We start from the raw sequence: 72,089 nt of genomic DNA on the forward strand, positions 1-72,089 counted from the left end.
CGGCATGTATCATTCATCTATGTTCATCATTCTTTCCATATGTGATGGGTATTATATTTATCGCCAAAAGATATGCAAGTCATCAACTTGCTCCTTCTTAAAATAACGCAGTTGTACTCATTCTGATGCCATCCTTCAAAATGTGATACTGAGCAATATGGTGGTATTATTATTATCATTATTATTATTATTATTATTATTTATAAAGCGCCAACATTTTCCGTGGCACGGTACAATGGGGGTACAGAGATGTGATCATCACATAAACAGAGTTACATACAAATAAGCACAAACAGGTTCAAAAGGTAATGAGGGCCCATGCTCGGGAGAGATTATAATCTATAGAACCACACATTTTATAGGCTACACCAGGCTATTATCAGGCCTACATTGGTTGAGCAAACCATTGGGGTCATTAAGAATGGCGCTACTGTACACACGTGCTACAGCAAGTTGATTGGTTTCTTACCACGTGGTAACATTACCAATTGTTATGTGGTGACCCAAGGTCTTTTAAAAGGCCTGGGCTCTAATATTACACCGGACGTGAGCGGTAACATCCAGCGGCTGAAGATAAAGAAAGAAGATCTCAATGAGAAAAAAGAAAGAAAAGAAGAAAACAAGATTTAACGAAAATATTCACTAAATCTGAGGAATCATGGATTCTAGCAAGCTTGAGACTACATCACAGCTGTCTCTGATTGCCGTGGGTCTTACAAAGAGGCCATCGGACCTGTGTTTACATGTAGGCCACTGGGCCTGATATTACTAAGGGGCCTATGCTATAAGCGTCGATAAGCCACTTATCGAGCACTTGTCGGCCAAAATGTCTACTGCTATTCAGTAAGCCTCGATAAGTGGGCGATAAAGGTATGAATCGACAAAAATGTCAGCCGCCATAAAATAATCGCTGGGTGAACGGCGATAAGCCATTTATCGGCAGGTTCTGAAACTCGTGCACTTTTAGTAGCCGTGATTACAGCTGCTCCGACGAGTATTCTAAAACTTGCCTTAAACTTGCCTTGGAAAATCTGGATCTATCACCAAGTACATGCTGGGTACATGCTGGGTACATGCAGGGTACATGCAGGGTACATGCTTGGTACATGCAGGGTACATGCTGGGTACATGCTGGGTACATGCAGGGTACATGCAGGGTACATGCTGGGCACATGCTGGGTACATGCAGGGTACATGCTGGGTACATGCAGGGTACATGCTGGGTACATGCTGGGCACATGCTGCAACATTTCAGTGACATTTCTGCAGCGATTAATGGCCCAAATGATTAACACAGCAGGGGTACCTGGCAGTCCCATTCAGTGTGAATGGGACTGCCAGGGACCCCCGCTGTTATTCCGATGGGCCATTAGTCTGTCTGCAGAAATGTCACTGAAATGTTGCAGCATGTACCCAGCATGTACCCAGCATGTACCCAGCATGTACCCAGCATGTACCCAGCATGTAACCAGCATGTAACCAGCATGTACCCAGCATGTACCTGGGTCTTGCTGGTGATTGCCCCAGATTTGTTTTAGAATACTCGTCGGCGCTACAGTAGGTTTTCGAGGCCTATCAGGGCTCTAGAATGGCGAGTTTCTTCCAAAATCCTCATACCAGGAAAATTTGGCGTGAGGCTGGTGAGAACCTTCTGAGAGGCGACAAGATAGGACTTAGAAATAAAAATGCTTTTTTTTCCCGCATCGGATTCATGCCGGGGGTCTCCGGAGCTGATACCCATTAATATATTGCATTTCTCAGGGATTTTCATGTTTATTTTTTTTTCTATCTTTACATTTATTTTTCTCAGATGTTGTATTGTATTGTATTGTATGTCTTTATTTATATAGCGCCATTAATGCACATAGCGCTTCACAGCAGTAATTCATGTGGTAATCAAATAAATAACAGATAATATAAATAACAGATCATGGGAATAAGTGCTTTAGACATAAAAGTAACATTTCGGAAGAGGAGTCCCTTCCCCGAGGAGCTTACAGTCTAATTGGTAGGCAGAGAGAACGTACAGAGACAGTAGGAGGGAGTTCTGCTAAGTGCATCTGCAGGGGGCCAAGCTTTATGTATCATGTGTTCAGAATAGCCACAGTGCTATTCATATGTTTCTTTAAGCAAGTGTGTCTTAAGTTGGGTCTTAAAGGTGGATAGAGAGGGTGCTAGTCGGGTACTGAGGGGAAGGGCATTCCAGAGGTGTGGGGCAGTCAGTGAAAAAGGCTTAAGGCGGGAGAGGGCTTTAGATACAAAGGGGGTAGAAAGAAGACACCCTTGAGAAGAACGCAAGAGTCTGGATGGTTCATAACGAGAAATTAGGGCTGAGATGCAAGGAGGGGCAGAAGAGTGTAAAGCTTTAAAAGTGAGGAGAAGAATGGAGTGTGAGATGCAGGATTTGATCGGAAGCCAGGAGAGGGATTTCAGGAGGGGAGACGCTGAGACAGATCTAGGAGAGAGTAGAGTGATTCTGGCAGCAGCATTTAGGATATATTGTAGGGGAGACAGGTGAGAGGCAAAAAAGCCGGACAGCAGGAGGTTACAGTAATCAAGACGGGAGAGAATCAGGGCCTGAGTCAGAGTTTTAGCTGTCGAGCAACAGAGGAAAGGGCGTATCTTTGTTATATTGCGGAGGAAAAAGCGACAGGTTTTAGAAATGTTTTGAATGTGAGGGGCGAATGTGACCCCTAGGCAGCGTGCTTGGGCTACTGGGTGAATGATTGTAGTTCCAATAGTAATGTGGAAGGAGGTAGTAGGGCCAGATTTGGGAGGAAGTATGAGGAGCTCTGTTTTAGCCATGTTGAGTTTAAGGCATCGGAGGGCCATCCAGGATGATATAGCAGAGAGACATTCAGAAACTTTGGTTTGTACAGCAGGTGTAAGGTCGGGTGTTGAAAAGTATATTTGTGTGTCGTCAGAATAGAGGTGATAATTAAACCCAAAATATGTTATTAGGTCACCTAGAGAGAGTGTGTACAGAGAAAAGAGAAGAGGTCCCAGGACAGAGCCCTGGGGTACCCCCACAGAGAGATCAATAGAGGAGGAGGAGGTGTTAGCAGAAGAGACACTGAAAGTACGATGGGAGAGGTAAGAAGAGATCCAGAAGAATGTTCCCAGCTGGGTCCTATTTTAAGTCTCTTATGATTATGATCAGCTGATTCTCAGACCCTTCATCCTGTGGCCGCAGGAAGTGGGGGGTGGTGACATATTCCACACTGGTATAAATATTAATATATTGTAGCTTATGTAAATATCACATTATTACACATTATTTTATTATTAAAGTCTGCATCATTCGCTGGAGAAAAAGTAACATCTTCAGTACTTTGTATAGTGGATCTGGATCAGTGTATAGTGGATCTGGATCAGTGTATAGTGCATATGGGGTTCATGTGTTGGTTCCCTGCTTCAGCATAGCCCAGGAAGAAAGGTAAATGGGCATAGGGATGCAAAGTGTCCCGGTAACTATGTGGGCTCCCTAGGTTAAAGGGGGAAGCTTAGTTAATGCCCCGGTCAACCAGAACCTGCATTGGGGTTCATGGGTTAGTTCCCTGCTTCAGCACAGCCCAGAAAGGTAAATGTGGCATAGGGATGCAAAGTGGCCGTGTAACTATAAGGGGTCCCTAGGTTAAGAGGGATACCCAGTTACTGCCCAGGTCACCCAGAACTGGTATAGAGGTTCATGGGTTGGCTTCCATGCTTCAGCACAGTCAGAAAAAGGAAGCACAGGGATGAAAAGTGTTCCTGTAGCTGTGGGGATTCCTAGATACATAGGAGTACCACAGTTAGTGCCAAGGTGTCCCAGAACCTTTATTGGGTTTGTGGTCTGTGGAAGTTCCATTTAAGTATAGAAAAACCTGACCTGTTTAGGGGCTTTTGGGGTTCCATGTGTCGTAGAAAATCCAGATTTTGGGAGTGTACCATTTAGGTGGGATATTTGGGTAATAATGTATTCCTTTTATTTGCAGGAATTCGGTAGGCCAAGCCAGGGGGTCCCCTGATTATCCCCGACGTGCAGGCACTATTTGTGGGTTCACAGGGTGAATGACATTGGCGCTGCACCGTGTCCCAAGACACCTGGGTTTTGAGCCCAGATATCCCCAACTAATTTCCCAAACGTATATAAGGTTCCCCAAGGGTTATACTTTATTAAAGTATGGTTTATAGGGTGTTATACTGTATGTATAAAAATCCATGCAGTCAGCCTAAGCATTTGCATAGGAGCCAGGATATCTGCCTAGCCATCTGGGCCCAAAGGAAACCCCGGTTGTCAGAGGTGTCAGGCCATTTTGGTTCTGTAAGACTTGGAGGAGCCTGTCGCCACGGGTGGCATTAAGGAACCAGGGACAGAGGTGCCAAGTTGAATATGTCCCATGGTTGATTCAGCTTTCCAGCTTACCCTGTTTTTTCTACCGGCTCATCTCTGATTGGCTGCTGCGAAAGTTCTCACGCTTCTGATGGGGCTGTAGTATTTTGTGAATGGGGTCAGAAATAATATAAAAATCCATGCACCCATCAGATTTGAGTTTCCAGTTTCAGGTCTCCAGTCTCCAGCAAGAAAGAGGACATTGCGGGCTAAGTCCCGGTCAGGGGAAGTCCTTATTTAGAATTCCCTGTATCTAGGAGAGTCTAGTTATTTTTACCCCAGTTCCCAAGTAAGGGTGTCTTTTTACCTGTAGTTTGTGTATCATTGTGTGTCTGCCTTTTCCTGTTAATAAATTTACCATTTATTTCATTTACCTGTTTGGCTCAATGTACAATCCTGGTATAAAGGTGTAAATGCCTTGTTTCCAGTGACAGAGATTGAGGCCTGATTTTTATTTCCCATTTGCTGTTCTGGTGGCTCCTTAGTACTGTGCAAGAGTGAAAGATATGAAGAAAAAGAAGACTGGCCTGGATATCGTTCTCACAGTGACCTGGAGTCAGTTAGGCCGGTCAAACAAAGTGCACAAGGATGAAACAGCTGAGTTTGGTCCAGCGATTCTGATTTGTCCCTGTCCCAGGGCTTTAGCTGGGCAATGCACAAGCAATAGGAAGCCACATAATAAAATGGAAAGGAAGCTAAAAGTGACACTTCCACGAGTACTCATTTACATGCCACTTCCCAGAATCCTGTTGTGCAACTTAACTACTGCATGACCTAATAATAGGGCTAATGAAGTCGATTTGGCTACTGGTGGAAGACATGTTGATACATTCATGGGTAGATACAGTAATATTATATTATTATATGTATTATTATATATATATATATATATATATATATATATATATATATATATATATATATACATATATATATATATATATATATATATATATATATATATATATATTATATATTTTTTTTATTATTGTATTTTTTTTGCAGCCTCCTAGATCCCTGATCTGTTTTATATCCTGTGTTGAAGCATAGCTTGTCGGTTACAAATAATGGCCAGGGTTGCTGGGCCTTTACATTGCTAAAGGGGAATTCGTTGTGGGTGCTGTGTAAACCAGTAGCACCATTTAGCTGTATCCCTCTACTTTATGTTTAAAATAAAACATGTTTTCCAAACGACTTTATTAATAAGTAATTACAATGATTTGGGGTTACAAGATCTATGAGACATGTACTAATTTCTGTCAGCCATGGAAAATTCTGTATCCTTTAAACTGACCAGATAATGAGGTGCTTTAACCATTTGTAAAGTTCTATTTTATAATCACTACTGACAGAAAAACATGAGTGCAAAGCAGACACCAATCACAAGCAATGGACCACAGGCTGGAAAGTACCATCGCCAGCATTGTTAGGGTTCCATGTCTGTTCCATATTGCAACCTCAGAGAACCACACAGGACCACTGACTACATTTACTGCTGGTGTTCTCTCCACCGCTAGGATTAGATTGTTCTGGGATTGTGACAGGTAGAAGCTTCCGCAGATTCAATGGATATGTTTCCTAATGAGCAGACGGCCATTCATTTCTTGTTGGGTGGCATTTGTTGAATTCTAGACCTGTAAATAAAGATTGTGTTATTTGTTTTATTAATGTTGTGATTATTGTCAGGCAATGGACTATTAACTATGGGGACAGGGGTGCACCCTTACAGGGGCGAGAGATCAAAGCGAACACAGCTTGTTGTGTCACACTAGGAATTGGTTATTAAGCTGTGATCGCCCCATTTAGCGCTCTATATCATGGAAACTCCCACGGGTCCTTCTTATGTTAGACTCTGCATTGTGTTACCTCCGGTTACTCAGGTATTCACATCTGCTCACCGTTGGGTCGACACACTGCATCTGGCAGCCTTGGTTGCAGCACTTCTGCTCGTCAGGACACTGGATGTCATTGTCACACTTTTGTGGGCGAAGTCCCAGTAAACAAGGAAAAAATAGCAGCACTGAGGGACAAGATCCAGGTTTCTCTATAACACAGACAAGTGAGAGTGACTGCAATGGGAATTTATGACCGTTAATGTCCAATTAAAAGTAATATTATATATATATATATATATATATATATATATATATATATATATATATATATATAGCAACTGTAAATATTACTGTATGTTCATTTGCATGTCTTAGACAGGTCTGCAACCCTATCTTTCCCCATTGTCACCCAGCATACAGCGCTTCCACTGCAGCAAGTGATTCTGGGAAATGACATGCAAATGAGCACTCAGTGCCACCTTTTGTCTCAAGCTCGTATTACAAAAGCCAATCCTCAAGCCAATGCATGCTGTTTTAAACACAGCTTTTAAACAGAGGCTGGGATGAGATGCAAAGCCATTAGACCTACTCACATACATGTTTCAACCTTGATGGGTATCATCAGTGTGAGGCTGGTCTTAATGGCAAAGCAGGTTTGAGACTAGACTAGGTAATCACCACTGTCATTAAGGTTATGGTGGGTAACAAAGTGACAAAAACCCTTCACAGTAAAGCATAAAGCAACTGTAAATATTACTGTATGTTCATTTGCATGTCTTAGACAGGTTTGCAACCCTGTCTTTCCCCATTGTCACCCAGCATACAGCGCTTCCACTGCAGCAAGGGATTCTGGGAAATGACATGCAAATGAGCACTCAGTGCCACCTTTTGTCTCAAGCTCGTATTACAAAAGCCAATCCTCAAGCCAATGCATGCTGTTTTAAACACAGCTTTTAAACAGAGGCTGGGATGAGATGCAAAGCCATTAGACCTACTCACATACATGTTTCAACCTTGATGGGTATCATCAGTGTGAGGCTGGTCTTAATGGCAAAGCAGGTTTGAGACTAGACTAGGTAATCACCACTGTCATTAAGGTTATGGTGGGTAAAAAAGTGACAAAAACCCTTCACAGTAAAGCATAAAGCAACTGTAAATATTACTGTATGTTCATTTGCATGTCTTAGACAGGTCTGCAACCCTGTCTTTCCCCATTGTCACCCAGCATACAGCGCTTCCACTGCAGCAAGGGATTCTGGGAAATGACAAGCAAATGAGCACTCAGTGCCACCTTTTGTCTCAAGCTCGTATTACACAAGCCAATCCTCAAGCCAATGCATACTGTTTTAAACACAGCTTTTAGACAGAGGCTGGCATGAGATGCATAGCCATTAGACCCATATATTGTACAGTTTTGACTTAATACATAAGGTATAACTCTATTCTGTCCATGTTGGAGAATATAGCATTTTCCCTATAAACCACAGCGTGGTGTTACTGTCGTAGTTTTAAAATGATGGTAACTCTTTAGAAATAGTCTGCTATTGTGACGGTGAGGGGGTACCCAGGCCAATAATAACGGTATTATGCCCGGATTGGTGCCCCTGAGCCATATTGGGGATTTGTGAAGTGTCAGCTCTGCAGCCCAGTTATGGTATGTAAACCGTATTGCCATAAAAATGTGTGGGTGTCTTTCTATTCCAGGCGTATCAACCAGCGAGGAGTTCCCTGCTTCAGCACAGACCAGAATAGTAAGACCGGGCAGGTGAATCAATCACATTCAAAGGTTCCCCCGGTAAATGCCCAGAACCCAGAGTGGGGTTCAGTGAATCTCCCACCAGCTATAAGGGGGTGAGAGAAATGCATTTACTACGTTTAGAGTATGTAATGTAGAGATGATTTCCCTGTGACAGTGGAAAGAAAATGTTTTTAAAGTCCAGCGCTTAGCAAGGTGTTAGCGGCTTTCGGCTAACCTCTGTTAGGAAGGTCCCCTAAGGGGGAAGGTCCCCTGTTAGAAAGCTCCTAGAGCGCTGAAACTTGCTGTGTGCGTCGGTCGGGGAGAAACATGAAAAACCCTGTAACTCAATTTTTATAAGTTTATATAACAATTGGTGAATGAAAATCCCCCTATTTTATTTGTTCCAACATGTCAGGCACATTTGGTCTTTCATTCAAAACACCAGAGACCGGGAAAAACTCATTTTATGATCGTGCTCTGACTGGATATAGTTTCCTATATCTGGTTCATTAAAAGATATCACATACTGCAATGCAATGAATTTGCACCTCCGCAGAATCCCCACAGCTCCGAGAACGTGGACGGATCACTACTGATATATTGGGACATGACACATGGCTGTCACTGTGCTTGGGCCATTCACTTACCTAGGACAGGGTCTGTGCAGCTCTGACCACACGTGGGGGTGCAGCACTTCTTTACACCAGGACACTCTGTGTCACTTTGACACGTTGGCGCAGGAGGGGGGCTTAAACATTTGGCGACAGACACTGGGCAAGCTCCGAGTATCTCTGCAACACAGAAGGACATTACACTGTGACCAGCGGTGGATTTGCCACTTGACATTACAGGATCGTTTGATGCTGCAGAAGGAGGCGGTCTGGGGGAAGTGCCTATGGGTGGCAACATTTTAAATCCACCACTGACGATGATGTCTATCTGGACGCTTTATGTTGTGAGTGCCATTGCTGCATTCTCTACTTTCAGCCAGCAGATGCCACTAACAGGCATTTGTAATATACCACTTAGAACTGGTGGCTGATCAGTTGTTACTGGGGCTGTGTATCTATTCATCACTATGTACTCTCTGGGAGGGAAACAGAGCTGCGCAAATAGTTAACAATGGAGACACATGGGGCTAAAACAATATACCTAGACTCTCCCTGCAGCTGGCCCCAAGACTCTCACCCAGAGAGAAAGTCACAATATAGAAACACCGAGACGCGAGTGTATGCAGCACGTGACGCGGAAGTGATCCGAGAGCACGGAACCAACGGCGGAGAAGGACACAGGACGCGGGGCGTCTCTGAACTGCCTGGAATTTGTGTATACCGGAGGAACCCAGCGTGAGGCTAGTGAGGAGGAACGCGATACGCCGGACATTCTATGGCGTGATCTAAGGGCCCTGGAAGAACTGCCTCCGACGTGTGCAGTGCTAGCCTGCGGAATATATCTTTTGTATGTGCTTTTATAATACATTCTTTGCACTTTGGTACTTCTCTCTCCCTTTTCCTTATTTCACAGGTTCTCTGCGAGTAAAGCTGGGATAAGCTTCTGAATCCTGTGAGCCCAGCAGTCGGATTTTGAAGGGAGCCCAGCTGATTTGGATAAAATGGATGTTCCTGAATACCACAGACACAGCTAAGGCCGCATTTCTCTGCTTATCTTGGAAAGGAGATTCTTTAGCTGGATTTTGACTGTGCTACATACAGAGAGCAGTATGGTCCGTTTCTCTTTTTGTCTCTCCTGTGCGCTATAGGGCCATTCCTTCTTCGGTGTTTCTATACGATGTACTCTCTATCTATGTATTTGTAGTAAAAAGGCAGTTCCTGCTTTGTAGTGCTTATTCTCTTCGTCAAATAATAATGTCAGTATATTAAAGGAGAAAAAGCTAATGACCGCATTGTAACACGTTAAAAATTATGGGGCCCATGCTATAAGCTTTCATAAAAAATTATGTCCGGGCCATTTAATTGGCCTGTTTTGTGAGCGTTTCTATCACGGTATCAGAAAGCCTCGATTACCTGCGAAAGCAAAATTCCCAAAACGGGCGCTTGCCGGCGGTGTGGAGATCGCGCCTCTGAAAGACCAAATCCGGCGACTCCTTTCTGCTGCAAAGAAAGCCGCCTCCCCCTGCGCATATCTCAGCAGCAATTACATTTCTTTAATATAAAATGTATTTCTAGTGTAGATGAGCAGGGGTGGTCTCCGGAGCAGAACCGCGTTGATTTCAGGTCCGGGGACCCCCTGCTTCCCGAGATACCAGCCCCGTTATAGGGTGCCGGGGTATCTCTAAATGAGTATTAAACAAGAGACGTATAAGTCTTTAGGGACTCTGGTATTTAGGAGAGATACAGACAAGAAGTGGAACACACACCTCCTTAGACAGACATCCTCGCATCCTGGCGTCACAACCTTGCTAAGTGTTACCTTTCAAAACCTTCACACACTGCATCTGGTTCTTATACACACAGCACTTCTGGTTGGGAGGACAATCCGAATCTCTGCTGCACAGCGGCTTTTCCATGGGGGTGGTACAGGGTAACTGATCAATATAAGAGCGGCAATACCCAGGACGCACTGCAGAGAGAGAAATCAAATACCGTAAATGTGACGGTGAGGGGGCAACCAGGCCCAATAATGAAGGTTAAGCCCACTTGGTTACCCCTGACCCGTGTTTTGGGGTCCGAGAGTGTAAGCTCTTGGGCCCGGGCATTGTATATGCATTACTGTGATTGTGTGCAAAATATGTGACAATTGCCATTTTTGGTGTTTTACCTTTTCCGGAGGTGCTGGGAGCAGGAGATTTTCAGCAGGTAAGTTTCAGGGTGGGTTTGCCGGAGAAAGTCTTTACAGATTGTGGCTATGTATCGGGGTTCTCAAGTTATGAGTTACCCCAGAAATGTATCTGGGAATCAAGTGAGACTCTCGGATACATAGAAGCCCAGTGCTCTGGGCAGACCCCATCCTGAAAACGTTCTTGCGACTCACCACTAGGACGTCCTGCTTCAGCATAACAGGTATGTTTAAATGTACTATGCTTGGTGCCCAGCTAATGCCCAAGTCACCCTGAGCCTGGTATAGCGGTTCAGGGGGCAACTCCAGCTAGGTGATAAAAGCTGAGAGATTTATATTAAAGTGTGGGGCAGGTTTTGCAGAGGGGGGGTATGTTGAATTACCAAAGTGTATTGCAAAATATGCTGGGGCATTGTACCAAGCTGGTGCCACTCTGCCTCACTCGGACTTGAAAGGCTAGGGGTGTGAGAGCCACGTGTTCAGGATGGCTAAGTAGTTGCCACATCCTCAGATCAAGAGACCCGATTTACATTTCAAGCAGGTCTAGCCAGGCCGGCTGGAGACCTGTCACCGCGGGTGGGAGGCCGGGAACAGAGGGCAGAGGGGCCATATGTCACATGCCCATGTGGACAGCCATAGGATTAAGAAACCCTGGTTTTATGAGACTGAGTTGTCTCTGATTGGCTGCTAGGAAAATCTCTTATGCTCCTGATAGGAAGATAGAATTCCGGGCTGGGATTTGGGAGGTTTTAAAAACTCCTTACCCAGCAGAGATTTGTGTGATTCAAGGTGTGTTTAGCGATTTCCAAGTTCTATGTGATTTTAAGTTTCCGGTTCCCAGCAAGAAAGGGGCAGGACTCTGCTTCAGCACAGCCTGCCTAGAAGCTTTGCAGTTACAAGCCTATTGGGGGTAAACTTCTGGATGTGAAGTCGCTACACCCAGGAAAGATTAGTTTTGTATCTCAGTGTCCAAAGTAAGGCTGAGCCCCAGTCTTCACTGTGGCATGCACGCCCGGTGGGGGGGGGGAGGGGGGAGGGAGGGCGGCACGTGCACAGGTCTACACCGCGATCTGCGGTCTGGGGGGAGAGAGAAGGTTTGCGACGGGAAGGGGGCGTGGCTGTGGGTTTGCGGGGGCGTGGCCATGACGTCCCGTGGCTGGTTCGCCCTTATTGGCTGAACCGCCAGCGGGGGCGTGGCCACGCCTCCGTCACAGATGTTGAGTTCAAATTCCCCTGCCTCCCTGAAAATCTGTCGCGCACCGCTGGGGAAAGGTGCGCGACAACGTAGGGACTGGGACCGGCCGGACTGTGGGGGCGGGGCTTGACAGCACCGCGCGCGCCGAGCCTTACGCTGTGGCGGTGACTGGGACCGCAGCCTCGGTGTATCTTTCTTCTGTATTTTGTGTAACATAGTGTGTATGCCATTTCGTGGTAATAAATGACAGTTTATTGTATCTCTCTGCTTTGCTCAATCAATGATCTCTGTAATTAAGGTGTTAAAAGCCTTGGTCTCCCGTGGCAGTAAACAAATATTCCAAACTGTATTCCCAGGACCTACTGTACAAGAAGCTGATATTGTGACACTAAACTGACAAATATGTATAGGCCCCTTTGGGCTCCCCCTCGGCCCCCCTGGGTTCCCCGTGTACCTCTGATCCAGCGGGGGAACCACCGGTGAGAGCGGGGAAAGGACGGGTGCCACCGGAGTGGCAGGCAGACTCGGCAGGATGTAGCGAGTACGGTGAGGCAGGGGGGAAGTTGTGGCAGCAGGGTGACTGAGTGCCCAGGGGCACCTCAGTACTTTGGGGTAAATCCCACCAGGGGGGGGGGACACACACAGTGTTGGGGGAACGGTGCGGGGGTACAGCCCTGTGAGGCCTGAGTGCTTCTGTCTTATCCCTATTATTCACGTGTTTAGTAAATCTGTTGTATCAAACAAGTGTGTATTTATTATATTTTCCTGCACGGGTTTATCCCACACTGTTAGGATCCCATGCAGGTGGAGGCGCTGTATCCCTACGGATCAGGTACACCCCAGGCTCCCAGCAGCGGAGGTTCAGGCCTCCTGTGACCCGGAGGTAACGCACCACACATACCGTGACGCTATATCTCCCAGGGTGTAGGGGAAAGTGTGCTACATATGGATTGAATGTAGAATCTTTGGGGTACTAGAAGGTAATGGATATTATGGCTTCAGGGCTTTGTGATTGCTATTGCAGGGACCACATGACCAACCCCCAACATTAGAAGCAGAAGAGGAGACTCCTACTCCTCTGTGATTGTGGCTTTGGCTATCTGAGCTTCTGATCAGCCCTGAGCACAAGAAATAATGTCATTACCTGACATTCATTGTACATCAAAAGGGCATTATAAGGTGAAGAGCGGAGATATGTTTAATAGATTACATCTTAATGACTGTTGCCTTAAGAACAAAATAAGATATAGATACTGTACTGTAAATACGAAAGAGGGGTTGTTAGTGTTAATCGTGACTAAATGTTGTGGAAATGTGCATTAGTCAGCTTCTTCATCCTTTATATTGTATGTTAATTTGAACAAAAAATTGCATTTTTCATGACTACTATTGGGATATTTCCACACTATCTCAGGGTGCCCCTTTTTTGTGCACGTGTCTCTCCACATGTCGTTTGAACGCCTGTTTGAGGAAATGTATATATCACTTGGAACACATGCAAATAAAAAAATAGCATTTGTAAAAACAGAGAATTTTTTTGGCGATTTGTGACTGACAAAAATGCCACAAAATGCCAGAAATCACCACTTGCCAAGGGATCTAAATTCCCATTACATGTACATGTTCTTCCTGATATTTTCTATGTTTCCTTATTTTTACTAGACTCTTGGTGAACTCTGTAAATGTGTAAATCTTCTAACAGGCTGAAAAGTGGTAATGCAAAAACATTCAGGAAGCTTATTTTTCCTGGAACCAGGGTCACGAATGATGTATGAATAGTTCCAGTAAGCTTAAGCCTTCCCTCTTCCAAAGCACAACAAGTCCTTTTCTCTTTCTTAATTTTATTGAGGAAAAATCACAGGAAGAAAAGTACTTGCAGATGTAGTGTGCGTAGAGAGTGCTTCTCTGTCTGAAGTGCAGTGTATCAAGGATAAGGCAGTGTAAAACAGAAAGGCCTTACTGAGGTAAATAGCAGGCAGGTACTCACTCAGAGTCCAGGGTGAAAAGGAAGTGAGGAGCAAGGGTCACACTAGAAGGGAAGTGAGACTATACTAACTGTCAGCAAGGACAGAGGGGTAGGAATAGCCCACTCTCAGCTAGGAGAATAGGAGCTTGCAGGCAACCAACACAGGCTGTGTAAACAACACGTAACAATAATGTTGTCTTTTCACATGCAGCTAGCTGCTGGGACAGGGAAAATAGCAGGCAGCTAAACTAGGGAGAAATGAATCCCATAAGCTGCAAAGGGAGACAGAGAATATGGAATCTGGTTCCAGGACATTATTTGTCATGCAAATTCCAAAAATATAATCCACACAGATATCTGCTGTCGTGTGTATTTCTAATCAAGATTGCATATATTTAATTATGAGTACATATAGTGTCTTTGCTAAGGGGAACTAGTGTTGATCCCAATGTATACACCCTCTAGAAATGCCCTGTTACCTTTCTCTGGGGTCACACAATTCTTCCCGCAGTAGTCACAGCACTTCTTGCCCACAGGGCAGTCGCTGTCCTTCTGACACTTTGGTGCAGGCAAAATCTTAGGACAAGCCACTTTTACAGCTGGACACTGCCCTGGTCTCACTGTAACAGAGACAAAGAATTCAGCATATAGAATACAGAGCTCCATGTGCACTAACAAATATACAAATTACTTGTATGACTGTGAGCACTAAAAGTAAGTCGGCATGGTGACATTTGATAAACCGTTAGTATGTAAAATATACAGATGTAGCTCACCTTACTGCCTCCGGTACCACTGCCACCCACAGTCACATGACAAGGTGGTTATAGCACTGGAAGATTAATGTTGTGAGGGTCTTATTCGGAAGCATGTACCCCTCAAAGCCTAAAAGTGTCAGACACTGTCTCGGGCGCCCCACACTTTTGCTTCTTCCACCGATGTGCCAGGGACAGTGGGGCCAATTCACTAAACTGTGATCAAATCAGTGCATTGCCGAACGACTTTGCATTGATTTATCGTGCACTAAAACATGAGGTAAACATGGTATTCACTAAGAAAAATCCAAGTTTTTTAAAGTTCGATAAAAAAATGCACCATCGAACACTTGTTTTTTTTTCTAAGTGCTATTGCACTATAAATCCTAACGATCGGCAACTGATTGAAACTGCAGCCTGGAAGAGTTCAATGGAGGCTGCATCTCCATGCACGGCTCTTACAGGCGACCGTGCAGTTCCAGTATTAATTTTAATACTAGTGTGCAGGTGCAGGGTGTGTCCTGATCTGGACCACATTGATATCAGCCTAGGGGACCCCCTACTGTGATGGTGAGGGGGTACCCCGGGCAATAATAAAGGTATTATGCCTGGCTGGGTGCCCTTGAGCCATATTGGGGAAATGTGAAGTGCCAGCTCTGCAACCCAATGATGGCAGAAACCCTGTAAATGTAATGAAAATGTATGTGTGGTTCAGAACATCTCCCACCAGGTGTAATGTGGTGAGAGTACTGTCATTTATCAGGTTAAAGTGCACTCAAAGTATTCTCTCTTTTTCTAGTCAGAGAATGTTCAGTCTGCTCTTTATGCGCTTGCTTTTTATGAATGTGGAAGTTAATTCCTCTCTGTCCTCTTGCAGCTCCTGTAGTTCGAGGCGTCTTCCCCCACCTCAAAGATGGATCCCGGCGGAGAACTCCGACGGCAGAGCCAGGCAACCAAGAAAAAAGGAACACAGGAGCGCACCAAGGAAAGAGTAATAAAGTGTATTACCTGATATAGAGAAAAGTAAACACTTACATAGAATAAAACTTTAATACATCTCAATCTAAGCGGTATCTTCTTCAGTTGGGCATCACTTAAGAGGGTATACAGGGGCAATAAAAATCCTTCCAGATAACAGTCCAGAAACTATAAAGCAGCTTTATAGTAAATTATATGTGAGCAGTTTGCTATCTGTTAATTACAAATCATTCTCATCTATTCTATTTTCAGTGACTTTCCTTTGACATGATTTCAATCCTATAATAGCATTGTGGATGAATTTAGAATATGAGAGGGGAGTGTTTAAGACTCATTCACCCCTCCCAGCTACTAACATGATTGGCTGATCAGCTTCTGGGAACAGCCAATGACGGACCAAGATAGACATATAAAGGACCCCTTATAGGTGCCCTAGTTAAAGCCTGATGAAGTATACTTGGTATACGAAACACATCGCGAGTTGTGTTGCTAGCTTTTACTTACCTTGTTAGCTGGCATACACACAAGTGTATCTTTCCCGGTCGCGAATATCAAAACGGACAGGCATCCAAAGACGGCTACGGAAGGCTTCATTCCTACCCATTTGCACTACGCTCCCAACCACGCTCACACTCGTGGAGGTCAGATTGCGGATAGCGCTACAGAGTCAGCCCCAGCGCGCGGGACTGTTATCTGGAAGGATTGATATTGCCCCTGTATACCCTCTTAAGTGATGCCCAACTGAAGAAGATACCACTTAGATTGAGATGTATTAAAGTTTTATTCTATGTAAGTGTTTACTTTTCTCTATATCTGGTAATACACTTTATTACTCTTTCCTTGGTGCGCTCCTGTGTTCCTTTTTTTCTTGATTCTCTCTTTTTCTAGTTTCATCCCGAACAAATAAAAATATAAAAAATACAAAATAAAACGGGCAAGATCATTATTATAATTATCACCCCTAAAGCAGACATTAACTAAATAAGATGTATTTCAAACTGTAGAACCGGGTTTCAATGTTAAACGTCTGATTATGTTGAGTACTAAGTTACATCTTTGCATTTTGATTATTTCAGGGTTCCAAAACATAAGTAGCTTGTTTAGGGGAATTTGCTTATATTTGTAGAGAGATTTGGTTTAATAAACAGTATTAAAAATATATATCTGTTAAAAACACACACATTTAACTAGTAACTGTGATTTATCAAAAAATAGGTGCAAGTGTTGAGCAGAATGGTAATGTAAGTGATAGTTAGTAGACTGGCCATATTTAGCCAAATCATTTATACTCTTAACAGTAGCACAATGACCCCCACAATCATTAACTTAGATTACTTCTATTCTATGTTTTACAGCTGCCGTCTTTAGCAGCCGTGCCGTGGCAGGGAAAGCAGCATACCACGGAAAGCGAGGGGGATTATATCTGTAGGTTCAGCCTGATTACATTTTTTGAGTGAAGCTTGGAGCTGAATTTTGAACGGGGTCTTATCTGATGTGACGAGTAAGAATCCCGTGAATTTATTATTCTCTGTTCCTGTATTCATTTTAAAGTGTAAGAGTGTTAAGAGTTTTTAGGGGCTAAGGTGAGAGTCCCGTTAAAGGTTTTGGTGTTTTGGTGATGAAGGTGAGTGTTTGTATGCTTAAAGGGATTGTTTTCAGACCGTCCGGGGTTGTGATAAATATTTTTGTTGTCTGAGCAGGAGGGGTCCCTGATTGTACATTTGCTCTGTCTTGTCATTAACATACCAAGTGAGTTCATGGATATCTGGTTAGAAAGTTTTATCTGTATCCATGGTATAAAAGTATAAGGTTTATCAGGACTGGGTTGGACCCGCTGAAGTGATTCAAGTTTTTCTTTGGTATAGTTATGGTGAGAAAATGTGATTGGGGAACAGTCTTATGACAGGTCCTTATTTGCATATTTACACTATTCAGAACAATAACATGCCAAAAGAGTTGCACGTAATCAGCTTGCGCTGATTATTGTAACACTAAATTGTACAGAATACAGAGAACAAAAAGAGACAATATAAATATATTTTGTTGGCCAGTGAATGGCACTGTTTGTACTATTATCAACTAATTGCGCAGATGTTTAAATGAAAGAGGGGTCTTTTTCTGTGGGATTGAGAAGCTCAGGGAGCGCCATCTCATGTGTTTTTGAATCCCACAGGGAAACATACCTTACGGTAATATGGGTCAAAAGAATTCTGTTGAGGGACAGAAGGGTCCCGCTGCATTAATGTGTACCATTGCCAGGACAGAAGTTAATATAATAACAAGTGAAATAGAAAGTGACTAGGAAAGAAATAGCAAGTGAATTTGCTGATAGATAATCAAGGCTTATGATGGTGTTGAGGAAGTAGAAATTGAGGGTTATTTTTATGAAAGGTTTATAAGCAGAAATTGGGATACAATTAGAGACTGTGTATATTGTTTGGAAGGGACAGAAAGTGATTGGAAGGGACAGAAAGTGTTATAAGTGTAAAAAGGTAGGACATGTTGCCAGTAATTGCAGAGCAGCCCTAAGAGAGAGAGTAGAAGAAAAAGAATGGAATTTAAAAGGTTTGTTCGTACTGGCCACACGAATAGGTCTTTTAAACCAGAAAATATTATTTTTCCTTCTGTTCTAATGGCAACAAGAAAGAGAATCAGAATAACAGCAGCACAGACCGCGCCAAAAAAAAACCCTTTCTCAAAAGGAATGTGCAAAAGATATGAAAAGTTAACTCAAAAGCTCCGGAGCATAAAAAAAATAGTTTTAAAAGCAGGTTAGTGTCTATGTTCTTTGTGTGTCTGCATTGTGGTTTCTGTGTGTGTAAACCAGTAAAAACACGTCAATTGCATTTCTATAGGATTAGGATATGTTGCAGAGAGATTTTAAGCTCACACGTATTGTTTAAATAATATATGGTGTGTTCATAAATTGATCTAACCTCAGTTTAGTTAATTGTCCCATTTTTATTTTTGAGAGGCCATATTTTTATTTTTGAGAGGCCATATTTTTATTTTTAGAGGCCATATTTTTATTTTTATTGCTTTGGAAAGAGCTCCATTTTTAACTTTGAGCTGAAGTTTCAATCCGATAATTAATATTTAGAAGACGGAGAAACTGTTTTGTTATCTGCTCAGCACTCTCAAGGTCTTTTTGGCGAAACGCCCGGGCTGGCAAATTCCCCAGATAAACAAGCTCTGAAATTTTTCTCTGAGTGTCTTTAAAAATATTAACGCTGTCAGTGTGTTCGGCACTGTGCAAAGAGATTATATTACAAGAAATTTAGTGTGTAGTCCTATACAAAAGCATTTGACTATTATCTGAATATGTGATGTATTTTATAACTTTTAACCATTTATTTTTTCCATAGGTGTTCTATTTTATTATAAGCAGTAGTTACTGTTAAAATCACTGTATAATATATAATTCTAATTCTGCTGATTAAGCAAACAACATCCTAGTTGCTAATTTATTTTATTTGTAGAATGTTTTGCCAGGAAGTGGTGCATTGGGAGTCACCTCTCGTTTTTGGGTGTGTTCTAGGTATAGAGTTAAAGGACAGGTGATATATAGTTGCAAATACAGTTACATAAGTGAGCAGGGTATATATTATATGCAAGGCATTTCACATTTTTAGCAGAATAGTTACAATGGAGTGTTTGGGGTGGAGGCCAGACTGGAATTGGCCAGGGGCATTTGTCTTAGTATAGTAATTGTTTAATTGGGAGTGAACACATTTTTGTCCATGACATTGGATAGTATCATAGTGTATGATTTTATTTATATATATATATATATGTAAGGATGTGTATACATATATATGATGGTTCCGCGCTGTCACTGACATAGGAAGCGCCATACTGTTCTTTTGCCAGTAAGGTCACTGAGTAAGAGTCAGGCTGCGCATGCGCGAGGAAAGCGCGCGAAAGGCAACCAATCTGGAGAGACTTTGGGGGTTGCACTCTGAACTCTGAACTGTTGGAGAGTCAGCTGAGGCTGAGGACCAATAGGGTGCGAGACTCTGGATAGAGAGGACAGGATGCGTGTGGGCGGTGGGACACACGAGTAAGAGGTGAAGGAGGAAGGTGGCGGAACCTCGTGTGCGTGAGCGGAGGGTCAGTGACCCATCCGCTTAGGTCAGAGACATTCCCCAGCCCCCAGGAGCATTACCCCTGTCATCGTAGGGTGCCGCTTTTGTAGGGACGGCCGTAGTAGTTAGGGACCTACCCTTTAGTGCGGGTTCAGCTGCGGAGTTGCGGACGCCATCTTGGTCTGGAGGACAGACCGCACAGCATAGCGGAGTGTCGGCGCAAGGCTGGAGCAACACTGGGGACCTGTGTGAAGTGGTGTGGTCACCGTAGTGACCGGAAGGTATCTTTAGTCAACAAGTGCACCTACACCGGTCATCAGGCGCTGATCCCGCCTCCCACTAACTAATTGGGGGCACCAGTGTGCCAGCATATTATGCTATACAGATACTAGTTACAGGACATACTCCTTGGGAGAGTGGCAGAGCCACCTGTGTACAGAACATTATACCTAACATGGTGTGGCTGAGCCACTGTGTGTGTGTTATATTATGTGATATATAGAGTATAAGGGTTTAAGACGTGTCATGTATACTCTCTAAGCTTTCGTTAACTAATCGCAATAGTAAAAGGTTGCCTGTTGCACAATACCGTTGTATGTTTCTTACTCAGGGTAGATTCTCTAATATGGGGATCCTGGGTAAGTGGAGGCGCTGCACCATGATAAGTAAGGGTATGACCCCAGGCTCCCCCACAGCGGAGGCTCAGAGCTCCTGAAGCCACAGGTATACACAACACCAGTAGTTCCCTTAGATCTGGGATTCACAAAAAGGGCTACATTTGGAGGCGCTGCTGAGATTCTTAGACCTGGGGTGCCCCCTCATTTTTTTATATTGTGCAACCAAACCACATCATGTCGGTGCCCTCGGCGCTCGAGGTACGCAAGTGGGCCCAGCGGCGCGGGATCCCCTTAAATCGTGCTTTTGCGCTGGGCCATGTTCCCGCCACAATCTCGTTAGGTACAGTGACCGAGCAGGTCCGCAAACTCCCGCTCCTGGACAATGCCCAAGTACAAGACCATTTCTATGACCGCGACCAGGCCTGGCGCCGGGTCTTGTATGCCACTGAACAAGATATATGCCCCGAGGCCTTGCCCCGTATACTGCTGTTGCCCGAGGCCCCGTGGGTGCGCTGCCCCATAGTCCAGGCGGACACCCCTGCGCCCCTGGCCACTTCCACCCCACAGAGAGAGTATACAGCTGCAGTAGGTGCCGCGACTGGGGCCACAGTCCATTCCCCTGACCGTGGTCTGCAACCGCGCTGGCCAGCAGCCCTGAATCTAGGCTCCTCGGCCACTCCGCCAGGCCTGCGGTCTGGCCTCAACCGACTTAGCCTATCAAGACTGGACACTTACCCCGCAGTCGGGGATAGCTTACCGGGAGACACCTCTATCCCCGCGATAGCAGCCGCTCTCCACAACACAACCCAGTCGCTCCAGTATAGGAAGTTTAAGGCCTTCTCCGGTGAGAAACCCACGCCCCAAGGGGAAGTAGGAATAGAGGACTGGTTGGATCACACAGAACAGGTGCTGCCTGAATGGACCTGCACGGACGCGGTCAGAAGACAACGCATCGTTGAGTGTTTACGGCCCCCCGCGTCCCACATGGTGCACTACTACCGGGATGACAATCCGGAGGCTGATGCAGCAGATCTCATCTACTGCCTGACAAAGGCGTATGGGGCTCCGGTGGATACTTATGCGTTGATGGCCAAATTCCACGCGTTATCCCAGAAGGAAGGGGAAATGGTATCCGACTTCCTCAGGCGACTACACCTGGACTTATGGAATCTGGTGAGGAAGGGCGTGTTGCCAAGGATAGAAGCCAATGGACTGCGCACCACTCAGCTGTTGAGGGGGCTCCTACCCCTACACCCCGTGTCGGTACGGGTTAGTAGCTGTCTAACTCCCGGGCAAGCCTTATCGTTTCACGACCTAATGGATCGGGTCCAAGCGCACGAGACGGTGTTGTTAGGACGTGACCTGGCTCCTGGGAAAAAGCCCCCGCCTGGAAGTAAGGAAGTCAAGAAAGTGGAACCCAAGGCCGACGGACCCGAACCTGGGGACCTCGATCCCGACCACGAGGACGCCAGCATACCAGTGGCGCCCTGGCCTCGTCTCCCGTCCGGGCGAAGTTCACCAACCGGGAGAAGCGAGAATTACCTCAGCCAGATTCAGTGCTACGCGTGTGGGAAGATGGGACATCTGCGTGCCCGTTGCCCCACCTTACGGAAAATGGCATCCCGGCCCGCGCAGTCAATGCCGTGCAAGATTCTGGAGGATGGAGAGACGTCGCCGCCATCCCCAAGCAGCCGAATCAGCCCCGCCGCCATTATTCGGGTAGTTATCGAAGGCATCTACGCCGCCGCATTGCTGGACACGGGATCTCAGGTGACCATCGTATACCGGCCCTTCTACGATCAACACCTCCATCGATTGCCGTTACTCTCTGCGGATGCCTTGCGACTGAGGGGATTGAGTCATGAGGATTACCCCATAGACAGTGTAGTAAAGGTGCAGTTAGACATTCCACAACTGAACACTGGTAAACATCATCCCATGGAAGTGGAGGCCCTAGTGTGCCCTGAACCGCAGGATCACCCCAGTGCCCCGATCATCTTGGGTACTAACGCTGACATTGTGCGCGCGGTATTCCGCATGTATTTGCAAGAGGCGGGAGAAGCCCCGCTGCTGGCCCTGGCCGCCTGCCCTGCTCTCCAAGAGGTCTGCGGGAAAATCGCGACTGAAGAAGAGCATGGGATGCTCTATAGTCAAGAGTGGGGACTGACTCAAATTCCCCCGGGGGAAGGAAGAATGATGGTCGCCGCATGTCACTACCCGGGCCGACGCCCGGAGGATCAGCTCTTCTCCTTAGAAAGTGTGGCCCAGGATGAGCACCGGCTGGGCTACGAAGTGTTGGCCTCCGTCAAGAAGTGGCCTGGAAAAATCCCTGAGCGCACCTGGGTATACGTGCAGAATATCTCCCCATATCCCATGAGCATTGATCGACGCCAGCCACTAGGCAGAATATACCCCGTGACTCCCGAAGAAAAGAGCGTAACGGGGCGACCCCATAACTATGGTCATACCTCCGGATCTCGGCTAGAATTCGACTTTGGGGATTCTCCGCTCCCTGAGGAGTGGAGGGAAAGGCTGCGGATCGAGTTACAAAAGCGCCAACAGGTGTTCTCCACCAGTGACATGGATGTGGGATGCAGCCGCAGTGCCCGCCACACCATCCGAATGAGTGATGCTACTCCCTTCCGGGAACGTTCTCGACGACTCGCCCCACGGGACGTAGACGAAGTGAGAAGGTTACTCGCCGAAATGGAGAGGGCTGGGATCGTGCAAGGGTCCCGGAGTCCTTACGCATCGCCCATCGTGGTAGTCCGCAAAAAGAACGGGACCGTACGCGTGTGCGTGGACTACAGAACCCTAAATACCCGCACCATTCCCGATCAATACACGCTGCCCCGAATCGAAGATTTACTGAACGCTCTGACGGGAAGTACTTGGTTCAGTGTACTCGACCTCAGGTCGGGGTATTACCAGGTACCCATGGGCAAGGAGGACCAAGAAAAGACGGCCTTCATCTGCCCATTGGGGTTTTATCAGTTCACCCGCATGCCGCAAGGGATCTGCGGGGCACCCGCCACGTTCCAGCGATTAATGGAAAAGACTCTCGGAGACCTGAACCCGCAAGAATGCTTGGTGTACCTGGACGACATTATAGTGTTTGGGCGGACTCTAGAAGAACACTCCGAGAGACTAATGAAGGTACTGGATAGGCTTCAGGGGGAGGGCCTCAAACTGTCTCTGGACAAATGTAAATTCTGTCGGTCCTCTGTGACGTATGTGGGCCACATCGTATCGGCCGAAGGGGTGTCCACCGATCCTGAGAAGATAGAAGCGGTGGTGAACTGGCCTAGGCCTCAGAATATTCAGGAGCTGCGGTCGTTTTTGGGATTTTGTGGCTATTACCGGCGGTTCGTGGAAGGCTACTCTAGCAAAGCAAAGCTGCTGAACGATCTTCTAAAGGTGTACCCAGGAGAAACCGAGAGGAAGGGGGTCACGGCACAGACGCCCTTTGGGGAGAAATGGACCCCAGAATGTGAACAGGCCTTCCTGAACTTAAAGACTAGCCTCACTCAGGCTCCGGTCTTGGCCTATGCGGATCCAGAACGGGAATATGTCCTACATGTCGATGCTAGCCTTAGCGGGCTGGGAGCGGTATTGCATCAGAAGTATGAGACAGGGCTACGTCCGGTGGCCTATGCGAGCCGAAGCTTGACACTTAGTGAGCAGAACTATCCGGTCCATAAACTGGAATTCTTGGCCCTAAAATGGGCCGTGGTGGACAAGCTGCACGACTACCTGTATGGGGTACAGTTCGAAGTACGCACGGACAACAACCCCATGACATATATAAATACATCAGCCAAATTGGACGCCACGGGACACCGTTGGTTAGCTGCCCTGGCCAACTATAGGTTCAACCTCAAATACAAACCCGGACCCACCAACATAGGTGCCGACGCTCTGTCTCGTCGACCTGGCCTTCAATCTACCCCTGATGAGGAAGTATGGGAAGAAATACCGGGTCCCGGGATTCGTGCTCTCTGCTCCGTGGCTGCGGTAGTCGACAATCAGGTAGCATTCTCGGAATTACGGGTTGCTGACTCTTTGGGATGCCACTCACGAGCCATTCCTCGGGCCTATCAAGGTCGAGAAGGGATGAATATCACGGAAGATAATATCATCTCATGGAGGGATCTAGTGCATTACCAAACTCAAGACCCCATAGTGGAGATGGCTCGTCAAGCGGTACAACGAGATAATCCTTCTATACTGAAGCAAGCCCCCAAAAACTTGGTGAAACTCCTGTTGAACGAGTTTGGGAAGTTCGAAATGGACAATTGTTTGTTATATCGGGTGATACCATATCATTACCATCCCGATCGGCGTCAGCTGTTTCAACCGGAACGCTTGAGGACCCTAGTCCTTCGGGCCCTTCACGATGACCATGGCCATCTGGGCATTGATAAGACATTTGGGCTGCTACAGGATAGGTTCTACTGGCCTAGGATGAGGGAGTCCGTGGAGCAGCATTGTCGAAGGTGTAACCGCTGCCTACAAAGGAAGACACTGCCCAACAGGGCGGCTCCCATGGCACACTTGAAAAGTTCGGGCCCCATGGATCTTGTGTGTATGGACTTTCTCTGTATTGAGCCCGACAGTCAGGGCGTTAGTAATGTTCTCGTGATCACTGACCACTACACCAGGTACGCCCAAGCGTTCCCTACGAAAGATCAGAAGGCCGTAACGGTGGCCCGAGTCCTGTGGGAGAAGTATTTCATTCATTATGGATTACCAAATCGTCTTCACTCTGATCAGGGCAGGGACTTTGAGAGTACACTGATAAAGGAATTGCTCACACTACTGAACATTGCCAAGTCCCGGACTACCCCGTACCACCCCGAAGGGGATGCGTTGCCCGAACGGTTCAATCGCACCTTGTTAGATATGTTGGGGACACTGACAAGCCCACAAAAGACGGAGTGGAGTAAGCACGTCGAAGCGTTGGTGCATGCGTATAATTGTACCCGGCATGAGTCCACTGGGTACACCCCGTACTTTTTGATGTTCGGAAGAGAAGCCCGGTTACCGGTGGATGTGCAACTGCGGATATCTACCGATGGGGTATCCAATAGGACGCATTTTCGATATGTACAGCGACTAAGGGACAGTTTGCAGCAGGCTTATAAATTGGCTGAACGAACGGCAGCGCAATTGAATGCGGGAAATAAAAGACACTACGATCACAAAGTACGTCACAAGGAGAATCACCCCGGGGACGCGGTCCTCTTACGCAACTTAGGTGTTCCTGGGAAACTTAAATTGGCGGACCGGTGGCGGGAAGGTGTGTACGAGGTGGAGTCACAAATGCCTGGCCTTCCTGTGTATCGGATCAAGGACTCCGAAGGCCGCGTAAAAGTGTGGCATAGGAATCATCTACTTCCCATACCTCAAGTAGGGAACAATGAGTTAGAATTATCCGCTACGCCAATAGATGGAGAAGCTGAAAACACAGAGGATGGCCTAGAGACTGTAAAAATTGCCACCTCTGAGGATCCGATGGAAGGAACCTCTCAAAGGGGACTTCCGGCCGCGGGGGCATCTCCCGAAGGAGCTACGGGTAAAGAGCCTCTTGGCCCGAACATTGATAATCTAACTCCAGTGAGTCAGTCCCTAGATCCACAAAGCCCATGTTTCACACCCCAAAGAGACTTTAATAATGCTGAAAACCCCTCAAGGGTAGAGATGGAAATACCAGATGAAACTGGATACTCTGCAGAGGAAGCAGAGGAGAATCAACCTCGGCGAAGTCAAAGAACCAGTCAGCCTCCCATGCGAATGGCATACGATCAATTTGGGGCACCCCATTATGAGGCTCAGCAGTGGGCTCGGCATAGAATGCAAGCTATGGTGGTACTATTCAACGAAATGTGTAACCTGATCTAGGAAAGAGAGGGCTGTGTAAATAAGTTCACATATATGTTGTTTAGGTAGTCCAGCGGGGACGTAGGATTCTGGAGAGGGGAGAATGTAAGGATGTGTATACATATATATGATGGTTCCGCGCTGTCACTGACATAGGAAGCGCCATACTGTTCTTTTGCCAGTAAGGTCACTGAGTAAGAGTCAGGCTGCGCATGCGCGAGGAAAGCGCGCGAAAGGCAACCAATCTGGAGAGACTTTGGGGGTTGCACTCTGAACTCTGAACTGTGGGAGAGTCAGCTGAGGCTGAGGACCAATAGGATGCGAGACTCTGGATAGAGGACAGGATGCGTGTGGGCGGTGGGACACACGAGTAAGAGGTGAAGGAGGAAGGTGGCGGAACCTCGTGTGCGTGAGCGGAGGGTCAGTGACCCATCCGCTTAGGTCAGAGACATTCCCCAGCCCCCAGGAGCATTACCCCTGTCATCGTAGGGTGCCGCTTTTGTAGGGACGGCCGTAGTAGTTAGGGACCTACCCTTTAGTGCGGGTTCAGCTGCGGAGTTGCGGACGCCATCTTGGTCTGGAGGACAGACCGCACAGCATAGCGGAGTGTCGGCGCAAGGCTGGAGCAACACTGGGGACCTGTGTGAAGTGGTGTGGTCACCGTAGTGACCGGAAGGTATCTTTAATCAGCAAGTGCACCTACACCGGTCATCAGGCGCTGATCCCGCCTCCCACTAACTAATTGGGGGCACCAGTGTGCCAGCATACTATGCTATACAGATACTAGTTACAGGACATACTCCTTGGGAGTGTGGCAGTGCCACCTGTGTACAGAACATTATACCTAACATGGTGTGGCTGAGCCACTGTGTGTGTGTTATATTATGTGATATATAGAGTATAAGGGTTTAAGACGTGTCATGTATACTCTCTAAGCTTTCGTTAACTAATCGCAGTAGTAAAAGGTTGGCTGTTGCACAATACCGTTGTATGTTTCTTACTCAGGGTAGATTCTCTAATATGGGGATCCTGGGTAAGTGGAGGCGCTGCACCGTGATAAGTAAGGGTATGACCCCAGGCTCCCCCACAGCGGAGGCTCAGAGCTCCTGAAGCCACAGGTATACACAACACCAGTAGTTCCCTTAGATCTGGGATTCACAAAAAGGGCTACATATATATATATATATATATATATATATATATATATATATATATATATATATAGCATCACAAATGTACTCAGCAGTTCACAAAGAATACAGTAGAGGGAATTATAATAGAATAGTAAGTGCAGCAAAATCAGACAATAGGAAAGTAAATCCCTGCCCTGAAGAGCTTACAATCTAAGGTTTGAGTGGAGTTTACAGAGATAGCAGGTGAGGGAATAAGTGCTGTAGATGGCAGTGCTTGGCCACAATGGGTGTGGTAAGAGTGACTGTGTGTGGAATAATAGCCATTAGTGCAAGCTATTAGGATGCTTGATTTGTGGGGCAAGTTTTAAGGTAGAAAAAACAGGATATTCAGCGCTCGTGCTGTATGATGGTGTAGATGATCCCTTTGCAGCATGTACATAAAGCGTCTCCCCAGAAACTCTCAAATCTAGGTGAACCCCCCTTAAAAAGGGGGGAGGGCACCCTGAAATACAAGATAATAAAAAATGCACAAATGCGCACCAGGGATTAGTGGAAGGTAATTTATTAAAAATACACACAAACTCTGAGGGGAACCAACCCCACCTCAGAACAGCTGTGCAGCTGGACGGCTAAGTACTACCCAGGAGAACACCTGATGGTGACTAAACCCTAAGCTTCACAGTATACAAATACAGTCAAATTTATATAAAAACACATGAAAGAAAAAAACAAACATGAAAACAACCTATCAACAGATTTGTATAGAAACCGCCATAAGGTTGGGCACTGGCAAGGGGAAACGGACACTCACACTGAGACAGTCAGCAGACTCGCGGTGGCTGCACAGGATCCGGATCTCAGCACCGCGGAGATGGAAAAAACCGCTGCTGTCTCCTTCAGGCTCTGTCTCAGTTTACCAGCATACACGCGCAGGATGACCTGTCATGACCTCTACGCGTTTCGTACCAAGTACTTACTTATGGCGGTTTCTATACAAATCTGTTGATAGGTTGTTTTCATGTTTGTTTTTTGTTTTTTTCTTTCATGTGTTTTTATATAAATTTTATATAAATTTTACTGTATTTGTATACTGTGCAGCTTAGGGTTTAGTCACCATCAGGTGTTCTCCTGGGTAGTACTTAGCCGTCCAGCTGCACAGCTGTTCTGAGGTGGGGTTGGATCCCCTCAGAGTTTGTGTGTATTTTTAATAAATTACCTTCCACTAATCCCTGGTGCGCATTTGTGCATTTTTTATTATCAAGTTTTAAGGTTAGTTAGTATTTAATGAAAAGGTTGATACCATTTGCATCGGAGGAGATTACAGTGAGGCATGAATGAGAGCAAGTGTGTATTGGGAGAAGAGATATTGGTCTGTAGTTTGAGACAGTGTTTTTGTCCCCACTTTTGAAGATTGGGACAGCTCTGGTAGTTTTCCAGGTTTTAGGAATATGGCCTGCAGAAAAGATAGAGTTGATTATGGAAGCAATTGGTTTGACAATGGCTGAGGCCCAAAGTCTTAAGAATTTAGATTGTAGTACAGTCAAGTCCCCATTAGCTGCTTAGTTTTAAATTTGAGGCGCATTAATAGGAGATACCTCTGTCTATATGCGGATGTTTATTTATTTATAAAATATTTTACCAGGAAGTAATACATTGAGAGTTATCTCTCGTTTTCAAGTATGTCCTGGGCACAGAGTAAAACAAATAATACATGGTTACAAATACAGTTACATAAATGAACAGGGTATACATTATATACAAGACATTGCGTGCACAGTTAAAGAAAATATATATTATGGGCCTATGAAACAGTTAAGACAGTAGTAAACACATTGATACAAGAATTTATTCCTAGGTATAAATTATCTCCCTATGAGACACTTATGGGAGGACATATGACTATCAGTAGTTCGAAGGAACAAATTAAGGACCATCTATTGGTAATAAAACAATTAATAAGTATTGTATGCAACTAATACATTTTTTGAGTCTCTCTAGGCAAAGTTGAAAGTGCACCTACTCGAGAAGGGGTTAATAGTTAAATATTTCCTACGCAAGCATGCTCTTCATCCCAGATGAAAAGGCCCATACTAACCACCAATACAGCACTTAAAGTGGCAGAGTTCTTTCCCTGGACCCAAAGTAAAGTAAAGCTCGTTCCAGCTCCACCAAAGACAAAAGTCAGCTAAAGCACAGCAGCATCAAGTTAACGTTTTGACGAGACATAAACTTTGACCGTTAACCAACGAGGAAAATAAGATACCAGGCAGAGGCCTGATCTTATCAGGAACATTTCATTTTTTTAAAGACTCAGAACATTTAATTTTTTCAAAGACTCAATATTTTTATTCTTTTATAGTGTGTATAAGTTAGAATTTTAAGATGTATGCACCATTGGGTCTGCGAAGGTATAACCCACAGAGAGATGACAGGATTGTCATGATGATGCTCTACAGAGCCTTGTCAGCAATACTCATCTGCCTGTGTTCCTTATACATCGCAGATATCTATCACCATGGTCAAGGTAACACTACACTAATTCACCATCTCACCCACAAACATCACAAAGTCTCAGTAATAGAATGTTGTGCTAATTCTCAAAATATATGATGGTAGAGATAGATGCCATTTTTCTTTAGCTAGCAGCAGAAAGGTCACTTGCCTAAAATAAGGTTTTTAGCATTTTTTGTATTGATTTTTACACACTAGCAACACCAATCTTTTATGGGTCAAGTGCCCCCAACAACCAGAAACAAGAGAAAAACACCAAATATTTCAGGGCTGAAAAGTAGTTTACGGAAAGAACAATTTTGGGTTAGTTTAGTTCTAAATGTAGGAGGTGGGTTACTATATGACAGGCTTAATACATTAACAGATGTATTAGATGATGTCCTCAGTCACGCCACTACAGCTATTGCATCACTAAACCAAGAACAGGTTCAGATCAGGCTTATGGCCTTACAAAACCGAATGGCTTTAGATTACATTTTAGCATCAAAAGGAGGTGTATGTGCCCTAATTAAAGAACAATGTTGTGTTTTCATCCAAGATCAGAGTGGCAAGGTACAACATGAGTTAGATAAGATAGAAGAAATTCAAGAAAGACTTAGGAAGGAAAGTGACACAGACTGGAACCATTTGGGACTGGGTGAATTGGTAGGATCATTAGGAGCGAAATTTTTGAATGTGTGTGTGTGTGTGATACTCGTTGTCATCTATGTTTGTGTTATGTTTGTCAAAGGCATGATCCACAAATGTGCAACCCCCTTTGCAGACATGATACCATTGTTTGCAGATCCAATACACAGTGTTTACAGCATCCCTTGAAGAAAAAAGATGCCAAGTACAGTGTTCTAACTCTGGAAAAGAATTTGGCCGCAACGCCATACGAGACTATGACTACATTTGGCAGGCACCCTCGTGCACTGTCCTATACCCTCAAGCAGCATTATGAGATGATGGAGCACCCCTGTTCCACCCAACGTGTTTCTGGACTAAAATCATGCCAATAATTCTCAAAAAAACAATGTTTTAAAGAATCAGAGGAGGGACTGACGAAGTTGAGACATTATGGGGTCTGACATAACAACATAACAGCATTTAGGATGAAGCCATTTTGTTTGAATATTTCAATCCGCCATCTTGTCTTGTCTCTGTGAGTCTTAATTTCTGTGTTTCGTTTCTGTATAAACAAACGTGTGAAGCAGAGAATGGAATGTTTTCGCTCTTAGCTGACTTTATTGATCTTTCCTCATCCAATCAGCTTCAAATTGAAAGTGTACACAGGCCAGATATTATGAGAAAGCCTTGTTAGTAGTCTAAGATAAACTGTTTCTCATACAATGTGCCAAGTGGCAGAACTGACATCCCATTTAACCCCATAATGGTTATTAGCTGACAGACAGTTATCCAGTATTAGTATGTATTACAAAATGACATCAGCTTTAGTATTGTTATGTATTACAAAATGAGGTAATATTAGTGACGTGCAAGCCCCCCCATAAAGGGGTGGAGCTTTAGGTTTTAGGGTATACATATATGGCATACCTTGTTATTGTTAGAGAGCTTTTGTTTTGAAGCTGTCTCCGTTGTGCACTTGACTTGAATAAATTCACATGTTATTCTGTTTCAAAATAACCTCAGACTGTTTTTATTTACGCTTTTCTCACAACAAACTTATTCGTTTCTTTCATGGTGAATTTTTGTGTGACCTGCTTAGTAATACAATAAGGAATATGCCATTCCTCATTGCTATGAGCCAGACAATAATGGTGACGTTGGAATGTGCTTGTACATGGCATGTTTTCGCCTTCCACCAGTGCATTATATGAAGTGAGCATTGATTGTTTCCGTCCCACCAGTGCATTAAATTAAGTGAACATTGGTTGTTTCCGTCCCGCCAGTGCATTATATGAAGTGAACATTGGTTGTTTCCGTCCCACCAGGGCATTATATGAAGTGAACATTGGTTATTTCCGTCCCGCCAGTGCATTATATGAAGTGAACATTGGTTGTTTTCGTCCCACCAGTGCATTATATGAAGTGAACATTGGTTGTTTCCGTCCCACCAGTGCATTATATGTAGTGAACATTGGTTGTTTCCGTCCCACCAGTGCATTATATGTAGTGAACATTGGTTGTTTCCGTCCCACCAGTGCATTACATGAAGTGAACATTGGTTGTTTCCGTCCCACCAGTGCATTACATGCAGTGAATATCATTATTGATTGGACCACTTACAAGGAAGATTCTAGAGGTCGTTTTTCTTGATCCTTGATTGGGGGCACACACTCAAAGAAATAAAATCTCCTGAAGTTGCTAAAATGTGTGGCCCTTAAACAGGAGACCCCTCTATGGGGAATTCCACCTCTAATAGTGAATTCAGTTAATGCTTTTTCTCCATGTATCCCTGAACTCGGAGGCAGTTCTGAAAGCCCTGGGGGCACTTAGGGAAGGGGCAACATGGTGCCTGTGGATGCCCTCTTGGTGACCCCTGCATGAGCAGACCATCAGTCATAGGTGTTTATAGTTGCTAGGGCTGGAGCAAGGCTCTGGGAAGGTTTTGGTTGACAGGTAGAATAGGAGGACTTGTGATTTGTTGAGGAATTGTGGCAGGGCAAAGGTCAGCTGAGTGGGGATTGGGCAGTTTGGGCAGGAACATGATGATATAAATAGAGTCCTGAGGGGGAGGAAAAGCCATTATTAACCAACAGTAAGGTGCAGCCAATACATCTATGTATGTATGTATTTATGTCATATACGCCATTAATGTACATAGCGCTTCACAGCAGTAATACACGTGAAAATCATATAAATAACAAATAATACAAATAACAGATCATGAGAATAAGAGCTTCAGACGTAAAAGTAACATTCAGGAAAAGAAGTCCCTGCTCCAAAGAGCTTACAATTGGATTGGTAGGTGGAAGAAACAGTAGGAGGGCATACTGTTAAGTGTGTCTGAAAGGGGCCAAGCTTTATGTATCGGGTATATAGTGTTAGCCACAGAGCTACTCATATGCTACGTTAAGCAGGTGTGTTTTAAGGTGGGTTTAAAGGTGGATAGAGAGGGTGCTAGTTGGGTATTGAAGGGAAGAGCATTCCAGAGGTGCGGGGCAGTCAGTGAGAAGGGTTAAAGGCGGGAGAGGGCTTTAGATACAAAGGAGGCATAGAGAATACATCATTGAGTACAATGATGGAGTCGGGATGGTGCAAGGTGAGAAATTAGGGCTGAGATGTAAGGAGGGGCAGAAGAGTGTAAAGCTTTAAAAGTGAGGAGGACAATTAAGTGTTAGATGCGTGATTTGATCGGAAGCCAGGAGAGGGATTCCTGGAGGGGAGAATTTAGGGAAGAGTAGAGTGATTCTGGCAGCAGCGTTTAGGATAGATTGTAGGGGAGACAGGTGAGAGGCAGGAAGGCCGGACAGCAGGAGGTTACAGTAATAGAGACGGGAGAGAATGAGGGTCTGTGTCAGAGTTTTAGCAGTCGTGCAACAGAGGAAAGGGCGTATCTTTGTAATATTGCGGAGGAAAAAGCGACAGGTTTTATATACGTTTTGAATGTGAGAGGAGAGTGTGACAACAACCTCCCACCGTTTTATTTCCTCAATGTTTTATTGATGAAAATAACATCATGTCTGTAACTAGGTAATAAAGTACTGTGTATAAAATAGAGTGGTTCATTTCATCGCAGCACAGGTGGAGTTTTGGTGTCATTGGTTATATTTATGCAGGTAGGAGTTGTGGAATAATATTATGTAAAATTTGCTATGAAGGCTCCTGTTTGGGACGGAGGAGCCGGGGTTAATTAATTCCAGGTGTTATTCATTCATTTTTGGGTTGGGAAGTGGTAAGGTAGAGGTTATATGCCAAGTACAAGATTGTGTCTTTTAATATTGTTTTATGAAATTGTGCTGCAGCCTGACCCCCACCAAAATATTGCTTAGTAGTTTTATCTATTATCGGTCTATGTTGGTAATTATTGAAGAAAGGATCTGTGCAGGGCATCCTATGGTTCCCATGTTCTTCACAGGAGCCCGATGCATATGGATCCCCCACTGGTCCATCATACCAGGTAAGAAATGATAATGGTCACTTACCTAGCTCAGTGGGGGTGCACTGGCGTCTGCAGTTGAAGCAGCAGCACCTGTCGGTTCCGGGACATTGGTTGTCATTGTGGCACTCATCAGGCGGGGGACGGACAAACTTACAGATCGAGGCATCAAAGTAGGGGCAGGAATCCTTCTTAGCTGGAGGGAAAGGATATTGGGACCTTAGAGAAGATTGCACAGTACATGTGGGATCTGAGATAATAATAATAATAATAATAATAATAATAATAATAATAATAATAATAATAATAATAATAATAAGTTTCCTAGTTTGTTTAAGTTTACTTGGTGTATATACTTTTCACCAGCAACAAAGGTAATGGTTTTTTACAGTATATTGGTGGCTATCCTGAGATTTTAATCCACTCAATGTTTTCTGAAACAAATCTTTTTTTCTTTTTGGGCTATACTGGCCCTACAATTCTGTGGAGTATAAAATCTCACAAAACCAGGAACAGAGCGCGGAACAGTTTCATGACATAAGTATCAACTCTGGAATCACTATACAGGGAGACATCAGGGAGGATGCAGGAGTGGTCTGATTGCCATTTACTGGATCCAGGCAGGCTTATATTTCCAATGCTAGATAGTAACACACAGCAGTTCCATAGTAGATGAGGTTGAAAAAAGTCATACTGTACGTCCATCTAGTTCAACCTATGCTACATTTAAACAGATACTTTATCCTATATCCGTACTTACAGTATATTAATCCAGAGGAAGGCAAACAAAACCCCAGAGTCATATCATCCAATGATATCTCATAAGGGGAAAATAAATTCCTTCCTGACTCCAAGAATTGGCAATCAGATTAATGCCTGGATCAGCATCCTTCCCATGTATACTTATTAGGTATATCCCGGTATACCTTTCCGTTCTGAAAAGATATCCAACCTTTTGGAAGATATTTATTGTATCTGCCACAGTCTCCATGGGTTTAAATATAATTGGCAGTATTGTCATCCTTTTATTTTGTATACAGGGAGACATCATTAATACAGGGAGTGGTCTGCTTGCAGTGTACTGGAGCCAGGAAGGCATGTACTGATATACTGTATATTCCCTTGTGAAATAGAACTGAAAAAGCTGGTGTAGCCAGGTACCCCCCCTCGGAGGTCGTATCACTGCTGTGGTACCTCCGGTTGCTGCGGGCTGTTGCGGCGACATGCGGATGCACAGGCACGCATGTTGGGAGCTCCGGTAATTGCAGAGTGATAGCGCTGCATTTTGGGAGGTTCGCACATTCGCACAGCAGCGGCGGCGGCCATGTAAAAGCGCGCGAAGGGCAGCCAATCAGGTAGGACTCTGGGAGGAGACTACAACTCCCATAAGCCTTAGGAGTGTCCCACCTGACTCCAGGGAATCAATAGGAGCTTAAGCTTTGCTGCAGGCAGGATAAGGAAGCGTGTCACAGGCAGCACGCAAGCAGAGTGAGGGGGAGAGAGGTAACGGATGGAGGGTCTGTGTGGAGGGCAAGTAAGCCTCTACACTAGGCCAGAATACCACCCCTAGGCCCCAGGCAGGCCCTGAGACACATGTAGCTTGTTGTACGTAGGGACAGGCCCTAGGTTAGGGACCTGGCCCCCTTACTGTTATATAGTGATAGTTAGGGATTCAGCGGACGCTGCACGCCTTTAAAGAACTATCTTCAGAGTGTGATCGCCTCGGACGAGGCATCAAGCTGGTGGATTCAGGACGGCACGCAGGAGATCGTCGGATCCTTTTTGAAGATATTTGAAGGCCCAGGTGCCGTCGCACTGGGCAGGTATCGTATAATATAAGTGCACCAACATACCAACCAATACCCAGGCACTGATCACGCCTATAAAGGTCGGTTCTTTGGGGACACTGTGGGACTAGTGACCAAGGGACTTTGCATACTGTGGAACTCTCGGGAACTCTGTGTGAGACACACATTTCTCTGGACACGGTGTGGGAGACGGTGGTTGGTGGCACTTCAGGAGAGTAATCCCTGCAAGATATATAGTGTTCACGTATATATCTTTATCTCTGGTTCTTAAAGGAGAATACGTCATAATATCATTAATAGTGTACAGTAAAGGTTATGTTATTTTGCATTGTGTGGGTGGTAATTATTGTGTCCTGTGAGGGGCTGCTCCTACACTGCTACGATCCCTCACAGGTGGAGGCACTGCACCAGAGTAAGTACACACCCCAGGCTCTCCGTGGCAGAGGTTCAGGCTCCTGTAGCCAACAGGTATAAGCGCAGCATTGGGTAGTTTCCTATTTGATAGGGAAACATGGCTACATTTGGAGGCGCTGCTGAGATTCAGACCTGTGGTGCCCAAAATCAGTGAAACATGTCAATTACAATCGTATCCTCACCTTCCCGCAAAGAGGTGTATAACTGGGCCTTGGCGATGCAAGTACCGCTTCTCCGAGCGATCGCAGTAGAGCAAGTGCCCGTGGAGGCCCTTTCATATGAAATCCTGAATACCCTAAAACAAAATCCTCACATACAAGGGAAAATAAGTGTCCTAGACCGCCACAAGGACCCTCACAGAAAGTGGTGCGCCCTATTAGTGAGTGTAGGGCAAAACATAACCGAGGGGGAAGGGCCGTCCAGTGTGTGTGGTCCAAGAAGCTAGAGGCTCCCGTTGCCCTGTAATCTACCCTGCAAGGCCCATAAAACCAGAGCCTGACAGTCCTCTCCTAGAACGAGCGTGAGTCATGCCACAATTGTGCAGTGCATTAGCCTGTTCTAGTCCACGGTCAAGTATAGACAGCCCCGGTTCGAGTCAAATGGAGGATATCCAGCTACTAGCTAAGGCTATACTACAATTGCGTGGGTCCAAATCCGAATACCCACCCTGCAGCCATACCTTAAATTTTAAACCTCTGTGGACCAAGTCTGATGTCACATACTTTTCCAGGCTTGTAATCTCCCACCATAACCTTCTTTGTTGTTTATACGTTTTATTACGTTTCAAGAAATAGCTTTTAATATTGTCTGTTGTGATCTCAATTGTCAGTCTCTTTTCTGGTCTAGACAATAGAAAACCACTCATGTTACTAATTACAGAAATATAGAGTGTAACGATAGGTACCTAAGGTATTGTATATCTGGTGACTCTTTCAATCATAAATGTCCCACAGGGAGCTGATGAGCGTAAAGAAGAAATTACTTCTACCAATAACATGAAAACACACAGAATGCTTATCGCTCTCCAAAAATACCATAACTAGCATAAAATGCCATGGTGTAGGGGAAATGAGGACACAAAAATCTAGTCAGGGTAAAGATCCTGGCTAGACAAGAAACCCGCAATTGCACTCAATGAAGACAACCATAGGTGGGACCAAAATATATTCCCAAACTTGTAGCCTAGTGTGCCAAGCGACGCAAAACAAAAAGCTTTATTAGAACATGATAGGGGACATAAGCAAGGAGTGTAGGGTATAAACACAAGTGTATTTAAAATTAGGTGGTGGTGACACGGAGTACATAAAGGTTAAAGGCTTTTTATATGATGTCACTCTACAGATGTCGGTGGTGGTGACCCACTGTGTTAGGAGCTCCGGTGTACCGAGGATATCAACATCCACCCGGCTGTACTGGTAGTATTAAGTAAGCGCTGACACAGTATATTATTGCTTACCTGGCCAATTTGGCTATGTGTATGCTACAGTATGTGTATGCAGCAATGTTATATACATATGACCCATTGATCTGTATAATCCTGCGATATCCAAGGGGGTTTTTGCAGCAAGATTGAACTCAGGGAACAGTTTACTTAAAGTGTTTAATTGCTATGTGCATACACTAGCAGCACTATTTTCACTGCCTTACTTGAGAGTGTTACCAAATATACTACCATTGTATATACATTGTATTTCACTGTTTATTTGGTAAGTTTACACTTCAGTAGAGATTTGAGTCATTCGGGTCAGTTTGCAACACACATGAATTGCTACAGAACACTATGTGAGCACTCGTACCAATGTGGGAGTTGCTTGATGTACTGCTAGTGTGAATGGGACTTGCTTGCTATACTGCTAGTGTGAATGGGACTTGCTTGCTATACTGCTAGTGTGAATGGGACTTGCTTGCTATACTGCTAGTGTGAATGGGACTTGCTTGCTATACTGCTAGTGTGAATGGGACTTGCTTGCTATACTGCTAGTGTGAATGGGACTTGCTTGATATACTGCTAGTGTGAATGGGACTTGCTTGCTATACTGCTAGTGTGAATGGGACTTGCTTGCTATACTGCTAGTGTGAATGGGACTTGCTTGATGTACTGCTAGTGTGAATGGGACTTGCTTGCTATACTGCTAGTGTGAATGGGACTTGCTTGCTATACTGCTAGTGTGAATGGGACTTGCTTGATGTACTGCTAGTGTGAATGAGAGTAATCAGCGTCTATACAGTTTACCAATAGGAGCTCCTATTTAGGAACCTCAGTGTACCTCTCTGGATATATTCCATACATGACACCATATATTTCTTGAGACATTTTCTCTCTTATATGCGAGGTTTCCATGTTTGGGCTTTAGAGGAGCCTTTTACCTCTATGTACTCTGTGTCACCACCACCTAATTTTAAATACTTGTGTTTATACCCTACACTCCTTGCTTATGTCCCCTATCATGTTCTAATAAAGCTTTTTGGTTTTGCGTCGCTTGGCACAGTAAGCTACAAGTTTGGGAATATATTTTGATCCCACCTATGGTTGTCTTCATTGAGTGCAATTGCGGGTTTCTTGTTTAGCCAGGATCTTTACCCTGATTAGATTTTTGTGTCCTAAACTTTATAGCTATCTGACTCTCCTTATCTGCCACCAGGCTGTATGCATTATATACTCCTCGAGAAAGAACACTAGCTGTTTGAAACACGTGGGAGGAGGTTTTTCTTGACCTGTCTATGGATCGTATCTGTTTTTATGTAGTTTAATAAAAGTTTTTTACTTACAACCTACTGGTGAGTAGTGTACCCTTAAGGAGCGGCTGCCTTTTTGATCCTTCATACTCTTGCTATCACTTCCGGATCTGAGAGGTGCCACGGAGGGAGGGTGCCCCACGCTGGTGCACCTACAGCCAGGAGGATGCTTAGGGATCAGTGACTGATCGTGAGTACGCTTGGTGCTCCACACTGTTATTGCTGGGGTTTTTTAGTGCCATTCCTGAAGGCTGTTTACCCCCGCTACCCCGACGCTTACCTCCACTAGCAGGCTTACCTTAACTCCATATGCTCCGCTATACTGCCTTATCTCTATCTTGTTACGGTTTAGCAGGTTCCTAGAGCTAAGTAGATTTTCTCTCCAACCTGTATGCATTATGATGTCAATATTATGATGTCATGGGCCAGATACATAGCCTACCAGATTCAACACTATGTGGCTTACTTGTCATAACATATACAGTATAATAACAAATGTACCCAATTTCCAAACATAGACCCAAACCTGCTCCTTGATCTTAGGAACCATCATGCTAAGTTTGGTTAGGATATCTTCAGAGGTGTCCAAATGCATAGCAAACAGACACACAACTTTCCAAAATATACAGTAGAAGATGTAATTATCCCAAAGTCCCAGCCCCCGGTGAGCAGTCCCCCCTCCGTACCTTCCAGTGGCAGAAGACAGCGTCTCTTGCAGCCAGAGAAACAGCACTTCATTTTCCCTTTGCAGTTATTGTCAACCTCACATTCTGGCTTTTCAAAAAATAAAATAAAACCACATGTAGGATAATCCACATCCTGGGGACAAATGCCGGGTTTTGAAATTGGAAGATCTGAAAGATCACAAAACAAATGCGTTATTTACACGCAGTACAGTTACTTATGTTTGAAGTGCTGTAACAAATTGTGCACCTCTACCAGAAGGAGCCCTCATTTTCATTAGGGTGACTGTTATTTAGACATTATTTTAAAAGGTTGGTGCTATAAATATATATTCATTATTGTCACAGGAGAACAGGTTTATTGTACATCTTTATCTGGATCATTCATTGAGCAAAACAAGATAATGAAATAAATTGTAGTTTATTCGCTTAAATAGGCATACACACAGGGAAACCCAAAATACAGACGAAATGCACATTTACTGGGGGTCAAAAAGTAGACTCTCCTAGGAGCAGGGAAGCCTAAATAAGAGTTTTACCCGGACTGGGACTTAGCCCGAAATCCTCTGGTTCCCAAATCGGCATGACGTTCCACACGCCACCGCTCCCTTCTCTTCTGAGAACTGGGACTCTTTTTGATCGGGGGGGTTAGTATCACACTCCTGGAACTAAAATTGGCTTGAAGTTCCAGCCACGACTGCTACGTTTGATTATTAGAACATGGGTGCTGAAAACGGGACTTAGAATCTGGCGGGCAGACTTTCCTGGCTTGAAATCTAAGCCAGTTGCTCTATTATTCTGGCAAGAGCATCTTTGAAAAGCCCACCCTCATATCTACCACTAAAAATCTCAAACCTGATTGGCTCAGACGTTTCTTATAGTATTTGGAGATTCATTCACAAAATACTACAGCCAATCAGAGCCAAGCCGGTCTTGAAAGCCAGGTCAGTTGGAAATCGGAAATTGCAAAGGGACATATGAAAGTTTGCCACCTCCGTCCCTTGCTATCTCAATGCCATCCACTGGGTCAGGCTCCTCCAGGTCTGGCAGAACAAATGGCAGCCCGGACGACTGCTATTATTCCCCGGACCTGGGTACTTGAGCCCTTCCCTGCTACCCATATGGCTTTCACACCTCTGGCATCCTCTGGCTACTTTGAACTCCGATGTCCACTAGACTTACTGGCACCAAGCTGGTAGCCCTGACAGTCTGTGTTGGCATCAGTTCCGAAAGCCCCATCTCATATACAGTGCACAACAGTACATACCAGCACTCTTACAGTATGAATAAAATATACTCTAATACCTGTCTAAGTCTATGGGTATGGAGAATAGAATAGAAAATAATACTTTTATTCCTATCAGCCCTTATTCCCCACACACTATCTACTGGACTTAGACTGGGCTCTGAGAGTCCCTTCACAACCTTATATATGATTGGAGCACTCAAGAACCCCAATATAGGTTCTGGACTACCTAGGCATTAAATTTTACCCGAATAGACCTCATTTTATTCCACTACCTTGTTTTGCCTAGTGAATGATCCCAGAAAGGTATAAAAGTCCTGGTCTCCCGAGACACATACATGTGTAAAGTCACACAAATAAGAGAAAAGCCCTCGTTAGCAACACAGAACAATATATATGTAGGGCTCTCTGTCTAAGTGTCAGTCTGTTTTATATTGACCTATCGACTCGCCACATTGTCACATAGTGAAAGTGACCCTATAGTCATTAGCACACTGTAGTGACTAGCTATGTATGAAGGCTCCGTGCTGCAGAACACAGGCAGTGCCGGTGCTGCAGACTGATAAAGGAAGATCCAGTAATACCAATCTGTTCGGGAAGTTGTTTATATCTGATAACTCTGGTGCTGCTTTACCTGAGATTTCTACCTGTGAGACTTAGATAAATATCTCCTTTAGAGGTGCGCAGGTAAAGATCTCTCATGGTTATACTTATACATGACAATCTTCCCAACTAAAAGGACACACAGTATGAAAACAGCATTGTTGCTTGTACAGCCTTTGGTGTGACAATGGTGTTTGCCAGAGGAAAGATGTGTAATTGTGTATTGTATTCAGGGTCATATTGTATTGTGTTCTGGAGTCACCTGTGCAGAACATGTTACGGTGACTCCGGTCTCAATTGTCCGATTATGTCTACTGTCCTTATTCATTCTGCTGCCAACCTGTCTTCCTCGCGCTCCATGCAAATTAACAAGCCTAACATCTTCTTCTCTAGCACAGGGAAGAGGGATTTGTGTTGTGTAGGAGCCTGAGACCCAGACATTGCAGGAGGCTAAGCCTCGGTCCTTTAACCCATTCACTGACATAGATCCAGCAAAACATTGCAAAGTGACCGGGGCAAAAGTACAGATACATCTGGTAAAGCTGGTAATTACCGTTGGGGTCTGTCACTATACAGAACACGGAATTATTTGCCAGTAATCATGACAACAATGCATGAGATACTGACAATGGTTTCATCTTTACACAAAAAACCCCATAGGGAACTTGCACTCACCGTTAGTATTTTCTTTACAAAAAATCTTATTTCTTATGCACTGGTGCCCAGATCCGCTTTCTCCGCCAGTAGGCGTAGGCTTGTTATATAGTAGGCGCTAGTGCACGCGCGGGCGTGCGCCCGGCATTGCGCGTGGACGTGGCATGCGCGTTTAGTTGGTAGGCTGCAAGCGATGACGCGTGCGGTTAGGGGGCCTGACTCTGATGTCACAGCATTAGGCCGCGCTGTGATTGGTCCGCAGCACGGTAGCAGCGCGAAAATACAATTTTATTGTAATTTCCCTGGTCTGTCGTGTCATCGCTCACGGCCATGCGCGTGCGCGTCCCTGGTATAGAAACGTCTGGCTTAACACAGACAATTCTTATTGGGTATAAATAAATATATACCAATGTAGATGAGCGTCTGCTGCTGTGTAAAGGGTAGCCCAAGACCCTAGAATCTAGTAACAAAAAAACAAACAAAGCGCACAACACTCATCGTGAAAAATGTAATAAACTATGTTTATATAAAAGGTGTTTCAAGGTTATGCATACATCAAGGTAGATTAATCAAGCATAGAGCCACAGAGTGGCAGTTACCAGCGTCTGCAACCAGGAACCACCAGAGCTTCACTCTCCTTATTTGGGCCCCCAAGGACTTCATTTTTTAGAGAGTCTGAGGAAAAGATTCCTCTCCCCTATAGATAAAACATCCAAATCAAAAAACCCAGCCCCATATCCAGAAAAACAAAAGAAAAAAAGAGTGTTGTCAGGAGAGGGACAAGAGGAGGAACCAGAGTGCAAGAAAAAAGATCACTACAGAAAAGAGTCCCAATAATGCGTGGTATTTTTATCCTTTCAACCACTATACTGACAGAGGATCAGAAAAGGGTACTTAGTAGAGGTCTTACCTTCTCTAAATCTAACGGACCAGATGGGTTTCAACTGTATAAAGACTTGCATAAGTTTACGAGAAATGTTACGCTTAAGAGACACTTTATCAAAACTGATCAAGAGAACCCAATCAAAATACCTGAAGTAGAAACTTTGACCATGTTGGAGAATGAGGGAGATGACCTTGTGTGTAAACATACACCTTTTAAACCAAGGTCAAAATTCTACCCTGCCCAATCCAAGGGAGTGGAAACATTCTTCAATATGGTTAACAGTGAGTTCCTCGAATTAACTAAAACTTTTAAAGCTAAGAGTATTAAACATAATATTAGTTTTAATGAAAATATAGCCTTAAGATGTTTAAAAGATAATTCTAATTTAATCATCAGGCAAGCTGATAAGGGGGGCGGTGTGGTCCTCCAGGACCGTAAGGTATATGAGGCTGAGGCCAACCACCTCCTTGGAGATCAAGCTTTTTATATTAAAATTGCTAAAGATCCAACTGTAGAGTATACAGCTTTATTAAAACAGCTTCTTACAGTAGCTATGGATGAATTGGTACTTTCTAAATTAGAGTTTGATTTTTTTTTTTCAGAATGTCCACGAGTACCTATTTTTTATTATTTGCCCAAGATTCATAAATCTTTAGTTAACCCCCCTGGTCGCCGTATCATCTCAGGCATCCAGTCACTCACATCCAACCTCTCACAGTATGTTGATTTCTTTTTACAAAGCTATGTAGTTAAAATGCCTGCTTATTTGAAAGATACTTCATCGGTACTTCAGATTTTTTCTGGCTTCGAATGGAAGAAGTCATATAAGTGGTTGACTTGTGATGTCCATGGGTTATATACCCACATCCCACACGACAAGGGTTTGTCGGCGATAAGGTTGGTCCTGGAGGAAGACAGTTTACTGCACCCCCTGAATGTGGAATTCATACTAAAAGCAATTGAATTCATATTAACACATAATTATTTTCTCTTTCTGTCCCAGTTTTTCTTGCAGGTTTGCGGAACTGCAATGGGGACTAGATTTGCCCCCAGTTTCGCGAACCTGTATATGGGAGACTGGGAGAGGAAGAGGATTTGGACCAACAACCCCTACAGTAGGAATGTTGTGATATGGAAACGCTTTATCGACGACATCCTGTGTGTGTGGCATGGTAATGATCAAGAATTGTTACATTTCATAGATTATCTTAATGATAATGATATGAACTTGATCTTCAGCCACATTTCCAACGAGCGATCTATCAATTTCCTTGATATCAATTTAACTGCCACGAGTACTGGGGAAGTAACCACAAAGGTATTCTTCAAAGAAGTGGAGAGTAATCATAAAAAATCATGGATTTCCAATATCCCTAGGGGCCACTTTGTTCGAATCAAGCGAAATTTCAGTTCCACCGTTGATTTTGAAGAACAGGCTAACATACTTTTGCATAAATTTCTAGAAAGGGGTTATTTGGAAAAAGACCTGATGAAAGACCTGGATATAGTGAGGGGAATGGATAGAGACCACATGATATTACCAAAGAGGAAGGAATCATCTGTTGTCACTGGGTCTCTTGATATTCCATTTGTGACTACCTTTAATTCTGTGAGTGTTAAAATTGAGGAAATTTTTAAAAAACATTGGGCAATATTAAATAGGGATGTGTTTTTAGGGGGCCACATCCCACCAGCACCAAAATTCATCTACAGGAGAGCTAAGAATTTTAAAAATACCTTGGCTCCTAGTGATATTTTTCCATCAATCCATAATAGGGATAAGTTATGGCTAAATAAATCTGTAGGTAATTATGCATGTGGTAAGTGCTCTGCTTGCCACTATCTACATAAAGAGAGGAAAACTTTTAAATCATTAGTTAATCATGAGGAGTTTAAAATTGAAGAATTTATAAACTGCAATACCACCCATGTGGTTTACTTGATTGAATGTTCCTGCAATATCCAATATGTTGGTCGCACTAAAAGGTGTTTGAAAGTGCGCATCCAGGAACACATTAGGAATATTAAAAATGGTTATGATAAGCACAGTTTGTCTCGGCATTTCTCTGTACACCATAAAAAGACCCATCTTCCCTTAGATTTAAGGGTATACACACTGTCCCCTTAGGGAGGAGAGGTGGTGATAGAATTAAGAATCTCTCTATCCAAGAAACATTCTGGATTTACAAATTAGAATCCCACACCCCTAAAGGGTTAAATGAGGATGTGGATATATGGTCCCTGTATTGATTCTGTCATTTAAATAATTCATGTCTGCTTCGGAACTAATTCTTGTTTCTTTCTTTCAGATATAAATCTTTGCCATTTGTTATTTTTAGGGTTCATTTTAGTATTGTGTTTTATGCAGCTTTTTAAGTATTAAATGTTTTTATTTATTTTTTATTTTTTTAGGCAGCTCTGATTTTGCAGCTGTACTGCATTAGCATGGTGCATAGTGATTCGTTGATACTACTAAATTGTTAACCAATCATATGGTTTTGAATGGTATAAACTCTGATACAGATATCATGTGTTTTATTCCCTGAAGAAGTGGCCTGTTGAGCTACGAAACGCCGCGTAGGAGAGATATCATTCAACCTACTGTATATATTTTTATTATTCATGTTCCAAGGTGTATTTTATTGTTGTCAAACGGTTTGCTGAACACCGAGTTGATTTCCTCTTCTGCGCATGTGCCGCGCTGTTGCCTGCCTCTGTGGTTGCCAAGTGAGGTCTGAATCATTACTGGCAGACACTGTTACTCAAAGCAGAGCGGGCGCTCTGACGTCACAGAAGGGCCCACGGGACCATGCCGTCACGCTGCCTGACTGATCGGGAAACACAGTGAGGTCTGCAGAGGAACCTGTGTACTACTTGCGAGCAAAGGACAACCACTCCCCAGGATCCACTAAGCGCATTGACGCTATTTACAGGACATTGAGACTGTGGCAGAGTCATCAATTATCTGGCATTTCACCTACCTGTAGGTGGAAAGGAGAGTGAAGCTCTGGTGGTTCCTGGTTGCAGACGCTGGTAACTGCCACTCTGTGGCTCTATGCTTGATTAATCTACCTTGATGTACGCATAACCTTGAAACACCTTTTATATAAACATAGTTTATTATATTTTTCATGATGAGTGTTGTGCGCTTTGTTTGTTTTTTTCCTTACAGACAATACAGGAACATTATACCTAATCTGTGCATCTAGTCTATCATCTAGTTCTCTGGCACAAACATTTTAGGAAAGGACATTGACCCTGAAACGTTGCAATTTTGTGTGCTTGAGAGCAGTAGATCTTTAGATTAGATCTTTTGATTATTGCTCAAAGCCTAAAAAACGGATTCTGCAATACAAGTGAGTTGAATCCAGCTGCAGTGCAATGATACTGTGTGTCTTTTTGTATACTTTGCAACATACAGTATGTGAGTGCCAATCCAAACCAACGTTGTTCCTGGTTCCATCTTTACCATTTGTAAAGTTTGTGGTTGTGTTGTGGTGTGTCACCATGGATTTCTCATGATGGTGTTGGATGTTACACAATCCCTTACTTTTATTCTCTTCTCCAACAAGCACATTCTCATTCTGTTTGCTTCTTCTATGTTCCTACACGGCCTCTTCCTCTGATATGGTTTGAACGCTGATATTTTTGCTCTTCTGAAGTGTGCTGTTACTGAGCCTACCCTCCTCATTTTTTTTTTTTTTTTTTTTATAAATGTTTTTGTTAAATGTTTTCTTTAAAAAAAAAAAAAAATACAAAAAAACTGTTTATTGAAAAGTTGAAGATTAAAGTTGCAAAGATATAGTTAATCATATTTATAAAATGTTCTACATTAACAGGTGTATTGTCTTCATCTCCGACAGATCCAGGATAAAACAGTGAATGAACTGTTCTAATGACTGTTCTAATGACGTTCTATTTGTCCATTAGTTTGCGGATGCTACCAAGATGAAAAATGAAGTGAAATGCCCAGACTTTGGCAGAAGGCCCTCCAGAATCTGGAGATGAATTGTGAGCCTCGGTCCAAAACTATGACTTGCGGAGCACCGTGAAGTCTGAAAATCTCCTTGACGAAGATCTCCGAGAGTTTTGGAGCGCTGGGAAAGCCTTGAAGGGGGATCAAGTGCGCCTGTGTGGAAAACCGATCCATGACTGCCAGTATGGTATCCATACCTTTAGAGCTGGGTAATTCAACGATAAAGTCCATCGAGAGATGCGTCCATGGACGGTCTGGGATTGGCAGAGGTTGAAGAAGGCCTGACGGCCTGTTGTGAGGCGTCTTATTCTGGGCACATGTGGGGCACGAAGCAACACAAATGTTAATATCCTTGCGCATGCTTGGCCACCAGAATGTGTGCTGCAACAAGTTGATTGTTTTACTAGTGCCAGGATGACCAGCCATTTTGGAAGTGTGACCCTATTCCATCACTCTCCTATGGAAGTTCGTTGGAGTGAACAGGCGTCCATCTAGAACCTTGAGACCTACAGGGATGTTACGTTGAGCCCTGGTAATGTGTCAAATGTGTTGGAAGACAAAATACATGTGGGAGGAAGATAGTCTGTGGACGATCCTCTGCTCTGTCCCCCACCAGTAATTGTCTGGATAGTGCATCAGCTTTTACGTTTTTGGAACCAGGAATATATGATATAACAAAATTAAATCGGGTGAAAAATAAGGACTACCGTCCCTGTCGTGACTCCAAGTGACGCAAACCTTCAATGTAGAGTAGATTCTTGTGGTCTGTCAGGATAGTGACATGAGTCTCTGTTCCCTCGAGAAGATGTCACCATTCTTCTAAGGCCATTTTTTATTGCAAGGAGTTCACGGTTTCCTACATATTAGTTTAGCAGTAGAATTTGTTTTAGAAAAAAACACACAGGGATGCAGACGGGCCTGAGAGTTTTTCCTCTGAGACAGTATTGCCCCAACTCCTACGTTGGAGGCATCCACTTCCCACGTGAAAGGTAATCCTGGGTCTGGGTGTACCAAGATGGGGGCAGAAGAAAAACTTTCTTTCATTTTTCAAAAGCTGCGGTGGCTTCGGGAGACCTGTGTGCTGGATCAGCTTCTTTTTGGGTTAAAGCCGTGATCGGTGCTACTATAGTATAGTCGAAGTTTTGAATTAACCGCCGATAGAAAAACATGGCCAGTCCATGACTGCTTTGACCTTGTCGGGTCCATGGCGAGTCCGTTGTCTGAAATAATGTAGCCTAAGAAGGAGTTTGAAGTTTGATGAAACTGGCATTTCTCCAGTTTGGCAAAGAGGTTATTTTCCCGTAGCCTTTGGAGAACTTGTTTCATATGTACTGGATGTTCCTGATTGTTTTTGGAGTAGATCAAACTGTCATCAAGGTACACGATTACATGTTGGTCAAGCAAATCCCTGAAGATTTAGTTTACGAAGTCTTGAAATATGGCGGGTGCATTTCAAAGACCAAAGGGCATCAGCAGGTATTCGTAGTACCAGTCACGAGTATTGAAACATTTTTTCCACTCGTTTCCCCAACGAATCCTTACCACGTTGTAGGCACCTTGCAGATTCAACTTGGTAAAAATGTTCGCGCCTTGTAGCCTATCGAACAGTTCGGAGATTAACGAAAGAGGATAACGATAATTGACAGTAAACTTGTTGAGACCGCTATAGTCTATACAAGGACTAAGCGATCCATCTTTCTTTTTTTACGAAAAAGAAGCCTGCGCCAGCAGGGGAGGAAGATTTTCAAATAAAGCCTCTCTAGCTTTAGTCTCAGGCGGAGACGGTGGATAGGAGCAACCTCTAGGAGGAATTGCACCGGGCTACAAGTCGATGGGACAGTCATACGAGCAATGCGGTAGAAGTTCATCGGCCTGAATCTTGTCAAAGACATCCCGAAATTCTTTATACACTTCTGGAAGTTGTACTTTACCCTGTTCAGGTACCAACATCCCTGCTAGGGCCTTGGAGGGAAAGAGACACCTCTTCTGACATTTTTTACTTCAGTGGATCGTGAAGTCTCTGTCCAATCGATTCGTGGGTTGTGTAACTGAAGCCAGGGGAGACCCAAAATGACATCTACATCAAAATGACAGGGTATGGATGGCGTCCAACTCTATGCACTCGGAATGGACTTCCCCGGCCAGTAAAGAGATGGGTATCATCTGCAAGGAGATTAAAGCAGGTTGCAGTGGTCGGCTGTCTATAGCCTTGAGTCCTATGGGATGCTCCTTGTAGATCAAGGGTATGTGGTGTCTTTCCACGAACCCTTGATCAATGAAGTTCCCTCCTGACCTGAAGTCAAGAAAGGCTTGCGTAGAGACTCGGAAATCATCCCCGGATATAGTGATAGGGATGTAGATCCTGGTAGAAGGTTGAGGCGGAAGTGAGGATAAGGTGCAAAATGTTATCCTCCTGACTCTCACTGGGCAGTGGCGCTTCCCGACTTTGAAGGGCAAATGGCCACCAGATGTCCGGTGCTCCCGCAGCATAGACATAAGCCTGCACGACGTCTGCGCTGCCTTTCACCTGTCGATAGGCGGGCACCTCTTACTGCATGGGTTTGTCCTGGGTACAAGGAATAGGAGCCACAGGTCCTACCGAATGAGACAAGAAAGAGTGTGTACCTCATTGGTGCCTACCCCTCTCCATCCTTCTCTCCTGGAGGCGTTGATCCATGCGGATGCACAGGGCTACAAGATCTTCGAGTCCTGTGGGATTTTCCTGAGCGGCCAACTCGTCTTTATGACCCTCAGACAATCCTTGCCAGAACAAGACAATCCTTGCCAGAACACCTCTGCGAGGACCTCATCGTTCCAGCGAGTCTCAGTAGCTATAGTGCGGAACTCGAGTGCGTAACAAGCCACCGTGCGGTCACCTGAGAGATGTTAAGAAGGGCAGAAGCTGCCGCTACCATGCGACCAGGCTTGTCAAAGACTCTCCGGAACTCCGCAGTGTAGCAAGTAATATCGGACATAAGGTCTGGCCGTTGCTCCCAGATAGGCGAGGCCCATGCCAAGGCGTCATCTGTCAACAGGGAAATGATATATGCCCCCTTGGAGCATTGAGAGGGAAAATGGGAAAGTAATAGTTCGAAGTGAATCGAACATTGGTTCAGGAACCCCCGACAACCCAGAGGTTCACCAGCATAACGGTTAAGGGTTGGTAACTGGGGTTCAGAAGTCGGGGCCACAGGAGCGGGTGCAGGCGTGGGTACTGTGGAGATAGAGAGAACCCTAACCTTGTCAGACAGGTCATTAAAGTCATGTTTGAACTAGTTCATTTTCTGATCCTGTTGTACTGTATAAGAGATCCCTCCACTTGCTTGAACATACCCTCATATTCATACAATCGTCGACCCACCCAAGTGGGGTTCATGTTTGTTGGACTGAGCATATTGTCATGTGTGCTCACCACAAACAGGACTAGACTGCGGGGCTGAGGTGGGGATTTATATAACCGCCGCCCTACAACCACGGAGCCCGGTCCGGAATGCAGAGTCAGAGTCATGTAGCTGGGTAGGAGAAGTCGGGTATGTCGTGGTACTTGACGTGGTACGTGGTTGGAGAGTGAAAAGTAGTCGTTTTCCATAAGCCGTGGTTAAGGAGAGGAGAGAGCAGGAATCCAATACAAGCTGAAGTTCTGGGGTAGAGAAGAGACAGGTCCAGGTACGAGCAGGGGTCACAACAGAAGTCAGGCAATGAACAAAACAGGCAAGATCCAGAAAGTAGCAAGCACGGCACATAAACAATAGTTTACATGTATGTGCACAGAGACTGACAAGGCATAAATAGGCAGGGAAGACCAATCAGCAAACAGCAAATGATGACCTCACACATAAGCTACCAGCTGATAGGATGGTGCTGGATTGGCTGCCAGTGTAACACAGCGGATGTTATTGGTTTCTGTTGCTGCGCGGCGCAGGGCGGGCGCTTCACCAGGGAGAGTAGGCGCCGTTTTGATGTGTTGGGGGCATGCCTCCGAGGGCGGAGTATCGCATTGGTGAGCACATACAGACCTCTGGTGCATCACAGATACTGCCGCGTGACACATGATGAGGGTGGAGCCTAGCGGTGGCCCTGACAAACACTTTAGAAACGGTCATTAGCTGCAACCGCTGCTCAAAGGTAATTCCCACTCCCCAATTGGCTATAAGTGTGGTGATCCCTGTATCCAGGAGACTGCTAGTCACTGTGGCTACCAAGGCTCGAATCCTGGCATCATGCTCACCATCTGCTTCCTCGTCATCCCCGCTCTTCTCCTCCTCCTCTGCCTCCACTTCCACCAGGGCTGGAACATCCTCAGGTACCCTGGCTAGGCTACAACTGCAGGCAAGCTTGTACACACCTCAGGTGAAGCTATTCTCACTTCATGTTTCTCGAGATCCTCCTCCAGCACTGTCTTTGCCTAACGAGAGGTCGGTAGTCCATAACTCTCACACCGGGCGACAATCTGGGAATGGTCCCAGGATCGGTAACGTCCTGACCGTCGGTCCATTTTCTACTGGTGACACTGAACTAAGTGACAGAGAGAACCTGCGCTTTTCTTAGCTTTGTGTAAAGTGTTTAAGTCACTACTTCTTTTGAGAGCTCGCAATTTGCGAGTTTCTCTTTATTTTAGAAGACCCCTCAGGATTTTAAAACATAACGCTCAATGATCCCACTTTTGCCACCGGTAAATAAGCCTGTCACGAGAGACCAGGCATTTACACATTTTTACCAGGATCATAGATTGAGCAAAACAGGTAAAGTGAAATAAATTGTAAATTTATTCGCAGGAAAAGGCATACACACAATGATACACAAACTACATAAGAAGAGACACACTTACTTGGGAACTGGGGTAAAAAAACAGACTTTCCTAGCTAAATGGCACTTTAAACAAGAGTCTTTAGTTGACCTGGACTTAGCCCGAAATGTCCTGGAACTCAAATCGGCATGCAATTCCAGATGCCACTGCTCCCTTCTGTCTTCTCTCCGGAGGACTGTATTTTGCTTGACTGGGACTTAGCTCCAAACGTCCTAGAACTAAAATCTGCTTGAAATCCCAGCCGTGACTGCTACATTCAATTCTCAGAACTTGGTCGCAAAAAGCAAGACTTAGAAAATATTCCTGGTTAGTTTTTCTGAAGCCTGTGTTCTGATATTCATGGAGGGGCATCTTTTTCCACATTCAAAATTCTGCCGCTGTTTTGGCGCTTGAGAATGTCCTGGTTGATTGCCTGAGAGGTTTTTTTTATAGTATTTTGGATTTCACAGCGTGGGAACTTTCTTACCATTCAATCAGAGCGGAGCCGGTCCTGTGAAGCCAGGCAAGTGGGGATTCTGAATCTACCAAGGGACATGGGCAAGTTTGCCACCTTAGACACTTCCTATTCAGAAGCCACCTGCTGGGTCAGACTCCACCAAGTGTGGGGGGGGGGAAATGGTAGTCCAGAGAACTTCCATTCAACCCAAGATGTTGGTACTTTAGCCCTTCCCTCCTGCCCAAATAGTCTTCACACCTCAGGCATCCTCTGGTGGCTTTCATCTTCGATGTCTCAGCAGAATCGCAAGCACCAACTTGGTAGCCCTGGCAGTCTGTCAGAACATTGGTTCTGAAAGTCCCAGCTCATTACCGTGCACAACTGTACATACTGTATTAAACACCTATTAATAAAATATACAGTTATAAGTCCTGTCTCTGGGTATGGGAAATAGAATAAAAAGCTTTATTTTCTATTAGCTTATATCCCCCACACACTATCAAATAGGCTTGGAGTGGACTTTAAAAATCCTCTCACAATCTTACCTATGGTTGAAGAACACATGAACCCCTATATAGGTTCTGGGTGACCTGGGCAGTAACCGGGTATCCCCCCTAACCTAGGGTCACCTTATAGTTACAGGGACACTTTTCATCCCTTTGCACCATTTACCTTTCTGGGCTGTGCTGAAGCAGGGAACCCAAGTGGTGAGTCGCGCAAGCGTTTCCAAGGGGAGATATTGCCGGGACAATGTGCCTACATGTATCCGAGAAATGAGCCTGATTCTCGGGTACATTTTTGGGTTGTCCAATAACTCTGGACCCCGACTACATAGACACATTCTGACAACACTTTCTCTGCAAAACCTCACTTGAAACTCATACCCCAGCAATCTCTGCTTGCTGGCATCACAGGAAAGGCAAAAACACACACACATTGATTCAAGTACAACGGTTAGTCTCAAGAGCTGACACACTTGTACCCCAAAACATGGCTCAGAGGTAACCAAACCGGCTTACCTTAATTTGATATCCTGGTTACCCCCTCACTGTCACAGGCGCCATACACCTAGTTGAGGCTAGTGACGCCCCCCAGACCCCCAATTGGTATGTTTTTACTGTATTTTGTGCAATTTATGTATGTTTGCGGGCTTGCTCGAATAAACGCTTTATTCAAAAAGGTTGTCCTGCCTAGTGAATTGATCCCGGGAGGTATAAAGGTGTTAAAAGTCCTGGTCCCCCGCTGCGAGGAGCTTTTTCGACATTCATGAACGTGACAAGAATGTTGTGCCTCCTGCAGATAATTTCGTTGGCTTGGCAGCAGTAACAGCAGTTGGCACAAGTGGAACTGTCTGGTCCCTAGAACTGAAAGTTTCATTCTCAATCTTCTTACCCACATTATCAATTGTAGTTCCAGCTTTGCTACTAGTGCTAGCCGCAGGCTGAGTTGAACTTCTAATTCCCAGTTTAAATCTCTTTAATACTGGAGGTTCGTTGTCTAGGCAAGGAGGGGGGGGGGGGAGAGGTGTGGCTTCTGCAGTGGGATTGGGAGTGGAATTCAGTGTCATTGTCCTTCAGATGGTTCTTGCTCTGACTGATGTGAGTAGATGCACACGCAGCACCAGAGATTAAATCTTATCATCACCACCACCATCATCATCATCATCATCATCATCATCATCATCATCATCATCATCATCATCACCATCATCATCATCATCATCATCATCATCACTACCACCGCACCCACCACAATGAACATGACTAAAACTATGTCCACCTCCTCGTGCCCCTGCAGGTCTAGTTCCAAACGTACTGTATCAGCCTAGGGGCGGACAGATTCAGATTATCTGCAGCTTCTTTTTATTTTATTTATTTATACAATGTGTTACCAGGAAGAAATACATTGAGTGTTACCTCTCGTTTTCACGCATGTCCTGGGCACAGAGTTACAGATGACAAAAAATACATGGGTACAAATACATAGTTACATAAGTGAACAGGGTTAGCCTACAAGTCTACTATTACTATTTGCCTGCTAGCACTGGAAGCACAGTTCTCGTTCCTCCTCACGCACACACCTCCCATGTCCTTCCTACCACTGCCAGCACACCAACCACTCCACGAGGTGATACTGTAAGTTAGTATCAGACTATTTATTTATACTAATAGTAAAACTACTCTATCTATATTAGAAATAAAGCAAAAACCTATGCACGCGATGTGATTTAACCCATCAGTAATCTATTGCAGGTGGTGAAAGTGGTAATTCATTTAACAACAGTTATCCAAACGCAACTTCTTCATGCAATTCAACTCATTTTATTGTATATTTTTCTACTGCTAAATGCTGAAGGTTCACTTCATAGTACTTACAAACTACTTAATAGCCAGAGTGTATGAGATACTACGAGAGGGAGAATAGAGCGGCGGGAGAAGGTGAGGTGCTGTGTGTGAGTGAGTTACTCTCACACTTTGCTCAGTGTCCTTCCTATGATGGTTCTGGGTGGTACTGTTGTTGCGGTAGAATTGGCAGTTGTACTGGCAAATAACTCTAGCAATGGCAGTGGCTGGCCTCAATGACCGTGGCACGCTGGGTGCAGAAACTAAATGTGAATGCGTTTAACGCTCTTTGAAATGAAATCACACAGTGTTGTTGTTAATATTATTATTAAACTCGCAACTGAAAAGAAAATCTGTGGTTGATTCAAACATCTGTGAATAATTTGACCATCTCTAGCGACAATGGGCTGAAGGAAGTAGGTTTTGAGACCTGTACGACACAGAGACACTTTCCTGTTTGTTGTGACGTACTTTGTGTGATACAGGCTTGTGTCACTTTCCTGCCCACCACAACCTGATTGTGGCTTCTTGTTAAGACAGTAATATCTGTATTAGCCAAGTGCTGTTGTGTAAACTGCTACTACTCTAACGACAAAATAGTGTTGAAACAAATCTCTGTCTTGGACATACTGTGAGGCTGTTTGGGTTTGTGTGTCAGTGTTTTATTTATTTTTGCATTAGGTCACATTATGTTATTGATGTTTGTATTTGTTACATTTGTGTTTAAGCAAACATCAATACCAAAGTGATTCTTTCAAGTCTGGTGTCCTTCTTATCTTTATATATCCAATATAGAGATTTGCTTCCTCACTACTTTGTCTCTATATATTATGGATTCTTAGAAGGAAGTTTCCCATTCTGGGGACATTGAGACTTTACCATTCTTTTCATGTAGCGTTTTTTGTTGTTGTATATACTTGGACATTTTAAATATTGGGTATTTAATTTATAAAATATAGTTTCAAATCCCATAGTGAGAGAACGCTAATTTAATTACGTATCTATTAATACTTTGTCACTTCTATATCTGCATCAGCTCAGCTCATCCTCATCTCCCAATAGCAAACTTCCACAGAAACCTCTTTTCTATATTTTTACACCTCTAATCACAGTACTTTTTCCTAGTTATCCTTCTATTTACCTCTTTCTTGTCCCATTTTATTGTCTCCCCTCCCATATCTCCCTGCCACGTTACTCACCTCCCTCCCATATCTCCCTGCCATGTTACTCACCTCTCTCCCATATCTCCCTGCCATGTTACTCACCTCCCTCTCATATCTCCCTGCCATGTTACTCACCTCCCTCCCATATCTCCCTGCCATGTTACTCACCTCCCTCCCATATCTCCCTGCTGTGTTGCTCCCCTCCCTCCCATATCTCCCTGCCATGTTACTCACCTCCCTGCCATGTTCCTCACCTCCCTCCCATATCTCCCTGCCATGTTACTCACCTCCCTCCCATATCTCCCTGCCATGTTACTCACCTCCCTCTCATATCTCCCTGCCGTGTTACTCATCTCCCTCCCATATCTCCCTGCCATGTTACTCCCCACCCTCCCATATCCCCCTGCCATGTTACTCACCTCCCTCCCATTTCTCCCTGCCATGTTACACACCTCCCTCCCATATCTTCCTGCATGTTACTTACCTCCCTCCCATATCTCCCTGCCATGTTACTCACCATCCTCCCATATCTCCCTGATGTATTACTCACCTCCCTCCCATACCTCCCTGCTGTGTTACTCACCTCCCTCCCATATCTCCCTGCCATGTTACTCACCTCCCTCCCATATCTCCCTGCCATGTTACTCACCTCCCTCCCATATCTCCCTGATGTATTACTCACCTCCCTCCCATATCTCCCTGCCGTGTTACTCACCTCCCTCCCATATCTCCCTGCCATGTTACTCACCTCCCTCCCATATCTCCCTACTGTGATACTCACATCCCTCCTATATCTCCCTGCCATGTTACTCACCTACCTCCCATATCTCCCTGCCATGTTACTCACCTACCTCTCATATCTTCCTGCATGTTACTTGCCTGGGAAAATGTCTGCCCAGATGCCAACTGAGCACAGAACGAGCCCCAGAAGGAGGGAGCCAGCAGTTGGAGACATGTTGGTCTCTGGAGCTGTGTCTGAGTCCCCAGGGCTGTCACACACTGGGATTTATACCCTGAGTTCAGAAGGTAGCTGGGCATGGAGACCTGGAAGTCACAATATATAATTTGCACATTACACCAATCAATCACTGAGCAAGGCGTTAACCCGTCACAGTCAGGTGTGCTTAACAACCAGGTGGCGATAGGAGTGGGGTGTCTGTGCAGTAAGACTCAGATGGGAGATTTTTATGTCAGCGGAATTATAAGTTATAAACGTCATCTTCTCTACAAGAAGCTAAATATTGCAACAACATACTGTAGGATAATTACATGCTTCATATCCTCAGCTGAATATAGAGTTACACCTGTGGCTGTCACAATCTAGCTCAGTCCAACACAGTCATTAGCCGCCGTCCACCAATACATTTTGAAGGATGGGAACAAAGGCAATGTCCATGTGAGTGCAACGTTTAGAGAGTATGAAGTCCCGTGAGAAACCCAGCATGTCACACATTCATCCCGCTCCATGCATTTCTCCTCGCAACAGTGTTAGATTTATACCCCACACCTCGGACATCTGCTGATAAATGTGTTTATTTGATTATGTATTAATGGGCGATTTCTTTTCTCAGAAATAAGAAGTTGCTGCTATGCAATTGAATGTATTTGATTTTGCAGAATTATTACATGCGTTGGACTCAGCTGTTTAAGTTTATTATTTTATATTCTATACTTATGGTAAGTGTGAGCTGATGCATTTGCATATAAAATTGCATTTATTTCTGTCTCAATGGCAACATACAGGTGTAACATGACTTCCTGTTCCCCGTGCCATGTCAACACGTGAGATTCCACCAGCAGGAACACTTTTTATATCATTGAATGCAACAAAATGTTATCTCATGGTTAGCTGGTGATTTTTTCTTTTAATTTACATTTCTGTATCTGACAGCTAGATGGCGCTGCTCTGCTAATATCTTTAGTGGCTGTGTAAATGTGTACTGCTGCGGCCAGCTTAATTCTAACGTTTGCCCGTAATTGTCCGGAGTTTTTTTTGGCCGTGCGCCGAACTTGGCCGCGCGCCAGCCGCCTTCCCCACATCTTCCCCTCCCCTCTTCGTGCGCATCCCCTCGCGACACCCTGGCTGATCCCCCTGGCTGCTCCTCTGCGTCGCGCATCTCCCCCTTACCCCGCTTACCCCTTCAGCCTTCGGGGATGCCGGGGAACCCTGGCCACGTGTGACCGGCGCCACAGTGACACGCGGCACGCGCCTGGACAAAAAAAGTTAGTAAAGACAAATTCTCCTGAAGAAGCGTCATATGACGTGAAACGCGTAGAAGTGACGTCATCACGCATCGAGGAGCGGACGTGACGACGGGTGCTCGGTCGATTGCAGTGGTTTTCCCCTGACTTTGCATGAAAGCTGGTCCCTGTTTCAACCACATGTAAGCTAATAACATCTAGCTATTTCCCGGGACTTTTTCCATCACTAGATCTATGGGCTTTTGTTGCAGGGATCCTCATTGGATCAGATGCCACACCAGCACTCAGGCTGCACTGATGATCAGGCAATGTCCTGCAGCATAAACTCTCTCAAGCTATATGAAAAGGTCCCTGCATTAAGGCCTTCCCTATAACAGCACTATCAGCACATCTACAGTGACTCAGGGAACTATCTGGGCCCTGGGGATTTACCTATGGCCTAATCCCTGGAGCACTGCTCCGTGGATCTAACCTGCATCTTCAGGCTCCTGGTCTTCACTGGCCCTTCCTCTTCCAGCAGGCAATAGTCTTTCCTTCCTTCAGAAGCAATCCAGCAATCCTATTGGCTCTTGTAAGTCACCAGGCAGCTTCCTCCCTGAGCATCCTGGGAGTTGTAGTCCTTGGGCTGCCTGATTAACATTGCAGCCGCGTGCGCCTAGGGCACTGCGCCTGCGTGATTCTAAGGGCCGCCGCGACCTTGCCCCGCTCATGCACAACCTTCCTGGGCTCTTTCCGGCCCTGCCTCTTCTGCGCATGCCTGACTCTGCGCTAATGCTCACGCACACCTAACATGGTGGCGCCCTGGAACGAGAACCACCGGCAACTCTATTTGCCCTGCGTTCACTAAAAGTAAGGGGGGGGGGAAACTGGGAGCGCGGGGGGACCGGAGGGTACCTGGCTACATGTACATTACCAGGACAAACACTCTGTATTAGATTTGTCGCAATCAAACTTTATGCTGTTTCTCATGAGTGTGGAGGTGAGATGGAGTGAGCTTTTAACCATTTAAAAGTGGGAGGGAGTGAGCTTCAAAACTGGGAAGGAGGAGCCACCCTCCAAATCAGCTAGGACCAGCTGAACAGAATTGCAAAACATACAGAACCCCAATTAGCTCATATTGAACCCCCAAAATAACCACTATATATATATATGCGTATAGGTGTCAAATAGAAGTGCTACTGAGCATGACAATGTGTTTCATGTTCTGTCTCTGGTTTTAAATATATATTGCCATGCTCAGTAGCACTCCTCTGTGACACCTATACGCATATATATAGTGGTTATTTTGGGGGTTCAATATGAGCTTATTGGGGTTCTGTATAGTCTCTGCAGGGCAGACTTTCCTAGCTTCAAAACGAAGCCGGTTGATCTGCTAATTTGAACAGAGCAACTTTGAAAATCCCGCCCTCGCGTCATCGACTCAAGTCACCAGATGGTCTGGTTTTCTGAGTCGGCTTCCTCCTTACATACACTCTGCTGTTCTATTTTCAGCATGGAGGAAGAAGGAGCAATCAATCAGAGTTTGGGAATTCCATCCCACCAGCCAATAGGAATAGGGGCTTGTCCCTTGGTTGACGTCAGAGGAGGGGGCATGCCAAGCTGGCTCGGGATGCCTTGTGGGCGGGACATATGAATTGACCAATGGGAAACGTGCCGACATTCTGCTGCCTCCTCCAGTCAACCTATTGCCACCTACTGGGCAGACTCTACTGAATCTGGCAGATCAGAGTGTCCTCCCCGCCAAGGGGGCCTCTGTTCTCCGGCCTCAGTACTCCGCCTTGCACCGGCCACTTAGCAGCCCGACACCTCTCAACATCCCGTCTCCTCTTTGAATTACGGGCTCTATGCAGACTTACTGGCACCTTAAGCAGATGCCCTTGTGGACTGCAAAGAGCCTTATGATATATGTATCAATGTGATGATGGTGAGTGGGTAATCTGGCTCACTAATTAAGGTCAAGCTCACTTGGCTTCCCCTGATCCATGTTTTGTGGTCCTAGAGAGTCAGCTCTTGGACCTGAACGTTGTATATGTACTGCCATGCATTCTATCTTAATATATAAAATTGAAAGGTTGGTACTAGCTGCGGTGAATCTGATTGGTCCTCAGCCTCTGGCCAATCAGATTGGTGGGTCTGACGTCACCCAACTGCCACTCTCTTCCCCCTCGGCCACACACACACACACACACACACACACACACACACACACACACACACACACACACACACACACACACACACACTCTCTCTCTCTCTCTCTCTCTCTCTCTCTCTCTCTCTCTCTCTCTCTCTCTCTCTCTCTCTCCCTCTCTCTCTCTCTGTCTCTCTCTCTCCCTCCCCCCATCACACTCACCTCCCTCCCCGGCGCTCAGTCACCTCCCTCCCTGGCGCTTAGTCACCTCCCTTCCCGGCGCTCAGTCACCTCCCTCCCCGGCGCTCACTCATCTCCCTCCCCGGCGCTCACTTACCTCCCTCCCCGGCGCTCACTCACCTCCCTCCCTGGCACTCACTCACTTCCCCCCCAGCGCTCACTCACCTCCCTCCCTTGCGCTCACTCACTTCCCTCCCTGGCGGGGGGACAGGCAGTGGGCAGGCAGCCTGCAGCTGCCTCGCGGCGCCAAGTGCCTAAGATGGCGGCGCCCGGAAGGAGAGGTGACATATCTGTGTGTGTGAGTGTGTGTGTGGGACACTGTGTGTGTCACTGTGTGTGTGTCACTGTGTGTGTGTCACTGTGTGTGTGTGTGTGTGTGTGTGTGTGTGTGTGTGTGTGTGTGTGTGTGTGTGTGTGTGTGTGTGTGTCACTGTGTGTGTGACACTGTGTGTGTGTCACTGTGTGTGTGTGTGTGTGTGTGTGTGACACTGTGTGTGTGTGTGTGTGTGTGTTGCACTGTGTGTGTGTGTGTGTGACACTGTGTGTGTGTGTCACTTTGTGTGTGTGTGGGACACACTGTTTGTCAAACACTGTAGGGTGGGGACCGGTGCTGCGCATGGGGGGGAGGGGGAGGAGAGGGGGAGGAGCGGAGAGAGAGGGGGGAGCGGAGAAACATACAGGGGGAGTGGAGAGGAGGGACCCCCCCTGTCCACTGCCCCCCCCCCCCCCTCCTGTCCACTGTCCCCCACCGCTCCTGTCCACTGTCCCCCCCTCATAGCGGGAAATTTCACTCACGGGCAACGCCGGGTCTCAGCTAGTGTTAAATATGCGACAATACATATTTTCCTGTATGTGTCTTTTGCATTTCCAGGAGTGTTAACCAGCGGAGATTCTCAGGCTATGAGTTTTAGGGTGACTTTATGATAAAAGTTTGGGGTTCCCTGTGTGGTAAAAACTCCAGATTTTGGGAGTGTAAGTTTTAGGTGGGATATTGGGTCAAAAAGGTATTCCTTTTGCTTGCAGGAGTTCAGGGGGTACAGCTACTGGTTGTTCCATGATTCTCCCCAGCGTGCAGGCACTATTTGTGGGTTCGTGGGGTGAATTACACCCGGGCTTCCCAGTGTCCCCCAGACTCCTGGATTTCGAGGCCAAATGTCCCCCAGTTATTTCCCTTATAAATATAAGGTTCCCACAATATATCTCTAATAAAGTATACTTTGTATCATGTTCTGTGTTTACTATAAGGTTGTATGCAGTCAGGAAGGGTATATGTGTACGGTGCCAGATCGTCTGAATAGAATCTATAGTTCAAAGCAGCCACAGGATGACGTCACATCCTTTCTCCACCAAACATCTGTCACAGATCTACTACAGCCAATCAGATAGGGGATTTAGTTCCCACGATCTGATTGGCTCAAGTACCATGTGACGGTGACCATCTTTAGTTTGATGACGTCATCTTAAAGACAAATGAAGCACAGCCATTCTGATTGGTTGGCTTCATTCCCTTTAAATTACGTCATCTTTTTTTTGGCTAAATCACATGGTTTTCACGGACCAATCAGGACCGTGGGAACCATATGAAGAAAATGTGATGTCATATATAATACCCACTGTACAAATGAATGGGTGAAGAAGGGTTGGTATCATGCAGGGTGGGTTAGCCCCTTAATTACTTTTGCAGTTATTAACCGCTAAGGTGATTAAGGGGTTAACTGGCATTTGAAATTATTTGCAATGTATTTTTTTTGCCAACGGATGACCGGACGCCATCACATTGCCAGGGGGTAAGTAGAACTCTATTTATTTACTTTATTGACGTTGTTTTATAATGGTCAAATAATCTATTATCCATATCTGGATAAAAGTTATTTTTCTCATTACTGTACTGTATGTGTTTGGGGGGGGGATATTTATTTATTTAAATGTTTAGGACAGGTTTATTTTTTTTACATACAGGGTTGGTTCCTTAGGTTCCTTAAGTCTGCGGGGACCTCTGGAGACCACCTGGTCCCGTCCCATTTTTTCTTAACGGGACGGGACAAAATCCGCCTATTGGATTACAAGATAAAATAGAAGGTGAAGAAGAAGATGAAGAAGATGAAGATACAGAAGAAGAAGGACTTGTTGTTGAAGAGCATTGCGTCGAGTGTCAAGAGCTTTCTGCTGTTGCTGGTGGACTCGGAATTGGAGGATGAAGACGGCAAATGTAAGAAAAACATTGATTGTATTTTCTTTCATTTGATTTTTTATTGTATTTTTTGATGCTTGGTTTTTGTTATTCTGTTTTGTTGATTCTTAATTTTTGTTATTGTGTTTTTTTTATCTTGATTTTTGTTATTGTGTTTTTTTAATCTTGATTTTGTTATTGTGTTTTATTTGGTGATTGATTATTTTATTTGTTGTGTATTTTTGGTGCTGGTTTTTGTTTTAGGATGTCCATTGACTACCATAGTGGCAAATCATGTCCATGGTATATGGGCATGATGTACCACTGTGCCAATCAATGGGTAGAGGGTAGGGGTAGCTGCCCATGGGAGGGTGGTTAGACTACCCACGTGAGTAGCAGGGAATGGGGTCAAAGCCTTAATTACCTATGGTGTTTAATAACCACTAAGGTTATTGGTTAGGGGCCAATAATTTATTTATTTATATTTATTTATACATATGTTTTACCAGGAAGTAATACATTGAGAGTTACCTCTCGTTTTCAAGTATGTCCTGGGCATAAAGTTATCAAAAATAAATGGTTACTTTAAAGAACAGAGTTATACAGTGAATTCACAGACATTTCATGGACAGATAGAGTAGGAAAATCCGGTATAGGGGATAAAGGTCTTGTGCGTTTCAGATTGAAATAGAGCAGCTTTAACATCACTTTAACATCACCAAACATCAGCGAACGGCAGCAAACGGCTCACACCCTTTGGCTGCCCTTCGGCTGTGCCAAAGGCTGTCTGCCTTTGGGGCGACGCAGATGTTCATTGGGGTGGTTGAGCTTGAATTTGTTGCAGCTGTGAACAAAAAGTTCTTTGTGTCCTCTTGGCTCATTAACATTCCAGTGGTTGGGGTTGACGTTACATAAAGTACAAGCACATGTTAACCCTTAGCACGATGGTCCTGTGCAGAGGGGAGCAGGTCTTGGGGAAACCCATCAGGCTGTCCACCTTTGGGGTAGCGCAGATATACACAATCGTTTGCCTTTTATTGTAATGTTGCTGCCCATGGAGGACATGGATGCGGAGGACAGTGATGAGGACAGCCTTCATCCTTGCAGGGGTAAGTAGATCTTTTATTTACTTTATTCTGGCTGGATAATGTTTCTTATTAAAAGGAAAATGAGCTATTATTCAGATCTGGATAATAGTAATTTTGCCCATTATTGAACTGTATGTGTTGAGGGGGGTTGTTGGGGGTAGAGGAGGTGGGAAATAGGTTTGTTTTGTTCTTTAATGTTTCTTGGGAGAAGAGGGATTGGGTGAAGGGAGTAGTTGCCCCACGGGTAGGTGGTTAGGCCTCTTGGGAAGGAGAGGGGGGCCTTACTGGGAGATTATATACTTTGGAAAGATGGCATAAAAAATATAACACCTACTAGAATAGGCCCCTTAGAAATTAAGTTAAAATGTAATGTTAAAAATATAGTGGTTTTTTAATAAAATGTGAATCGACATTAGATACTGTATTGATAGTTCAATGTCATTTAACAAGGAACAATATATTCATATTAGCTGGGATTTTACACACCTTCTTTCAGACATCGACTGCACTGTTCATTACGGTACCATTCAGAGTCCACATAGGTAAAGACATTTAGTTTGCCATCTGCCGGTCGCGCACTGAACACCTCCACACAAAGAATAATTCCATCTGACCACTAAAAAAATTCAGACGGAGCAGGTATGGAACTCCGTGGAAACGCAAAACATGGTTCACAGAGTGCTAATGGAGCATCCATGGAGGCTGATAAGAATAAGACGCTAAATATATATGAAGGTTCCATGCTGCAAATCACAGGCAGTTCCGATGCTGCAGATTGATTAAGGAAGATCCAGTAATACCAATCTATTCAAGGAAATTGTTTTGTATCTGAAAACTCTGGTGCTGCTTTACCAGAGATTTCTACTGTATTTATGAGACTTAGATACATATCTCCTTAAGAGGTGTACAGTTAACGATCTCTCATGGTTAAACTTATACATGACAATCTTCCCAACTGAAAGGAAAAACAGTAAGAGAACAGCATTTTTTATTGTACAGCTTTTGGTGTGATAAAGGTGTTTGCTAGAGGATAGATGTGTAATTGTGTATTGTATTCGGGGTCATATTGTATTGTGTTCGGGAGTCACCGGTGCAGAACATGTTACGGTGACTCCGGTCTCAATTGTCCTATTAAGTCTAATGTCCTTATTCATTCTGCTGCCAACCTGTCTTCCACGCGCTCCATCCAAATTAACAAGACTAACAAACAAAGAGGAGCACAAAGGAAAGGCGGTATCAAATTCAAATAAAATCACTTTATAAACAATATAAACAATAATTAAACGCATAATGAACAATAACTGGAAACAAGACCACTGTCCCTCCCTGTTCCGGAATGAGATGAAGTACCTCCCATGCATGAGTCCCGTGCCTGCGCCATGATGCAACGAGGGGACAGTACTGAAAGTCCAGGAAACCTATTAGTCAGGTTGCAGAGCTCTAAGGGCAGCAATCCACTCACAGGGTGGGAGAAAAAATACTGAAAGTGTGTGACATCACACTGTTCTGTGAGCTGCCGTAGGTAGACCAATCACCTCAATGCGTTTTGCATGTGTTAACGCTTCGTTAGGGGGTGACCTGCAGGATTGGCATCATCCGGGAATTTCTGGAGGTCCTGGGATCAGTTCAGACCCTAATCCCCCTTGAAATTAACAAGACTAACATATTTTCTAGCACAGGGAAGAGGAATTTGTATTGTTTAGGAGCCTGTGACTCAGACATTGCAGGAGGCTCAAGGGCCTATTCACTAAAATCACTTGAAAACTTTTCCAACAAGCTTTAGCACTCTTGCACCAAGCCGTGCGATAGCTCCAAAAATTCCCAAAACTCACATTTTTTGCCAGTAACTGCTATTCACAAAGCTCCGAGATGCACACCGCGGGTTAAATACTTGCATTCTTTTCTTGCCACCTAACAGATGGCGAGATCGGAATCGCGGTTTGCATCTGACAGATTTTATTTGTACTGCATAATATTGATGCCGGGGATCTCCGGTGGTGACCCGCATTCATTTCAGCTCTGGAGACCCACGGATTAAATTCTAGGTAATAAAAATAAAATTGCAGCTAGGCTTCATTACCTTAGTAGCTAACTGCTAAGGTAATGAGCGTGTTAAATAGCAGGAACTGCTTTGTTGTTGGTAGAGGGGTAAAGTGAAGCTTGTAGTTGCCCCAGGGTGGTTGTTTTGGTCTCCCGGGACGGTTGCAGTAAGAGTTAACCCCTTCATTACCTTAACGGTTACAACCACTAATCTAATGAAGGGGTTAACTGCTGCAAGGCCTAAACACCCCACCCCCATGCATCTACCTCATTCTCCCACTCCATCTACTACCAACACCCACAGGAATGGGTAAAAGTGCTATTAGCAAAAGATGGCTAATAGCGATTTTGCCCATTAAAATAACCATTAGAGTTCAATACAATAAAATATATTACTATAATATATACATTACTATAAAATAAAGCAGTAGCCATTTAATCAATTTATTGTCACCGTGGTCAGAAAAAAAATGGAAGACATCACATGGTACACCAACCAATCTGATTAGTGGATATACCATGTGATTGCTTTTTTGGAGTGATGTGGGAAATAGGAATTTTGCCCATAACTGTACTGTATGTGTTGGAGGGGGGTTGTTGGGGATAGAGGGCGTGGGTAGTAGGGTGCGCATTCATTGCTATTGGGATTATATTTGTTCCCATTGAGGGCATAGTTAACCACATTGGCAATCAATAAGTATATTGGCTAGTATTGCTGTTTGTATTGTATATTAAAGTTTATTGGAGATAGACAGAATGGGTGAAGGAATTAGATGCCCCTGGGTGCTTGGTGAGGCCTCTCGGGTGGGTAGCGGGGGGGGTTAACCCCTTCATTACCTTAGCGGTAGTAACCTCCCTCAACCTTCCTGATAAACCTAACCACCCACACTGGGGCAACTTCACCCACCCCCTCTACCCTCAATAAATCAGGAAGTTTAACCCGTCCATTACCTTAGTGGCTAGTCACTAAAGTAATGAAGCTGTTTTAATTTTATTTTAATAACACTGTATTGAAGCAGGGGGTCTCCAGAGCTGAACTGCATTCATTTCAGTCTCAAGGACCCCCTTCTTCCCGAGATAAAGGACCCAGTATGGGGTGCTGGTATCCCCGCAACATGTAAATGTCCCGGTCACATGACGCAGGAGATTTAAACAATGCAGAGAGATACCGGCACCCAATACCGGGGCCTCAAACTCGTGAGGGAGAGGGTTCCTGAGGCTGAAATTAATATGGTAAAACCCTCTATTCAATACTGTGTTCATAATATAAAATAAAAACAGCACAATCACCTTTAAGATCTGTGCAGGGAGATGCAGCTCTCTCAGACTGTGGGAAGATTGCAGGGGTAGAACATATACAAATACACATATAAAGACACTGTTATCCAAGCGGTATTGGCATTTTCCTACCTCACGGTATCTGACTTGCAATAACTCTTTCTGAACACCGTGATAACACAAATGTCAAACAGTGAAGAAGGGTCACGCCAAAACGTTCGATTTGGTCGTGATAGCATCGAAGCAACTAGAATAAGCCCCTTAGAGCGCTAGGTTAGTTTTCTCACGTTAGGTTAATAATGAAAAACATCTTTAAAAAATAGAAAAATTGTGTGGAGCTAAGAGCCATGAACAGTTGTGAAAATGGTATTGTGTAAAAAACAGAGTTCCAGTATTAGTGACCCTTGGATAGCAATATACTGTATAATAGGATGTGGATAGGTATTTGGTATAACACACTTGACTGGCAGCCTCAGAAAGCATGTAAAGGTAAATAACAAAGAATGTCCAGAATTGGCACCGTTAATTGAAAATCCAACCATACCTTGATCCATCAGTTGATAAAGGGATGTTTCGTCATCAAACAAACTCACTTAAAAAGTGCAGCATCCTGATGCTGTTCCCCATGGCCTTGGGTCCTGGGTGTGCCTTCCGTTGTAAGGTAGAGACTATGATAGATGAAAACAGAGCACTACTCTTTGAAGAGTTAAGTTAATAATGATTATTAACGAGCGACATGTTAACGAATTCAAAGGTGTATGTGTTGTGGCCCTTCCCCCCACCCGTGCGTTACAAGCAGATGGAACAGTTACTGGGGTTTATGACATACATGATTAAACAACGAGATAAGCACTGTGCTACATTTCCCACCTGGAGGTGAGGGTGTGCCACTGCTTGCATGTCACAGAATGACAATTTGGGGTCTGCCTTGTTTGGGCCCCACCAATATGGCCAACATAAAATATATATAATATCATACAATATTTGTAACTCTTCTTTTGGCCAATAAAACTTCCAGGATTAAGCCTTAGAGGTACAGTATACTGTAGAACACTCAATTAGTGAGGAGGGAATTGAGTGATTGACCTGGCAAGACATTAAACTTTTTGGATTTAAAAGCTACAGACTCTGGTTCTGAAAGAATTGAATATTGAAATAGACATTGGAACACTTATAACGAATTAGAATTGTTTTTAACGTCTTTAATTTTATCTCATCTTTTTGTGTTATCTTCCATATACAGTACAAGAATTTACATTCTAGAAATATATATGGGAATGGTATTGTGACGGGAGGGGGTAACCAGGCTCTATAATGAAGGTCAAGCCCATTTTGGTTACCACCTCTGCTCCGGGTATAAAGGTGCAAGAGAGTTAGCTCTTGGGCCCAGTAAAAATTGTATGATCCCATTATACTGTCTGTAATAAAAACCTTGTTTGTGTTTTTCCCTTTCCGGGCGTGCCATCAATCAGGGATTGCTAGGGTTTGAGTTTCAAGGGGGTTTTGCGGAGGAACCGTTGACAGAATGTGCCTAGGTACTTGGGGTCTGCAGTTTTTGGTTCCCCCATAAATGTACCGGGAAGCATGCCTGTTTCTCGGATACATGTAGGCACATTGTCCCGGCAATATTTCCCCTTGAAAACGCAAGCGCGACTTACCACTAGGGTACCCTGCTTCAGCACACCCCAGAAAGGAGAATGAGGCACAACATAAAAAAAGCTGTGTGTGCTGAGCACGCGCATAGTAAGTGAAACTTCTTTGTTTTTTGTCACATAAATTTTATTTGTGATGGTGATGTTTTTAATTAAAAATCACAAAAAAATTTGACTTCCAAAACTCAAAAGTTTGACCACATGTTTTAGCTATTTGCACATCTATATTTATAGTAACTGAATTATTTGTGTCTGCGTGTGTCAGTCAGTGTGTGTGTGTGTCTGCGTGTGTCAGCCAGTGTGTGTGTGTGTGTGTGTGTGTGTCTCTCTGTGGTGTGTATGTCTCTCTCTGCGACCTACACCCACCACGACGTAGCTGCGGACAAGGAGAACTCTGTCTGAGTCTCCTCCCCCGGCGGAGCTGTGGGCTGTGTTTCCTGCTGCAGCCAGCCCCCCAGCGGAGGTACGGAACATGGGAGGTGCTCGGCAGCTCACAGGGTGGGGGGGGGGGGGGGCGGGGGAGTAGGCACATCACTTGTGGGCGCTGTTCGGCGCATCACTGGGGTGTGTGTGTGCCAGTCTGTATGTATCAGTCAGTGTATGTCAGTCAGTGTAGGTGTGTGTGTCAGTCAGTGTAGGTGTGTGTCAGTGAGTGAGTGTGTATGTGTGTCAGTCCGTGAGTGAGTGTGTATGTGTGTCAGTCCGTGAGTGAGTGTGTATGTGTGTCAGTCCGTGAGTGAGTGTGTATGTGTGTCAGTCCATGAGTGAGTGTGTATGTGTGACAGTCAGTGAGTGAGTGTGTATGTGTGTCAGTCAGTGAGTGAGTGTGTATGTGTGTCAGTCAGTGAGTGTGTGTGTGTCAGTCAGTGTATGTGTGTCAGTCAGTGAGTGTGTGTGTGTGTGTGTGTGTTAGTCAGTGTGTGTGTGTTAGTCAGTGTGTGTGTGAGTGTGTGTGTGTGTGTGTCAGTCAGTGAGTGTGTATGTGTGTCAGTCAGTGAGTGAGTGTGTAGGTGTGTGAGTGAGTGTGTATGTGTGTCAGTCCGTGAGTGAGTGTGTATGTATGTCAGTCAGTGAGTGAGTGTGTATGTGTGTCAGTCAGTGAGTGTGTGTGTGTCAGTCAGTGTATGTGTGTCAGTCAGTGAGTGTGTGTGTGTGTGTGTCAGTCAGTGAGTGTGTATGTGTGTCAGTCAGTGAGAGAGTGTGTAGGTGTGTCAGTCAGTGAGAGAGTGTGTATGTGTGTCAGTCAGTGCGTGAGTGTGTATGTGTGTCAGTCAGTGAGTGTGTGTGTCAGTCAGTGTATGTGTGTCAGTCAGTGAGTGTGTGTGTGTGTGTTAGTCAGTGTGTGTGTGTTAGTCAGTGTGTGTGTGAGTGTGTGTGTGTGTCAGTCAGTGAGTGTGTATGTGTGTCAGTCAGTGAGTGTGTATGTGTGTCAGTCAGTGAGTGTGTGTGTGTGTGAGTCAGTCAGTTTGTGTGTCAGTCAGTGAGTGTGTATGTTTGTGTGTATGTGTGTTAGTGTGTGTGTGTGTGTGTGTGTGTGTGTGTGTGTGTGTGTGTGTGTGTGTGTGTGTGTGTGTGTGTGTGTGTCAGTCAGTGTGTGTGTGTGTATGTGTCAGTCAGTGTGTGTGTGTATGTGTCAGTCAGTGTGTGTGTATGTGTCAGTCAGTGTGTGTGTGTATGTGTCAGTCAGTGTGTGTGTGTGTGTGTGTGTGTGTGTGTGTGTGTGTGTGTGTGTGTGTGTCTGTGTGTCAGTCAGTGTGTGTGTGTGTGTGTGTGTGTGTGTGTGTATGTGTCAGTGTGTGTGTGTGTGTGTGTGTGTGTGTGTTAGTCAGTGTGTGTGTGTTAGTCAGTGTGTGTGTGTGAGTGTGTGTGTGTGTGTGTCAGTCAGTGAGTGTGTATGTGTGTCAGTCAGTGAGTGAGTGTGTAGGTGTGTGAGTGAGTGTGTATGTGTGTCAGTCCATGAGTGAGTGTGTATGTATGTCAGTCAGTGAGTGAGTGTGTATGTGTGTCAGTCAGTGAGTGTGTGTGTCAGTCAGTGTATGTGTGTCAGTCAGTGAGTGTGTGTGTGTGTGTGTGTGTCAGTCAGTGAGTGTGTATGTGTGTCAGTCAGTGAGAGAGTGTGTAGGTGTGTCAGTCAGTGAGAGAGTGTGTATGTGTGTCAGTCAGTGCGTGAGTGTGTATGTGTGTCAGTCAGTGAGTGTGTGTGTCAGTCAGTGTATGTGTGTCAGTCAGTGAGTGTTTGTGTGTGTGTTAGTCAGTGTGTGTGTGTTAGTCACTGTGTGTGTGAGTGTGTGTGTGTGTCAGTCAGTGAGTGTGTATGTGTGTCAGTCAGTGAGTGTGTGTGTGTGAGTCAGTCAGTTTGTGTGTCAGTCAGTGAGTGTGTATGTGTGTGTGTTAGTGTGTGTGTGTGTGTGTGTGTGTGTGTGTGTGTGTGTGTGTGTGTGTGTGTGTGTGTGTGTGTGTGTGTGTGTGTGTGTCAGTCAGTGTGTGTGTGTGTGTATGTGTCAGTCAGTGTGTGTGTGTATGTGTCAGTCAGTGTGTGTGTGTATGTGTCAGTCAGTGTGTGTGTGTATGTGTCAGTCAGTGTGTGTGTGTGTGTGTGTGTGTGTGTGTGTGTGTGTGTGTCAGTCAGTGTGTGTGTGTGTGTGTATGTGTCAGTGTGTGTGTGTGTGTGTGTGTGTGTGTGTGTGTGTGTGTGTGTGTGTGTATGTGTATGTGTCAGTGTATGCTTCCTGCGGTTTCTCGTCTGAGGATAGCTGGCCAGCTCCCCTGCAATGATCCTTCTCAGGTGCCCCACCGAGAAGCACTCCTCTCTCACCCCGATACCCTCCATCAGGTGGTTAAGTCCTGAAACCAGGCTCCGGATGTGAAGCTGTAGCTCGGGGGGGCAAGAAGGGCAGCTCCATGTCCCCCAGCCCCGGGATCCTCTTCTTGTCCGGCCAGCTGCAGTTGAGAGCCTGCAGGTCTCCGCCAGGTAGCAGCGGGAAGAGAGAGGAGAAGGCCGGGGCCAGGAATAGGTGCGGGGAGATCGGGACCAGCAGCAGCAGCGCCCACATCACCTCAGCCATGAAGTTCACCCCATCCACTCAACCCCCGCAGCTCACCACGAACAGAGCCTTCGACTGGTTGGCAGCGCCGGCCTCGAAGCTGGAGAACTCCTTAACTTGGAGGGCCCCCGCGGAGAGCAGCAGCAGTTCGGCGCAGCCGCACCAGTGCAGGATCTCGGCACTCGTTAGCTGTGACGGCGGTGAGTATGTTGAGCGGGGGGGGGGAGCAGGAGGAGGGAGCAGGAGGGGGGAAAGCCATCCTCCTCATTCACCCAGCAGCGCAAGGAGGTCTCCGAGCCGCCCGTGAGCGTCGCCATGGCTTCCGCACATGTCAGTGGGCAGCAGCGGCAATTAGGAATGGTGGCGGCGGACGTGTGGGAGGAATGGGATGCACAGGGGGGCTCTGTCTGAGTCTCCAGCCCGGCAGAGCGCGCGGCTGGGACAGAGAGCGGTCAGCGGGTTGTAGCAGGAGAGCCGGTCCCCTCTGCCCCGGATGCCGCCCGTGCCCATCTCCACCTGGGGGAAATTGCGGCCGTTAGGAGCATCGCCGCCGCCGCATATGTCATCGGCCATGTGGGGGGAGCAGC

At 45.0% G+C, this 72,089-nt stretch overlaps 1 protein-coding gene across 1 annotated transcript; it reads right to left on the bottom strand.

Moving 5' to 3' along the window:
* Positions 1-6,234: 6,234 nt before the first annotated feature.
* LOC142491875 (uncharacterized) lies at positions 6,235-41,668 on the bottom strand. Its single transcript, XM_075594695.1, has 7 exons — positions 41,656-41,668; positions 39,548-39,715; positions 33,950-34,099; positions 14,382-14,522; positions 10,376-10,525; positions 8,593-8,736; positions 6,235-6,416 (listed from the first exon to the last, which is right to left on the bottom strand). The coding sequence occupies exons 1-7, from the start codon at positions 41,666-41,668 to the stop codon at positions 6,235-6,237; spliced, it is 948 nt and encodes a 315-aa protein (XP_075450810.1).
* Between the last annotated feature and the right edge of the window lie 30,421 nt (positions 41,669-72,089).

This window comes from Ascaphus truei, chromosome 4 (genome assembly GCF_040206685.1).
Source record: "Ascaphus truei isolate aAscTru1 chromosome 4, aAscTru1.hap1, whole genome shotgun sequence".
In the NCBI taxonomy this organism is placed as follows: domain Eukaryota; kingdom Metazoa; phylum Chordata; class Amphibia; order Anura; family Ascaphidae; genus Ascaphus; species Ascaphus truei.

Coding starts and splice junctions, on each gene's coding strand:
- LOC142491875 (XM_075594695.1), bottom strand. Junction 8,737..10,375: donor GTGTGTGAAGGTTTTGAAAG/GTAACACTTAGC, acceptor TCTGTGTTGCAG/AGATACTCGGAGCTTGCCCA. Junction 6,417..8,592: donor CTGCACAGACCCTGTCCTAG/GTAAGTGAATGG, acceptor TCTGTGTTATAG/AGAAACCTGGATCTTGTCCC.